This window comes from Anabrus simplex, chromosome 3, assembly GCF_040414725.1.
Source record: "Anabrus simplex isolate iqAnaSimp1 chromosome 3, ASM4041472v1, whole genome shotgun sequence".
Classification (NCBI taxonomy): Eukaryota; Metazoa; Arthropoda; class Insecta; order Orthoptera; family Tettigoniidae; genus Anabrus; species Anabrus simplex.
This window is the reverse complement of record NC_090267.1, coordinates 443,826,706-443,898,794: the sequence shown is the minus strand read 5'-3', so window position 1 is coordinate 443,898,794 and position 72,089 is coordinate 443,826,706.

Genomic DNA, 72,089 nt, shown 5'->3' with positions numbered 1-72,089 from the left:
AGCCAATCAGATCGCTTCGCAGGCGATTTCAGATGGGCTTTGCGAGGCGGTGTTGCTAAATCTGCACGTGGCTTATGGCAGGCTTGAGAGTGCCAATAGAAGAAATAAACTTCTCCAGGGGAGGGACTTGAACAAGCACTTCCCTGCTGATAGGCTCGCCCCATAGCAAGCTCGCTACGGTGGCACTGGCTGAAACCTACTGTGTGTTAATGTTTGATGCTCATTTCTCGGTATGGCTGTCAAGCCCGGCCAAGCAACGTGCAGGTTTAGCAACATCGCCTTGTGAAAGACCAATTGAATTTGCCCATAAAGTAATTTGATTGGCTAAATTCAGCAGCTGATAAAATGACAACGGTGCGAGATATGGACGTATATTTTTCAAATTTCTTATATAAGTATGAGTAACGCTCTCACGCTCATATAACTCGGTTCAGTTGTTTCCGACCACCGTGTATAAAGGTGCCTGGGAAAGGAATTAACATTGGCAATAGAAAAAATACTTCGAAAACCCTAAAAGTACGGTACGCCGTACAAGCTCCACACTAATAAATATATGATTTATTTATAAAAGTGAGCAAAATAAGCAACTTAAAACAATGTTTAACAAACTCAAAAAGTGATAATTCGTATAAATGATGCATAAGCATATAGATTTAAGTCCAGGGAAAGAACATGAAATGCATGATAATCCGGTCGCTGGATCAACAAAAAGGCTTGACTTAATATCAGAAAAATCATTCATCATAATTAAATATAGAAACGGTCTCAATGTGGACTTCTGAGAGTCTCTTACGTTGGTGTTAGAAATATCAGAAGAATATTGATATTTAATACAAATAATCTATATTCGATTAGAGTGCAGATAGGGAATGAGATGACAGAGGAAACCACAATTGGAAGAGGAGTAAGACAAGGCTGCTGTCTCTCCCCTATACATTTTAACATGTATTTGGAAGAGATTATCCAGAAATGCATGCATGAAAAAAGTGGAGTGAAAGTTGGTGTTAGGAGAATATAATGTATTAGATTTGCTGATGACATGATCCTACTGGCGGAGAGTGAACGAGCTATAATGACAGTGCTAACAGATCTAAATGCTGTCTATGAAGAATTTTGAATGAGAATTAATAATAAGAAGACAAAGTGTATGGTTATAAGCACAAGAAAAGTGAAGAAAAACATAAAGTTAGGTCAGGAAGTAATAGAACAGGTGGATGCTTTCAAATACTTGGGAAGTGTAGTAACAGACGACATGATGTGCAGTCGAGAGGTGAAAACACGTACTGCGATTGCGAAGGAAGCATTTAATAAAAAGAGTAGACTTTTTGTGGAGGCATGGATAGAGACTTGAGGAAGCGATTCGTGAAGTGCTTTGTATGGAGCGTGGCACTGTATGGAGCTGAGACTTGGACATTGAGAAAAGAAGACGAAAGAAGACTGGAAGCATTTGAGATGTGGATTTGGAGGAAAATGGAAAGTATACAACAGATAAGAAAGAAGAAGTCTTGAGAAGAGTTGGAGAAGAGAGAAATATATTAAAAGCAATCAAGAAGAGAAAGCACAGTTGGATTGGTCATTGGATGAGGAGAGATTGCTTGCTTACAGATGCTATAGAAGGAACGGTAAATGGAAAAAGACAAAGAGTACGGAGAAGATATCAGATGCTGGACAGTATCAGGATAGAATACAAGTATGAGGAAACGAAGAGGGTGGCAAGAGACAGGATTGCGTGAAGAGCTGCCATGTGAAGACCTGCCATATGGCAGAACACTGATGATGATGATGATGATGATGAGATAAATAAGATGTAATATAGTCCAGCTTTATGAGTTTTATTCCATGAAAATGGATTTCGAAACAGACATTAACATTAGGAAGTCCGTACAATCGAAAGCCTTGGACAAATCACATAGGATTGCTGAAATAATAGAAGGAATACATATTGACATGGAAGTTAGTCGGGATAAGACACAACTGATAATGAGTGATAAAGATAAACAGATTCGTCCAACTATTCAATTTTCTATGCTCTAAAGAATACTACAGTTCACTTACCTGGACTCAGCGACATGTAGCATAGGTGATCGTGAGAAAGAAATCAGGAGGCGCATTCTGGTGGAGCCTGCAGCCACGGACGAACTACGGAGCAACAACTGTGAACACAAAGAAAATATTAATCAATTCATTTGCCTTTTTAGTCTTTCTGTGTGTTTTTGAAACGTTGGCAGTGAAGCGTACAGGCACACTCCACATCACTGCCTTCGAGTTTTGTTGCTAGCACCACGGAGAGCCAGGAAAGCAAATTATTCGGTCATCCAGAAAGTGAAGCTGGACAAGCGTCTCTATAACCTTGTGGAACAGAAAATATTACAGTTTTTAGCCACATTATGAGCAGGAAAGATGACAAACTGGAACGTTAATTGTTATGAAAATGTTAAGGGTGAAAGGTTTAGAGGATGAGTTGAAAAAAAAAAGACGGTTCCTCCAGATTTGTGGCATTACTGGGTTCCCATGGAGAACCGCTCGAGAAGCAGAATATGATCAGGAATGGCATCAACTCATAAATTCTCCAACAAAACCCTTGGGTCATGGTACACATATATGAGTGAAATGACAAGAGAGACAGAAACTATCAAATCATTAATGTAGTAACGTAACTCCTTCTTGGAAAATTTACCTGTATCACGTTCAAATCTCCTAAATCGAAAATAGTTACTAAAATGAGATAAAAATAAAAAGTATTATTACCTCAAAAACATAAATTACCATTGCTGTACACCTTATACAAAAGAATTCTATCAGAAATCGTACAGTGGATCAGAAAACTATTATTCTGATTCAAAATATGAAGTTTGTACCTTATTCATTACAATTTCAATCAGTTCAAAGACACGATTTAAATTTATATGTACAATTTCCAATTTGGAATCCACATTTCTTAAGTATACAGAGTCTCTCATACAAACCAAGACCGAACGTACTTTTGTACTCTGCGCTACGGCAGCTGCAGTGTGGGAGGCGCAGGCATAGTTCCTGACCTTGCAAGCAGCCTGCACATGTTCGACCTGGCAAGAATGAGTCGCCAGTGTGAATCTCAGCAGTTAACATGGTGAGACAGTTACCATTGCAGCAACGTATTTTCATATGTAAAAGTTCTGGTTTCATCTTAATGGTCGTGTGAACAGTCATAACTCTCGCTACTGGGTGCAGAAAATCCTAATGGCGTTTATGAAGTCCCTCATTATGATATGGTGTTTGGTGTGCTGTTAGTGCAAGACGAATAATTGGGTATTTTTCTTTTCGAAACGACAGTAAATGTATAGTGGTACCAAGGTGACATTTTGACACCGTTCTTCCATCAGTTAATGAAAAAAGAAAAATCACGTGGGTTTCAACAAGATTCATCCCCTGTCCATACAACAGAAGATACCTTTCTTACAATCTCGGAAGTGTTTGCAGACAAAGTGATCAGTGCTGGTCTATTTCTCCCTCATTCTACAGATCTAACAGTGTGTTATTTTTACTTACGGGGTAAACTCAAAGAAAAAAAGTGTATCGAACAAATCCTCACACGTTGGAGGAACTGCAATAATGCATTACGAATGAAATCAGAAACATTACAGTGGCGGAACTCACTCGCGTGAGCCAGAATGTGGTTACCAGACACAGTGGCTGCATAACCCAGCAAGGACGACACTTCCAGCATCTTTTAAAGGGTAAGATTTCATTTAATATTTTATACACGCTTAAAGCAGGGCGGTCACATGTGAGGTAAATTCCACTGAGGCAGATGCCGTAAGGCAGAATACAAACACCGTACGTTCAGTCTGACTTTATACAGCGTGTCCCAATAAAATGTTTACACTCTTTCAACGACTATAACACTAATAATTATTATAATACAGGAAAGTTTCTAAAATCAAAATAATGCGAACAAATGTAGAAATCAGCCAATTATCGAAAGTGTTCAAACTGTTGGCCATTGTGGTCTAAGTACAGCTGATAACGCTGATTGATTGAATCCAAAACGTTCCTAAATATTTATATTGATATTTCGGCACATTCTCTTTCAATGGCTGCTCTCAACTCATTGATTGTAGCTGGCTATGTGGTGGGTGCAAACATTGTGTTTAACATACCCCCACAAGAAAATCCATGGGGATAAAATCCGGTGAGCATGGAGGGTACTCGATACTTCCTACTCGTCCTACCCATCTGTTTGGCAGGTGGCCATCACGATCGGCCCTTACATCGCGATGGACACTGGGGAAGTGCTCCATCCTGCTGGAAGTACCATTCTTCATTCCTAAACATCTCTTGGATGCGTAGCATAGCGTATTCTTGTAGGCAAGTTGAGGCAATTTGCACCATTAACGGTATCATCAAAAAAGAAAGGTCCAATTGAACCAAATGCTGAAAAATCACACCACACTGTAACTCCAGGTAAGTTCACATGGTGTTCCACTGTCAAATACTGTGACTATTAATAGAACCATTTAACTGGAACGTAGCCTCATCACTTCCAAACAATCTTGTATGGCGATTGATTTTTCTCTGCAGACTTTGCTTGGTACTACTCACAAAATTAAATTCTCCTGCCATAATCATCTTCATTAAGAGCGTGGACTAATTTAGGAATAAAACTTTTCCATTGGGCACGCTTCGAAAGGCGATGGACACTCAATTTTGGAACTCCTGTCTCACGAGCCGCTTGCCGAACAGATTTTCTAGGCGATTGCTGAAATAGAGCCATGACTTCTCTTTCTCTTGTGGAGCTGGTGGATGATCGTGGTCTTCCATAATGGCTCTTATAGACATCCCTAACAGTTCCTTCTTCCGCACAAACAAGTGGCACGCAAGTTTCTTTGCACCTGTATTACTAATTGTATTATTAATTTCCCCAGCCATTTTACACTTATTAGAAGTTTACTGCTACAAAATGCTTTGAAGTCACGTTTAACTTGTTTAATAACTCCACCATATTCTCTTTAACGATCTAAGTTCAATTACATTAATATTAAGGTGAGTTCACCACTCCATTTAACAGTATGAATGCAATACACCTAATTCTAAAACTCGTAAATTATTATTGTACCAGCCTGACGTCTTCTTCTTGGAAAACTTATCAACATTCTGTTTAATTAGCCTTTCTGGAACTGGCATTATATCCAGATGAAAGTCATGACATGAAATTCTAAAACATTAAAGAGCTATTGTTATTCATAATGTGGCTCGGTGATACAGTGTCGGCTTCCGAACTCAAGATCTTGGGTACAAACCTGGACGAGGAAATTGGACATTTTAGGGGCTGGAAGGTAGTCAATTCGACACTCCATGTCGTACGATGCCGGTATGTTAAAGATTTCTAGTTACACATTTGGTATTTACTAGAAATTATTCATTAAAGCTCAGCCATCGATCACCCAACAGATATTCGGTGCCTGTACTGCCTGGTACAGTGAAACGCAACGTAGAAATTGACACGCAAGCGTCAAATCAAAAGCCCGAAACGGTAGCAGAGGTTATACGAGTATTAATAATAATTCATGTCGTTGTATTTAAGTCCTAATAACTACTTTTACAGTTTTCTGAGACTCCTGGGTGCCGGAATTTTGTCCCGCAGAATCTCTCTAACGTTCTAATTGTATTTGAGCACTTTCAATTACTAGCAGGCTAAGCTAGGATCGAACCTTCCAATTTGAGTTCAGTTCGGCTCCGTGACTAATTGGTGAGCAGGCAGGCCGTTGATTCAAGGGGTCACGAGTTCAATTTCCGGCCAGGTCGGGGATTTTTAACCTTCAATATTTAATTCCTCTGTCTCCGAGGCTGAGTGAGAGAGAGAGAGAGAGGTAGTGTGCAGTCCTCAGCATTACAATTCATCTTACACAGGGCCCGCCCTCGGAAACGTGGAAGTCGTTGAAGATGTCTCCTGAACCCATACGCCATTATTATTATTATTATTATTATTATTATTATTATTATTATTATTATTATTATTATTATTATTATTATCTGAATTTAGAAGTTAAGTACTCTTCTGTCTGAACTACTCAACCCAGTAATGTTATTATTGTTTGTTTGCCCCTTAGTCCTGTTTTTGATAGGGGGTCGGATATAAGGTGAGATGAATTTATATGCCATGTTTCTCCGCCTTGGAATCCGTTCATTTTTAACACTTCATTTCTAAAAATCTCTATTTCTTCTTCTTCTATTATATTGTTTCTTTCCAAATTTTTCTTGATTTCATGAATCCAGATTATTGACTTCTTGTTCCAAAGATATTTGAAGATCTGTCTGGTAAACCTGTTGTCATCCATTCTGTATAAGCGTCCAAAAATATCAATCATCTCTTCCGCATTGTTTCTGCCATGTTTCTATGTTACGGTATGTTTAATCATTACTTCTCAATTTACAGAGTTCTCTAGTTCTTAGGTGACCGAGGACTTTCCCTATGATTTTCCTTTCGAGTACTTCTAATTTATTCGGCTTGAAATTAAGTACTAGTCATTCACTCACGTATAGGCATTCCGGTTAGTCTATTGCGTTTCATTTTGAAGTGTTTAGATAAACACTTGCCGCTGTAGATATTCCTAATTTTACTGTATGCTCTTTCCACCTTGTGTATCCTTTCTTCCAAAGCGGACTTTTCCAAACCAATTTCTTGAATTGTTCTCCCAAATATCTGAATTTATTTACCTTCTTTAGGGTCACTTTCATCAACCACTGTTAAAAATCCGATAACGGTGCGTTAGTTAACACCTTGTTAAGATTTTAACGTGGCATTTTAGTAATCGCGTTTCACAGAATATAATAGCAAGCTCGTTAACTACCGCGACGTTAAGGTTAACGATCAAGTCAGCAGTGTGTAGCATTAATCTTATTTCGCTCTTCTGAACGGTGCTGGGCATAATGTTATTCATTTGTCACATTTCTCCTGTTCTCTTTTTGCGCAGAATAAAAAGTTCAGTTTGAAATATCTGTATGACAACCTAAAAAGACGGGCAAATAATAAAAGATTATTCGAAGAACGAGTTGGAGAGGTCCAAAGCCGGAGGTGGTATTTTTATCACAGCTTTCAAATTGATGACTTCGAAGATTATTTCATTAATGTTAACTTACATGTTAGTAAGTTAACGGATTATACCTATATCTCTTCTATGAAGTGATGCTTTGCTTTTAACGCAGTGTTATTGTCTGAGATATCTCTTTCCTATTACCGTTCAGAGGTTTTTCAGTTGATGTTAACTGGACATTTCATTAATAACTACAGTAGCACAATTATATTAAAAATTAGGCCTACCAGGTTATACCGGTTCATTTAATTATGATCCCTCTCCCTTTGAATGTATATGTTTGTTACATGTTAATAAGTTAATGAAACATAATACCTATCTCTCTTTGGTTTTAAAGCATTGTTATTGTGTGAGATATCTCTTTTGTATTACCATTCAGAGGTTTTAAACTGTATTTTATTAACTGTACATATCATTAATAACACTATGCAATAAATTTTGAGGTTACAAAAACTTTTTTTCGAAAATGTAGGCGTTCTTTATGTATTTCGACCTCTTGAAATTGAAAATGATACTGAAAACATCGTATCACCAACAGTTTTTGCACAAATCGCATAAATTTGTAAGTAATGGTAATGCAATTTAATAGTATCATATTCTTATTGATATTCTGAGCTTCATATGAGGTTTTAGTGTTTATTATAATAGACATGAAAACACCATATGAAGCTCAGAAGCGGTACATCGCTTTCAACTGTTCAATACTTGCGCTCCTAATGGCACGTAGCGAACAGTCACGTTGCAAATGACGCTGCCTTTCCGTCACTGTGTTGTGTCTGTGGAAGGAAGTACGTGTTAGTCTTAGTACAGAATGTCTACCCGAGGTTGTTTGAACTTTGCTAACGGTTTTCGTTATATATGTGGTGAGCTTGTGGTGAAAAAGGACCGAAGAAACATTACTACTTTCGTGAAAAATGTCTACCATGCCTATTTTGGAATAAAACTCGGCGACATCGATAAACCATGGGCTCCACAGGTCGTGTGCATTGTGTGTGTAGATTTATGACGGTGGGTGGGAGGAAAGAAGAAGTCATTACGATTTGGCATACCTATGGTCTGGCGAGAGCAACAGAATCATACCGACGACTGCTATTTCTGCTCTTGTAAGGTAACTGGTTTCAACAAGAAAAACAAGAAGACTATTGAGTATCCGAACAACATTCGCTCAGCTATTCGTCCTATTCTACATGGCCCGGATTTACCTATACCACAGCCTCCGCAGACATTCGATACGGATGACAGTAATGACATGGATGCTGTGCAGGAGACGGATGATACTGTCTTTGAAGTAGGCACAGATGAGGCCCCTCTTCTGTTCACTCAGCCAGATCTAAATGATTTAGTCCGTGATCTAGGACTGTCAAAGGATAAAGCAGAGCTCCTAGGGTCAAGACTGCTTGAAAGACATTTCTTAGCACCCGGAACGTCCGTTACATTTTATAGAAAAAGGGACTTGATATTCACGCAATATTTTTCTCAAAATGACGTGTTAGTGTACTGCAGTGATGTAGAAAGTTTGATGGGTCAGTTCAACATTCCGTACGCACCCGGTGACTGGAGACTGTTCATTGATTCATCTAAAAGAAGCCTGAAGGCAGTTCTGCTGCACAATGGTAACATGCATGCCTCAATACCTGTCGGCTATTCTGTGCACCTGAAGGAAACATGCGACAACATGAATGTGCTTCTTACTACCATTCATTATGAGAATCACAATTGGATGGTGTGTGGCGATTTGAAAGTGTTGGGTATGCTTTTAGGACAACAGACCGGATATAACAAGTTTCTTTGTTTCATCTTTGTTTCATCGTGCTCGTGACAAACAGTGGCAGCAAAAGCAGTGGCCTCGAAGGTTGGAATTGGTTCCAGGGAACAAAAATATCAAGTGTGACCCTCTAGTGGAAAGAGAAAGAATACTCTTGCCACCTCTGCACGTCAAATTGGGCATAATGAAGCAGTTCCTCAAAGCATTACCTAGGTGTGGCAACTGTTTCAAATATCTATGTAAGAAGTTCCCCAACCTGTCAGATGCTAAGCTGAAGGAGGGTGTGTTCAATGGTCCCGATATTCGGAAAGTAATGCTAGATGAAGATTTCCTTAATTCAATGAATGCCGTGGAACGAGAAGCCTGGACTGCCTTTAAGTGTGTGGTTGAAAACTTCCTGGGAAACGGTCGGAGCCCAGAGTATGTCGACATAGTGGAGAACATGCTGACGAAGTCGAAAATGCTGGGATGCTCAATGAGTTAAAAGGGTGAAAGGTTCCATCAGGATATAAAGGACATGGAACGACGATACCAGGGAACTTGGGATGTTCGGACAATGGGCGATTACTGCTGGATGCTTCACCGTGAGCACACAGAAATGACCCATAAGAGAAAAAGTAGGGGCCACGCCATTACAACTAAGAAAGCATGGAATGAATTACGTTAGTGCATGGTTTTACCACATTATCTATATGCATCTGTTCACTGTGTGCATATTTCAATATGTTGTTGGTTTAAACTTGTATTCTAGTTCAGCATGATGCGTGTGCCATATATACTTACACGTCTTAAAACAATACGAAATTCCTCCTGTAGCACTAAACAATACCATTATTCCATTTTGTGAAACAGTTATGAATCTTGGTGTGGCTATAAGCGAAACATTGAACTGGTCGCAACATGTGATGAAAGTGTGCCAAAAGGTATATCAAAGCCTGCATCCTCTGAAGCGGTTTAAAAATATATTTCCTCGGTCCTTGAAAATAAAACTCATTCAATCACTCTTGTTTCCAATTCTCGAATACTGTGATACAGTTTTTATTGATATCAATAACGAGCAAAGCATTAGACTGCAACGTGCCCAAAATGCATGCATCAGGTATGCATTTGACATACAACCATACGCCCATGTATCCCCATTCTATACACAATTATCTTGGTTACGACTGAATGACAGACGTAGACTCCACGCAACTACTTTGGTGTATCAAGTGCTTTCTGAAAACACTCCTCCTTACCTATCCACCAGATTTCGCTAGCTTAGTTCCCTGCACCTGTTCAATACCCGGTCAGGCTGTACGCTAGAAATTCCTGTGCATCGAACCGCAACCTACAACAGATCGTTCACTATCACCGCCACGAGCTGGTGGAATGAACTCCCCAATGACATCAGGGAAGCTAAATCTAAGACAAAATTTAAAATCCTTTGCCAGCGTCATCTTTTAAGCACTTCCAGTCTTTCTTGAGTGTGAATGGGATGCATGAATGAGAGTGAATATGGTTGTTTATTGCAATGTGTTCCTGTATATAATTTAGTTATACTTTACTCACCTTAGTTTAGTTAGTGATACTTTAGTTGCTTTAGTTATACTTTAGGTTGTAAAGATTTCATATGTTTAAATTTTATGTAAAATATACATTGTATATACATAAAGTGGTTAAGTGTAAGAAAGGGCCGGGAGCCCTAACTTCGCCACAATAAAGACGCTTTAATAATAATAATAATAATAATAATAATAATAATAATAATAATAATATATATATTACTTCAATATGTGATATAATTATTAACAAAGTATACGTTTTTGTGCCAAAACTGTGGGTGATACGATATTTTCGGTGTCATTTTTGAATTCAGGAGGCAGAAATACATAAAGTACACCGACTTTGTCAAAAAACAGTTTTTTCTCTGTTGCATAGTGTAACTAAAGTATCAAATTCATATTAGAAATTAGGCCTACCAGGTTATACATGGTGTAGGCTGCATTTGCTTATGTACTACTCCTACAACTAAATTGTTTTCATTCTTCCCCTGAAGGGGGAGGCGGGCCTCTTAGACGGTGACGCCGTCTCTCAGGCCGAGAGATTTGTTCGGTAAGGAGATTTTCGGATAAGGTGAGGGGGTTGGGCGTGGCTTATACTAGGAACTTTTCCGGCATTCGCCTTAGTGCAGGAGAATGGAAAATCACGGAAAATGATTCTCATGACAGCCGACGGTTGGGGCCAGCCGTGAGGTCCAGCCCGGTCTCGTCTCCCGAATGCAGAGGCGTATAATCACGGTAAAGCCGTGGCGGCCCTTCCTCTTCTCGGTTGGCCGGTCAGAGTGCAGGTCGGTTGAACCACGGACCAGCCGTGGCCACATAAGGGCAGAGACCCACTCTGCGTCTACCGACGTTGCTTATGCACTCCCTTCCTTTGAATAAATATTTCTACTCAATGTTTTTTTACATATGAGTAAGTTAATGTAATACTAGTTTAAACAGGCTTACCTATCCCCCTTCTATAGTTTACAATACCGATATCTCCCATAACGATCTGAATGAACCTGTTGCATAATGTCTCAGTGTAATCAGCAATTGCTGCATTGAAAACAGGAGTGAATTTCATCCTGTAGGCCTACGGTATTCTAACCAGTCTTCTATCTCTTCGCGCATTTTACTTACGACAGGTTTAGATAACCTATATCGCTCCTAAAACTGCACTTCTGTTAGTTCAAGTATGTCATTTCTTGTCCGTGAAACTACCTGTCTCGCAGCATGTTGAAGGTAATCTATAGAATCCCTGAGACCGGGCGAGTTGGCCGTGCGCGTAGAGGCGCGCGGCTGTGAGCTTGCATCCGGGAGATAGTAGGTTCGAATCCCACTATCGGCAGCCCTGAAAATGGTTTTCCGTGGTTTCCCATTTTCACACCAGGCAAATGCTGGGGCTGTACCTTAATTAAGGCCGCGGCCGCTTCCTTCCAACTCCTAGGCCTTTCCCATCCCATCGTCGCCATAAGACCTATCTGTGTCGGTGCGACGTAAAGCCCCTAGCAAGAAAAAAAAAGAATCACTGAGCACCAAACACAAAATCTATTCCAGCCATTTTTATTTGAACACGACGTTAAGCAGCCTAACGGAAATAGTGCTACGTTAATTTAACAGAGAGTTTAACAGCGCGTTGACGTTAACGAGTGTTGATGAAACAGCCATTCCGTTAACTATCCCGTTAAAGCAGTTTAACTTGACGTTAAATCCTTAACGGAGTTTAATGAAACCGGCCCCTATTCGACCAATTTATGCTATTAGAAATTTTGGAGCATATTTTATATTTGTCATAATGTTTTTTTTCTTCTATCGAAATTCTTAAACCTGTTCTGTTGGCTATTTATTCCAAGAAATTGACTTGTATTGCTGCATTTTCAGCTTTCCTGAAAGTAAGGCAAATCTGCAAATGCTAGACAGTTCTTTCTTCCCAGTATTATCATATCGTGGGATCAACTTTCGCATGCCGGTGTCGTAGAAGCCTGCCGCATGAGAATGGAACCAGCAGTGTGGCATTCGTCTTCAGTTCTTTGTCCGTGTGAGAATGCTGACAGGAGGACAGAAATTTCTTGAGAACCGAGCTCGATAGCTGCAGTCGATTAAGTGCGGCCAGTGTCCAGTATTCGGGAGATAGTAGGTTCGAACCCCACTGTCGGCAGCCCTGAAAATGGTTTTCCGTGGTTTCCCTTTTTCACACCAGGCAAATGCTGGGGCTGTACCTTAATTAAGGTTATGGCAGCTTCCTTCCCACTCCTAGCCCTTTCCTCTCCCATCGTCGCCGTAAGACCTATCTGTGTCGGTGCGACGTAAAACAACTAGCAAAAAAAAAAAAAATTCTTGAGGTGCACAAAAATATGAAAATCATTGGGAGCAAGGTCAGGACTGTACGGTGGATGATCAAACACCTTCCAGACGAACTCCTACAGAACAGTTGCTGAGCGCCGAGCCGTATGTGGGCGAGCATTGCCATGGATCAGCTCAACACCTGCACTGAGCAATCCTTACCTCTTGTTTTGAATGGCCCATCGCAGTTTCCGTAGAAACTGTATCACAAATCGAACCTTGCAGCGGCGGCAGGAAGAATGCGAGCCGCCATTTCCAGGCACTGCTGCTGCGCTACTGACACCAGGCGGGACTTCTCCGGCCGGCATATGATTGTTACGTTATACTTCTGTTGCACAGCTCATATTTCCCACCTAAATACGTTTACTTTACAAGAAAATAAATAGCGAGACTCAGTTTCTGGATGGTACAAATGTGTACTGAAATACAGCACAGTGCTATTTATTCATTTGAACTACAATGCATTATGCAATAATACTGAAATAAGTTAATGCTGCACTCGTCTATTTCGAATATAAATTCCTATTTTTTGTGCGTGTTGCTCTTGATAGCGTCCTTAATAAGTACTGTTCTAAAAGATGTCAAAGTACGTGCCGTTAAACCAAGTTATTGTAGCATTATTCACAACATTTGGAACTGCTCTCTTTAATCGCTTTAGCATAGGGTCAACTTTTCGGCTTGTAAAATTTTCCTCTATGTTCTCCCATTTTACTAAAGAAATGTTGCCGCGAACTAAATGGCAAATGTTTGATGAGGAATAAAAAGTTCTCCAAATCCTCATTACAATTAAATATTATATTTTCTACATATATCAACTTGATGCATTCAAGTCGATGCATGCTTGAACTCTTAATGTGAAGTTTTAGCGTGCCTTTCTATACAACTCAATTAGAATTAAACTGAACTCTTCAATAATAAGCTGAAGCAATTGATCTTCCTTTTGGAGAGCATGTTTGTACAATTTAGTCCTAAAATACCTTCATAGAAAGTATGTGGTATTGTTAGGTTGCGGGGGGAGTTCGGGGGTCTTCCGGACCAGTCAATAGGACCCGGACATCCAATCAGTGAGGGGACAGTTTCAAATCAATCATGACGTTCTGAATATTTAATACCTAGCGTGATAGACAGCCGACATTACGGCTTCGATTTATGAGAATAACGTGTTAATTCCGCTCCACACGTTCTTAATTCTGTTGCGTACGAAGTGACTTGGGGAGTGACAGCCTGACGTTCTGGAGCGAAATACAAAGGTACTAGGCTGGATATTTCCCTTAGATATACCTGTATACATCCCCCCTGTTTTGTATGTATATACTGTTCATTCGTCCATTTCCTAAAGGCAATGTCTTGTCCGTACAACCATTCGTATGTGTCTTGCGCAGCTCCTTTCATTGTCATGTATCTTCTGAATCCCATTTTTCCTTCATATCTTCCAAGTATTTATTCTTAGGTCTGCCTCTTCTCTTCTTCCCTAGCACTTTGCCTTAAATTACATCGCTGATGAAGGTCTTGTGTCATATGGTATGTTCTATATATTTGATTTTCCTTCTTTCCGTTTCTTTTAACAGTTTTCTCTCCTCTTTGGCTTCTCTTAGTACTTCCAAATTTGTTTTCCTTTCTGTCCAGCTCGTTCTCGTCATTTTTCTGCATACGCACATTTCGGTTGCTTCAAGACGAGCCTTTTCCTGCTTTCCCACCGTCCAACTTTCAGTTCCATACAACGGGGTTGGAGCACTTGCACGGAGTGACATTTGTGCGGAGTGACACTTGCACGTAGCCCTTCACTCTTCCTAACAGTACTTGGTGAGTCAGAAGTAGGATTGTGACATTTGCACGGAGTCTCAATATGCATATACTGCCTACCTCTTCGGTGTAAATTGTTGAAATGATACTCTATTTCCAAATTCAATCCCCGCTTCATCTGGAATGCAAACACGACTTACCTCGCCTAAAACTATATTACTTTTTCTTGTTATTCTTCCTTTACAGTACATTTATTCTTGCAACCCGCGCACCGCCAATAAGTCCGTTGATCTTTATTGGTATAATTCACAATGTGCTGACATCCGTTGTAAATCAACAAAGGGTCTTCTTGAACTCCATATCTGCAGAACAATTATCACTAGTTCAACATGAAACACTAGGTGTCACCAGGTATCAACCATAGCAGTGAACTTTCAACTCCGTTGCTCCTGAACTGCAACCCTTGGTCCTCCGTGCAAGTGTCACTGTTTCACACACCCATGCTCGGTAATTTCCTGGAATTTTTGGCACTCCGTACAAATGTCAACTCATTTCACTCCGTGCAAGTTTCATAACAACAGGCTACTCCAAACAAAAGATTCTGCAGAAGATTTCCTGGTTTCCACATTGATATACTTACTATAGTCCGCGCGGAACTAGAATAGGATTGACAATTGCTTCACCACGTGTTCTCCAGATGTAATGGAAATGGAATGGGAAGAAAGCATTAGCAGGTTGTCTTGTCAACCCGGAATTTGACCAATCATATGCGACTAACCAGAAAAGAGTGCGGGCCAAGGAAGAGAAAGGAGGTAGAGTTTAAGACAATGTTGCCACTTTAGCTACACGTGCCTCGAGAGAAAGCTTTCCCCAGCAATGTTCACTATGCTATCAGTCTCTTAACAGTTAAGGTTACTTTGTTTTTTTTATTTGTGTGTATTTGTACTATTATTAATAAACAGTTTCTCTAAAGACGTGTGCGTGTGTGCAATAATAATAATAGCGTAGTTTATTTATTTATCATAAAATGAATCAAAGTTATTTACATATATACAAAGTTTGTGGACAAATGTGCACACTCACAAGCTCATTAAATCTTACAATTCCAGGTCTATTTCTATGACCCATTCTATTCCTTCAATTGATGTAAGATGGATGTCCGTTATCCTTCCTCTGAAAGCACGAAGAGGACAGTCAGCGGATATGTAGTCGACAAGGAGGCACCACAGTCAAAATTTGCAGAGGTAGCCCATTCCCATTTGTGTAACAGATATCCACAAATGCCTTGTCCGGTTCGGATTCGGTTGATGTTCCTCCACTAACGTACGGGAAGGTCGAATCCTGGTATTCGCTTTGAAAGGTATAACCTTCAATTGCCCTACACGTGTCCCCGGGTGGTGCTAAGATAGCAACAGAGATAAGATGAGACCGAACTGTCGATAAAGACCTCTCGATCAAAGAATGACTATGAAGGAGATGTGCGGTCCTTTCCAGGACCTTCAACTTCCTAGAATTGGACGATCTATGTGCATGTCAGATTAATATCGAAGGGATGAGTCGAGCAAAATGTGAATAGCGTAGTAGTAGGTGCACACTTAATATTTAAATATTGTTTGTATATATTACTCGTATATGCCTAGCATCGTGTAGTTTGAATCCAGTGGCATAAAGTGAACAGAGAAAACGCTTCGGCAAAGGCATTTCTTTAAAGGGACAAACTCGGGAAGTTACTGTTATGTACGAGAGTACTTTGAACGGGAGAAAGTTAATAATGGTCCTCACATTTCTGTAAATAAAGTGCTAGAACTGCAGCTGCGGTTAGAGTAAACAAAACACTGTAGTTAAAATAGGAAATGACACTCTTCCACGCCAAAATAACTCCCACTATCTCATACGGCCTAGGGATAATATGGGAAAGGCTAACCACAACAGATCTCACCACGATAGAAAAAGTGAAAGCACGATTCCTTAAGAGAGCACTGGGCGTGGCAAGATCGTCACCGTCCAGACTAATCTATGAATTAGCAAGGGAACCTTCCTATATAGAAGACCTCCGATTCAAACTACACCTGCCATCTACCCTGCAAATGGAGAAGGTACTTGAGCAGAAGCATCTGAAACAACAGGACATACCACTGGATTTTTACGCAACGGAAGCAATGACCGATAGACGATGGACACAGGAAAATCAGGAACTAAGGAACGTAATCACTAGACTCGCCGTACACGGCTTCCATCACAAAATTTGCAAAAACATAAAATATCATGAACCGAACAAAGAATGTATATGTTATCTGTGTGAGAATCCATGCGACAAAGACCACATAACACTGTGTAGTAAAAGGGAAAAGAGCATAGTTGACTATAGCAAAGACTAAACCGCCTCGACCATCTGTGAATCGCAGTATGTAGTGTGACAATATTTCATGCGTATTTTGTAACCTTGAAACCTATTGTTGTATCCCATTATATGGCCATCTGGCTGCAATAAATTCTTATTAAAATAGGAAAAGGCAAGTATGACTATTGTAAACGGGTAACTGTCGTACGGGAATTATATTTATTGACACTGATAAATATTTGCTCTTGTCGCAAATACTAATCTTAATTATGCATTACATATGCTTAATTTTAGATTTCACTTTGAATATCTGCTTACATTATTTAAAATACCACTTAAACGTACGGTATTGACTTCGTCACGAAGAGGCCATCCTTGAGTAATACGACGTGGCAACGCCGAGCATATGGCTCTCTTAAACGTCAATCCCATTCTAGTTCCGCGTGGACTGTAGTTAGAATATATTTCTTTGCCATGAATGCATGTTTTGCCATACTCTTCACATCCATCGAGAATCTGTTGTCTTCTGTGAACTATGACAGTAAGTTATTATATAATGTTTTCCTGTGCTTACGAGTAATAAAAGTTTTAATGGTCTGTTTGAAATAGTAGTGTCTTCCTACCAATTACGGCGACGTTAAATATGACCAACATGCTGTGGCAATTATGCGATGTAATTGGTTGCAGTAAACCTCAATAAGTTCCTCCTTTGAATTCGTGTTCCTTTGATTGCGGATTGGGAGGTGACGGTGCAAAGGAGAATAGTCCAAACACCTCTGAGCCATTGATCTCCCGTAGAGAGCTCCTTGGTTACAAATTAGTCTGGCACAACTCAACACAAATTACACGCTAATTACATGAGGAGCTAAGGCTCGGTTATTCACCTGTAAAGAAGGCAGCCCTTAAATACAAAGGAGAAAGCTATTATTAACGCCATAAAGTTATTTACCACCCTCGCATTTGGGATGAATACTCAGGATCTATTAATGGCAGAAACGTAGTCAACCTATCACCACACAGTACTCCACCACCCTCGGTTATCGCCCACGACAGCAACGAGCGGATATTCTCTATGAAAACAGTACAGTAACTACCTCGATATAATTCCACCCCTACGTACCGCTATGCGTCATTGGTGGCCCAGATACAGAAGTGCCGGGTATGTCGCCAACCGCTGGTATAAAATTATCGGCAGGAACCCGGAAACCGTTTCTTTGAGTGGAAAAGTGGTTCTTGTCTGATTCTTTAGGAATGTGAACAGGTGGTGTGTGCTACCAAGCGTCATTACCTGTAGCTTATTATTTCAAGTGGCATGCTACCGAGGATTTGCTTGCACTGGCATTGAATCTTCTTGCCAAAGACGGGAATTTCCTTTACGTTTATCATAATGGACTGTTTACGAGAAAAGCCTGAATAAAGCAATTTGAGGATAAAGAGCTTAAGAGTAGCACACCTTGACCTGTTTTAAACTTAGTCTTGTCTGCCCTGTGAGCACAAGTTTCTACGATAAATCAACAAGCGATTTTATGTATGAAATAAAAGCGAAAAATGTATGTTTATAAACAACAGGATCTTCTGTTATTCAAAAGAAAATTGCAACCATTTTTCATTGTTGTGGGGAAAACAATAAGTATAGGAATTATTGGAGGATCTAGCAGTCTGTCTTGGAACTGTTGTAATTCAAAATGCAGATATATATATATATATATATATATATATATATATATATATATATATATATATATATATAAAATCGCCACGACCATGTGTCTGTACAATGGCGAAATTTTCGTACAGTTATCCGTTTCAAGTGTAATCATGACCATCTGCATATTTTTAACTTTGGTGTCTGTTCGTTGGTTTGTCGGTTTGTTTGATTTCTTATCACTGGGAAACCACTGGATATATTTCTACCAAACTTCATATTTATAATCAAGCTGTCCTTGAATAGGTTTTAGGGTCAATATATTTCGAAATGTCTGAATAGACTGGAGGTTTATAGGAAGATCGAAACAGTGATGAGACAATGTCTTCTTTTTGTTGTTTTCGTTCATTTCCTTTTCTTTTTCGTATAATAAATCTGCCGCTTCAGAACCGTATTTGAGTCGCTGAGTGTTATAAAATCTTGTAAGATTTAAAATTAAAATAATTCCTAAACAGCACGTTTGACGACAATGTTCAGTATCTCACTTTTATGAGTAAGGGCCATGCATCTACTAAGATGAGTCTGACCTCGGTGTGACGTCATGGAGTGGTGCAATAGGGCCGCCATCTTGAGATACTAAAGGAACTAAGACGTGAAATGGAAGCAGGGGAATGAGTGAAGGAAGGAAGTCTGAGAGGAAGAATAAGTAGGGTGGGAAGGAGAAAGAAGTCTAGGAAGGAACGGTGGAAGGTGAGGGGAAAACAAGGACAGAAAGGTAAGTGGGAAAGTAAAAAGAAAGAAAGAAAGAAAGAAAGAAAAAGAAATGAGGGAAGGTCAGGTAGAAGAAGAATTTTAAAAAATGGGAGGGTAGAGGGAGAAAATAAGCGTGGGAGAAGGGCGGAGGGGAGGGTTGGAGGAGGGAGGTGAGGTGGGGGAACGAAATTGTCGGGGGAAATAGAACGAAGAGGAAGGATGAAACCGAGAATACGAGATGAGAAGTAGGGAGTGTAAGAAAGGAAAAGGCCGGGCTGAGTGGCTCAGACCCCAACATGGCAGGTTCGATCCCGGCTCGGTCCGGTGGTATTTGAAGGTGCTCAAATACGTCAGCCTCGTTTCGGTAGATTTACTGTCACGTAAAAGATCTCCTTCGGGACTAAATTCCGACAAATTCGCGTCTCCGAAAACCGTACAAGTAGTCAGTGGGACATAAAGCCAATTATTATTAGAAAGAAACGGTGAAAGGTGAAAGAGAGGAAAAAACTCTACTTAAAGACCCAAGAAAATCGAAAAGAAAGTATATATTTCTATTCCCAGAATGGATCGATTAATCAAAAATCCCTAATCAGGTACGCTGGTGACGTTTGTGAAGATTGTAGGTTTCTCCTGACATTTGTTATTTTTAATAGTTAATGTATAGTGGCTAAGGCACCTGTAATCGGAGAAACGTCTCTGTTGGTTGTATGAAATAAATAAATATATTCGTGGGAAGATGAGAAGAATAACATTTATACATCATCATTTATTTCGAGTAAGAATTCAAAGAATTCAGAAGACTCATTAGTGGTTCTCTTGGTAGAGATTTCAGCATTGTGTATCACCTTAATCTTTATCTTTCAACATCCATTTTCTCGCCCCATAATCTGCATAAAACCGCACGCTAACGAGAACGAACGTCCAGCTCCGAGCTGCGAAAAGCCGTCTTATAAATATTCACGCATGCAAGATCTATCCCTCGCGCTCTGTAGTGACGGCACCACAGCTTTTTTAAACTGACCTAACAGCGAGAGAACGTTGGAATGCATAAAACGTGTGTTTATGCAGCAAAGTTTGTAATTGAAACACTGTAAACCTTCAAGCTTCCCAACACGTGAGCCACATTTATTCAGGAAGGGCTTGCCCCATTTAAGGATATTAATAGCTTTGTACGCACTAAAATATGTAAACACTGTACGAAATTGAAAAAGACAGAAAGATTTACTATAATTGTAGCGACAGTCTCAATCAGCGTTGTATGCCAGGATTCTGAAATCATTGAGCCCAACACAGATTTTAACCTTAGAACCACACCCTATTGCTTTCAGGACAAAAAGACACTCTGGGATCACAGATGAACCACTTTTAAAAAATCCATAGTTCTAGTTCTAGCCCTTTAGGCAAGCAACTCAATGTTTTAAACATCTGAGCTACGAATATTAGGTAAATAAAATATAATAATAATAATAATAATAATAATAATAATAATAATAATAATAATAATAATAATAATAATAATAATAATAATAATGTTATTTGCTTTACGTCCCACTAACTACTTTTTCGGTCTTCGGAGACGCCGAGGTGCCGGAATTTAATCCCGCGGGAGTTCTTTTACGTGCCAGTAAATCTACCGACACGAGGCTGACGTATTTGAGCATCTTCAAATACCACCGGACTGAGCCAGGATCGAACCTGCCACGTTGGGGTCAGAAGGCCAGCGCCTTAACCGTCTGAGCCACTCAGCCCGGCAAAATAAAATATAAAATGTATGAGAATATATTCTTTATTTATTCCAAAAAATTACAGTCCATTTTTAATCATCCTTATCCGGTCGATTAAATTAGCAGTTTGCCTTTTTTCTACCACTACGAGCGCTAATGTGGGTCAATTAATCGTTTCACTTAAGCACTACTACGAGTGTTAATATGAGTCAATGCAGAATTTCACTTAAGCTCTTATAACTACATTCAGCGTAGACATTTTTCAAAAATTAAGAAAAGCCTGAGAGGCTGCCTGGCCGAGGCGGTAAAGGCGTGCTCGGTTCACCCGAAAGGACATGGTTTCGAATCCCCGTCAGGAAGTCGTAAAATTTAAGAAACGAGATTTCCACTTCCGGAGGTGCATATGGCCCTGAGGTTCACTCAGCCTACATCAAAAATGAGTACCAGGTTAATTCCTGCGGGCAAAGGCGGCCGGGCGTATAACTAACCACTCTACCCATCACGTGCCGCGGTTAACTCCTCCAAGGGCCTTCATGGCCTGTACGGAGGTGACTTTGTCTTTGTCAAGAAAAGGCTGAGGGTAATGAACCAAGGAACACATTACATAAATAATTATGTAAATAAGTTAAATTGGCTAGGATTTGAATCAAAAAGACACAAGCGATTTTAGGCTTTTCTTCGGAACTGTATTTAGGCAGCAAGTGAATTTCCAAATCTTCTTTTTTTTTTTTTTTTCGATAGAGCTATCCAATTTGAAATCTTTCCAGGCCCTTTAGGCCTTGCACTTTCGGCACAACCGAGATGATGACTTAATTTTTACATTTTTCTTAGTATATGGAGTTCAGGGCGAGTTGGCCGTGTGCGTAGAGGCGCGCGGCTGTGAGCTTGCATCCGGGAGATCGTGGGTTCGAGCCCCACTGTTGGCAGCCCTGAAGATGGTTTTCCGTGGTTTCCCATTTTCACACCAGGCAAATGCTGGGGCTGTACCTTAATTAAGGCCACGGCCGCTTCCTTCCAACTCCAAGGCCTTTCCTATCCCATCGTGGCCATAAGACCTATCTGTGTCGGTGCGACGTAAAGCCCGTAGCAAAAAAAAAAAAGGTCTTTTTTTCAACAGCCTCCTCTTTTATCTGTCAATGGAGACATGAAACATAATCGTAAGTTAAATACTGTCGGCGATATACGCGTCCTACCCAGCGCCTTAAAACTTCTTTCCATGTACCCGTTATCGAGGATCGTAAATCGACAATAAAACATAATTTAGGCAATTATTTAAAAATATATGTTTAACTTTTAAATTATTTCTCTTTCTATCCAGAGTTTAGAAAACCATTGGCGCAACAGCCCCGAAGGGCCAAGACCTACCAAGCAACCGCTGATCAGCCTGAACGCCTGCAGATTACGAGGTGTCGTGTGGTCAGTGGTCAGCAAGACAAATCTTCTCGGCCATTAATTTTGGCTCTCTAGACCGGGACCACCATATCACTGTCCGATAGCTCCTCAATTGTAGTCACGTAGGCTGAGCGGATTCCTAACCAGTACTCAGATGCAGGTAAAATTCCCTGACCTGATCAGGAGTCGAACCCGGGGCTTCCGGGTAAGAGGCAGGAAGGCAGGCGCACTACCCCTACACCGCGGGGTCGGCTTTCTATCCAGAGTATAGTTTTAAAATATTTTTCCTTTTAAATATTAATGTGTGCAATATTCAAAAACTAATTAGGGTACTAGTAAAAATGGGTTGCATCACTACAATGTTACACATTGTCATATTTTGCTGATTAAATCATTTCAAAATTATTTCATTTTAAACAATCATGAATAACATCTTCATTTTTTTAGTTATAATATTAAAAGAAGTGTTCTGATAGCTATCTCAGGAGGAATGTGCTACTGTAGTGCCGTTGCTGACAAGTGAAAGGTCTGGCAACTCTAGTGGACAGCAGGCTCGTCTCCATGGCAACCGGAGTGGGTTCGCCCACGTTTCCATGACAACCATACCCCTACTAACTTCTGTCCAGCCTGGCAGGCAGTAAACGGACCCTGCTTACGCTAGCTGTCAAAATGCTTCCTTCCATATTAGGACTATAAATACAATGCGTCCCGTTCCCAGCGAGACCGGCAGTCGACATACGCATAACCACATGCTGATTCACTGCATATCCACGATGGGGTCAGTTACTCGATTGTGTGTGTGTGTGTGTGTGTGTGTGTGTGTGTGTGTGTGTGTGTGTGTGTGTGTGTGTGTGTGTGTGTGTGTGTGTGTGTGTGTGTGTGTGTGTGTGTGTGTGTGTGTGTGTGTGTGTGTGTGTGTGTGTGTGTGTGTGTGTGTGTGTGTGTGTCGTGGGAAGCCGTGAAGCGGTGAAGTGATACGTTTGTTGCAAGAGAACGTATGGCTAAATTACAGTACAATTAATTATATTAATTACATTATTACACCTTTGAAATGCCAGTGAAATTCACGCTTGAACAAAGAGTTTTTATGTATGACACATACGTAACAACCAAGTCATCTATGTAGGCGATTTCAGAAGAGACTTCCCTACACAGGATTCTTTCACAGCTCATACTGCATATGATATTTTGTAAGACATAGAGGCGGTTTTTGATGATAGGACCCCAACTAGAGTATGGTTACAGTGTATGGGACCCTCACCAGGATTACCTGACTCAAGAACTGGAAAAAATCCAAATAAAAGCAGCTCGATTTGTTCTGGGCGATTCCGACAAAAGAGTTGCGTTACAAAAATGTTGCAAAGTGTGGACTGGGTAGAAGTGAGAGAAAGAAGGAGAGCTGCTCGACTAAGTGGTATGTTTCGAGCTGTCAGCGGAGAGATGGCGTGGAATGACATTAGTAGACGAATAAGTTTGAGTGGCGTTTATGAAAGTAGGAAAGATCACAATATGAAGATAAAGTTGGAATTCAAGAGGAAAAACTGGGGCAAATATTCATTTATAGGAAGGGGAGTTAGGGATTGGAATAACTTACCAAGGGAGATGTTCAATAAATTTCCAGTTTCTTTGAAATCATTTAAGAAATGGCTAGGAAACAACAGATAGGGAATCTGCCACCTGGGCGACTGCGCTAAATGCAGATCAGTATTGATTGAAATAATATCGAAAGGGTTATATCCCCGCCCCGCTCTCCCGATCTTACTGTGTGCGACTTAGATTTGTGGGGAACCCTAAGAATATAGTTTACAGAAATAATCCTCACCATAGATGAGCTTTAAAAAATTAACAACAGTTATTAGGACAATTACGTAACAGGAACTTACACGTGTGAATAACAATTTCATTAGACACTAGTTCTCAACGTTCGTGGGCCTGCGCCCCCTTTTTATCCGTAAATTATTTCACGCTTCCTTAATGAATTATTGATTTTCACAAGTTCTACTTTTCTGTTAGGGTTAATATCTCAAAATATTATAATGATTTTATTATTATTAGTTATGAGTGTTTAATACATAATATTCCTTGTTTCAAAGTAATAATTAGAATGCAATCACTTTACAAAGAAAGTCACGAATAACACAAACAAGAGAATAAAACAAATTATAGTAAATATATTACGAAACATTCTACACTCACTGCAATTAACATTTCAAACTACATCATTTGATTTTATCTTGTAAGAACAGAATTAATGATTTATGAGAGAGCTGGCACTGTTTTCCTTTCACAAGCTTTTTAATGTTTGGTTCCAACAGTGATAGTGCACACCTCAGATCACTTCCAACATCTAGCCGTGCTCGGTATTTTCATTTTATGTAAGCCAGCGTAGAAAACCCATATTCACAAATAGACATGTTGATGAAAATTGCGCCAACAACTTTCCATAAAAACTTGTGGGTATATTGAAAAATAGTTTATCCAAAATTCTTCAACAGTCAAATATACGACGGTTGAGTCATAAGTCATGAAAACTATTTTTTTTCTCGCGAACAGGAGACAACACGGAAAATCTAAGATATGCATTTGGAAATATAGGGTATGTACTTATGCATAGTGCATGAAGACAAATTCTGACTTCAGGAGATTCTCGTAGGAAAGTGACAGAACACAGGCTATTGGTAAACATTGTTTTATTATGATATAGACAGCAAATACACAAGACTACGTACAAAGGACAGCTCTCCGCTGGTTACAGACCTTCGAAATAATCACCCAAGGTTTCCACTGTGCGTTGCCAGCGGCGGGTCAGGCGCTGAATACCATTCGCTGCATGTGTATCACTAACACCTCTCTCCGAAATGCTGTTACGATGTCCTCTTTGTTAGCAAACCGTTGTCCACGTAATGGCTTCTTTACTTTGGGGATTAGATCATAGTCACGTGGGCTCAGATCAGGCGTATAAGGCGGGTGTGGAAGAACCTCCCATCCCCACCATTGTAACCGACACTGAACGATGGCTGTTGTGTGCGCTGCCGCGTTATCGTGTAAGATTATGGCGTCATGGAGTATGGATTATGGCATGGCATGCACACCTAAGGCTTCCCGCAGCTCTGCATGGCATTAGCGTGCATTTCTGCCGCGGAGAACTGCTGTTTTAATATACGATCGTTGCTCCTGCTTGTTGACTTCCATTTTGTGACGCTCTCACTCACACACTGAACTTGGGGACATGCTAGACCCATACTGTTGTTTACATACACCATCTAGTGGCATCACACGCAAGTACATGCCGTACGTTTCCAAATGCATATCTTAGATTTTCCGTGTTGTCTCCTGTTAGCGAGAAAAAAATAGTTGCCATGACTTATGACGCGACCTACGTAGAAACTCAGCGTTTGCTTCTGAATCACATTTTGGTTCGATTGACTGCTTCTGAAGGGAGCCAGGGATCAAATCTGCATCAGTTAACCGTGTTTGTCTACAAGAAATGGTTGAAACATACAGCTACGTAGACTCTGGCATAAGGACTGGCACAGTAATTTCTTAGTGTATGTTTGTATTTGTGTACTTTTTTATCAACACGGCTGCTTGAAGAGATGATAATTTTATTGCAGACAACTTACTTTTGTTAAGATTTATGTAAAAAACATGACGTTTTGCTACAGAAGAGATTTAGTAGGTGAGTAATATTCGGCATTATTCTGCACCATAATTGTTAACAGTAGAATTGAGAATCTTAAGCCCCTATTTGCCCCTGTTGGCCGCTATTTCATTGGAGAATGTCTACGGACAGGATTGCTTCTTGTCTGTTGTTGAAAAGGAAGGCAAGATCGTCTGCAAACGCGAAGTGATCAAGATGAGTTTTTAAGAAATATGCCAAAAAGTTAAAAAGTTCAATCATGAATCATTTGTTTTGAAAACGAAACTGAATACTAGTGGGGATATTCCATCCCCTTGTCGAACACAAGTTCTGTTTTCGAACGATTCAGAAATGTCTTCCATAATAATAATAATAATAATAATAATAATAATAATAATAATAATAATAATAATAATAATAATAATAATAATTTATTATTATTAAATTATAATAATGCATATTATTATATTATATTGTATTATTATTATCTATATAATATAATATAATATAATATAATATAATATAATATAATATAATATAATATAATATAATATTTTATTATTATTATTATTATTATTATTATTATTATTATTATTATTATTATTATTATTATTATTATTATTATTATTATTATTTCCGCCTCGGTGGTGTAGTGGTTAGTGTGATTAGCTGCCATCCCCGGAGGCCCGGGTTCGATTCCCGGCCCTGCCACGAAATTTGAGAAGTGATACGAGAGCTGGAACGGGGTCCACTCCGCCTCGGGAGATCAACTGTGTAGAGGGGTGTTCGATTCCCACCTAAACAATCCTGGAAGTGGTTTTCCGTGCTTTCCCACTTCTCCAGGCAAATATCGGGATGTACTTAACTTAAGGCCGCGGCCATTTCCTTCCCTCTTCCTTGTCTATCCCTTCCAGTCTTCCCATTCACCCCCCCCCCCCCCCACAACAAAGCCCCTGCTCAGCATTGCAGATGAGTCCACCTGGGCGAAGTATTGGTTCTCTTGCCCTGTTGTCCAGTACACTGCTCTGGAGGCGGTAGAGGTGAGATCCCTCGCTGAGTACGAGGAAAAAGCCAACCCTGGACGATAAAAGGATTAAGAAAAAAGGGACATTATTATTATTATTATTATTATTATTATTATTATTATTATTATTATTATTATTATTATTATTATTATTATTATTATTATTATAAGAGGCACTCTGCAATTAGAGTGTCTCTAAAATCCAAAGAGTGATAGAATTTCTAACCAGGGTCTCACGAATAAAATCCCTGATGATATACAGTTGCAGCTGTGTTTGGTTAATGGAAGTGCTCGCAAATGAGCTCGGTGGACTTGAACACATAGGCTCTTTAATTACTAGCGATAGGGCTCTACATGATATTCAATATGAAAAACGATAACAGGAAATTGAGGAGAGCTCTCGAGAGGTATGCAGTGGTTTATTCGTTCTCTGTTGCTATTTTCAGGCGAGTTCAACACAGTGAAGATAATTCGTGAATGCTGAAGTGCAAGCGATACCCCAGAGTTTGAGTGTAAACAGAAGCAATTCTGAATGTTATCGCTCCCTCTGTGCATAAGTGGCATAGTGTTGATCTGTGGGATCCAAGACCTAGGGATTAAAACCCACCGTATGTAGGAAAATTTTAAAAAAAGCAAGAAAGCAAAGTCCTCTCCGCACAAGCTAAGAAGACTTTTGGAGTAATACAAAGTAAACGTTTCCACTATCCGTAACTTCGGCACTTTGTGGGATGAAGTGGTTAGTTCTACACCCGGCCGCCTTTACCCCCCCCCCCCCAAAGAAGATTGACCTGGTACCCATTTTTTGTGAACTTGAGAGCCATGTGCGCCTGTGGAATAAAATGTCGTTTCTTAAACTTTTCGATACCTGACGAGTATCGAACCCACGGGTATCGAACCTAGCACGCCTCTAGTCAGCCTCTAGAGGTAGAGTAAGGTATCCAAAACATGATATAAACTCACAAAATTTGATCTTACTCTGAAACCAAAAGGAGTATCTTTTTTAATAGTTTTACATTGATGTATCACTTTTCCTTTAAAAAATTATACATTCGGGACTTTAAAGTAAATTGATTGATTGATTGATTGATTGATTGATTGATTGATTGATTGATTGATTGATTGATTGATTGATTGATTGATTGATTGATTGATTGATTGATTGATTGATTGATTGATTGATTGATTGATTGATTGATTGATTGATTGATTGATTGATTGATTGATTGATTGATTGATTGATTGATTGATTGATTGATTGATTGATTGATTGATTGATTGATTGATTGATTGATTGATTGATTGATTGATTGATTGATTGATTGATTGATTGATTGATTGATTGATTGATTGATTGATTGATTGATTGATTGATTGATTGATTGATTGATTGATTGATTGATTGATTGATTGATTGATTGATTGATTGATTGATTGATTGATTGATTGATTGATTGATTGATTGATTGATTGATTGATTGATTGATTGATTGATTGATTGATTGATTGATTGATTGATTGATTGATTGATTGATTGATAGATAGATAGATAGATAGATACTGCGTAAACCGTATGTGTCAGCACATATTTTTGTCCCGAGAATTTTTCTTAAAATCTTTTTTTTCTTCTTCTCTACATCTTCAATGTATTTTCTGGTTGTTAATCCTAGCCATCCTGAAGCATACAAGAACTATGTTTGCATTACTGCTTGATAGTGTTGTAGTTTGGTCCTGATAGAAGTCGCCTTCTTGTTTGTTTGTTTTTTTTTTTTTTAAGGTGGAATGCAAGCTCCATTTTTCTGCCTCACTTGCGGTTTCCTTCTTTATGAGTTCGTTAGGCTCAAGTATCTCACCAAGGTACTTGAATTTAAAAACTTGATTTATCTTACATTTCTTGTGTTGTCATTAAGTATCTTGGGGCTTCTTTAATACTGGTCATTAAATGGGTCTTTTCAAATGATATATATAGTCTATATAAATAAAATTGTAGGGGGTCCGCTGTCTGTAATTTCTTTTGTTTTGCCAATTTTTCAGATATTTATCCGTTTTAGGTCAACTCAAGACCGAATCGGTGGTTTTTACGTTTCGTGTCTGTTTGTTTGTCTGTTTGTCTGTTTGTCTGTCTGTCTGTTTGTCTGTTCCACCATCACGTCGAAACGGCTGGATAGATCTCAACCAAACTTCATATTTAGAGTATACTCATCCCGGGGAAGGTTTCGATACGCATACCATTTTAAAATCTTTGAATACACCGGGGGTTTATAGGAAAACCAGAATGGTTTTTCCACCATCACGTCGAAATGGCTGGATAGATCTCAACCAAACTTCATATTTAGAGTATACTCATCCCGAGGAAGGTTTCGATATACATATCATTTTGAAATCTTTGAATACACGGTGGTTTATAGGAAAACCAGAATGGTTTTTCCACCATCACGTCGAAACGGCTGGATAGATCTCAACCAAACTTCATATTTAGAGTATACTCATCCCGGGGAAGGTTTTGATATGCATATCATTTTAAAATCCTTGAATAGACGGGGGGTTTATAGGAAAGCCAGAATGGTTTTCCCCCATTTTCTCTTATACTATTGATTTTCTGTAAACTTCGTTTACCGTACGTGAAACGTCTCTTCATTATAAACAACTTTCGTTATGTTCACAATTTACCTTACTCTTCACATGACGGAGAAATTTACAATTTTCCGCTGGTATCATGCTCTGCATTGAGTGACCGACAGACCGACAACGAACCTACAGGTTACCATGGCAACGTCTCTGACTGCATGCCGGCAGGGAAGTAACGTATTGCCATTTTCCTCATCATGCTTTTAAATTCGTGGTTGTTCCTTGGGTAGAAGGCAAGAGAGGCGTCAATCGGCCTATCTGCGGGATATTGGCGGAATATCGTTGGATATTATAACCACCCTCGAATAGATTGAGTAATAACACCATTAGTCATCTTCTTATTATTTGTTTACCTAGGAATCAGTGGACCTAAATTTCTCCTCTGTTACCGCTTTATTATATCCATAACTCACACTAGCATAATTTATTGAGGGGCATTTGATTTTCCAATACATTAACTTGGCATTTACATATTTATCGTTATCCGACTGTCCTCAGTTATAATCCATTTTCTATTACTTTCAACTTTCTTAACTGTATTATTTTCTTCCTTAATTACGCCGTATGTACGCGAGTGCTACAAACTACTGGATGTATTTCCACCAAGACTCATATTTAGAATACACCTGTCCTTGATAGGTTTTAGGGCAAATATTGTTTCTAAATCCCTGAACTGAGTGGGGGTTTATACGAAACCGAAACAGTGATTTTGCACTTCCACAAAATATACACAACCAACGTTAATTTAAATCTACCTGCCTTGGTAGAAATTAATTTCTAAACCTTTTTTCTCATGTGCATCATTTCGATTCGAGGACTAATAAGGGAGACATCATTAACGGACCGTTTTTCTGTACAAGTCCCATCGGACTTAACTCACGAGCGGGTGCGTGTAAAGCGTATTCCTTACAACTTGAAAACTACTGAAGACATTCGAACCAAAATTTATATTTAGCATCCACCTGTCCAAAGGTAGGTTTTAAACGTAAATAATATTTCATGTTCCGGAATGGACTGGCGGTTTATAGGGAACCGATATGGTGATTTTACTCTTCCACAATGTATACAGAACAAGACCAACCTGACTGGAAATCGACCAAACGTGATGGAATTCCACCTCTAAAACTTTTTCTTCATGTGCATTTTTTTCGTAAGGAGGATTAATGAGGGAGATATCATGAATGGTCAGTTTTGCAGGTTAAGTCCAGCGGACATAGTCCAAAAGGTGTTTCACATGGAGCAGATTCCTTATCTATATAAATCAAATCGTAACGACTGTGTGCCTCTACACTGACTATTTTGGCGAAATTTTCGTACAGCTTTCCGTTTAAGGGGTAATAATGACCATCTCCATAATTTTTGGTTCAGTTTCCTGAAAGTCCTAATTTTTACCCGCCTCGCCCAAAATCCAGATTGCGGCATAATCTGCCAGAAGAAAACGAAGATAATTGAAATTTGACAAAATTATACGTTTTAGCCTGTAACGAACGGAAAACATCCTAGATCATTAAATTTTTCACTTTTTATCCGCGAAGAATATAGAAATATGCAGGCAATTTTAATGATGGTGCAGACCTTCGGAAATTCCTATCACATAACGGATTGCACAATATTCGTTCAATTTGGAATGATCTACAACCTTGGTCTTATGACTTTTTGCCGTATCTGTATCCCTTTTACGTTTGATTTTTCTCTATTAATCGATGTTAAGTCAATTTGGAATTTTCACATGCATAATTCATACTTTCAGTTACTTATATGAAATACAGAATCATCAAACTCTTCACGAAAATTGGCCCACCCAGTAGCCATATGTGAGCCAAATGCTATGTATGTAGCTGTCACATAATTATCCGAAAAGTAATGTAATGTGAGATAATCTTACAAAAACTTTACCCTGTTCCACGTTTCTAACTCAATCTTACCCAAGAATAGATGACATATCATAGGACCAGGCATTTAGGCCACTAAATCCGGCGTGTCTTATGGTATAATCCTTTGTCGATATGACGTACGTTTAGTAGCAGTTAATCTGTAAATGAAGGTCTTCAATATTTTTAACACGCATATACTTTCGTATGTCGATCTATATATATTCACTGATGTCGATTTGTAGCGATCGAGAAAGGGTGGGTCTGCTATTGTAATCAGTACTCCCCACACCGACTTTGACTGGCAGTATGAAAGGGTTCCTTCTCCAACTCCTGTGTAACTGTCATTAGTAAGGAAGGCCTGCAATTGTAATGAATAGTTCACTTCTCGATTTGACTCGCAGAAGGCAAGTGAGCATGCAGTTTTGTTTAAAACTCCCCTACCCGATTGTGTTTGGCATTAGGCAAGGGTGCCCGCCATTATAAAGAAATGTCCTCATCTAAAATGTGACTGGCATTAGGCATAGTGGCCTGCTATTTTGATGGAAACTCACCAAATTGGTGTGACTGGCAGTAAGCTGGCTGGAAGTAGGAAAATGGGCCTGGCATTATAATGATAACTGCACAACTCAATTTCGAGTGATAGTAGGGTAATTGCCTGCTATTATAATAAAAACTCCTCAACTGTAATCTGTCTGGAAGTAGGAAAGGGGGGCTGCCATTTTAACGAAAACTCCCCAAATCGATTCTGTCCGCGTAGTAGGCAATGGGGCCTGCAATTATAATGTAAACTTCCCAACTCGATTGTGAATGGCAGTAGGCAAGTGAGCCTGCCGTTATATCACAAATCCATAACAAACACTTTACATTGGAAACAACGTACGGGGACCTCCCCATGCTCTTTCTCGGATAACGCTAAGAGACATGCAATTTTAAAACAATCTTATTTACTGCATGTACACTATTTACTTCGATATTCGAATACAATGTAGAATACCGTAGCGAAGCACGGGTACATTCGCTAGTTGTAAATATTTTTAAACATTGTTTGTATACGTGTATCCTTCTGACATACGAAATGAATGAATGAATTAATTAATCTCGTCAAAATTTCTTCAAATACGTCAAACCTTTTGGAACATTGTACAGTATTTTGGGTGTTTGTAAAACTCTCTGGAGCCTTCTAGGACAGTAGTGAACTTTCTAAAACTTAATAAACTTCTAATTTTAAAAGTATATAATTATATGACCTTCTGTTTTCTAAGTAATTGTGTAATGTAATAAAGAGCATCGTCTGCCTCCGTAGCTTAACGGTTAGCAGTATTAGCTGCCGTCCTCGGGGCCCGAATTCGATTCCCGGTACTGCCACAAATTTAGGAATGGCAGGAGGGCTGGTATATGGTTAAAATTGTACGTGCAGCTCAACTCCATTGGGGGTGTGCCTGGAAAGAGCTGCACCACCTCCGTGTGTGGGCAGGAGTTTTGTTCGGCTCCATGGCTAAATGGTTAGCGTGCTGGCCTTTGGACCATACATCTCGGGTTCGGTTCCCTGCCGGGTCAGGGATTTTAACCCTCATTGGTTAATTCTGATGCCTTGGGAACTGGGTGTGTGTGCCGTCTTCATAATTAGAATTCGTCATAGGTCGGCATCAACTCCAAAGACCTGCACCACGCCTCATAGGAGGCCACACGTCATTATTATTATTTGCTTGAAGAACTGAAGAAGTAATTTTACTACCTAATCTCAGTAATGCCAGATGGAATTTCAGAGCAATACTTTTCCTTTGTCTTTGATTCTTTTACTAGAAAAAAGAACCTCACTACTCAAAATTTGTAGATTTATCTCTTACAGTTGGGCAGATCGTTCATTTACTGACCAAATTTACAAATCAGATGATTGTCAGAAGCTATGCAGCACCGTACAGGGTCTTGAGAAAGCATTAAATAGTGTGGAAATATTTTGAAATCAAGACCCTTCAAGATTGGAAATTCCCAGATTAAATCCGTATGCACAGCGGGCAGTCTAGTATCTTAAGATCTTCACAATATTTGTAAAAGGAAAAGAATAAGCTACAGCTTAGATTCATTTTGTCTAATAAAAAATGATCTCTTTACATTATGTTATTATTATGCCAAATACTCATTTCCAGCTATTACAGCTCAATACAACTATTGGTACTTGTAGAATCAATATCTAAGTGCCGGGCGAGGTGGCCATGCGATTGGGATCACGCAGCTGTGGACTTGCATCCGGGAGATAGTGATTTCGAACCCCACTGCCGGCAGTCCTGAAGATGGTTTTCCGTCGCTTCCTATTTTCACACTAGGCAAATACAAGGCTGTACCATAAGGCCAGGCCGCTTCCTTTCCACTCCTAGGCCTTTCCTACCCCATCGTCACCATAAATCCTATCTGTTTCGGTGTGATGTAAAGCCAATTGTAAAAACAATCTAAGTTTGTGCTTTTGTGATTCTTTTTAATCTTGAGTGTTATCCTATAACATTAAATTGTCAATTGCTTCGAAAAAAACGTGTTGTACAATTATACCATTATAATTTATATATAGCACTGATAAAAAATATTTTGTTACATTATACATGTATCTGTATATGTTAAAATCAATTTTTGGTTTGGGGGTGACCTTTCTCAAAAATGAATTACAAATAATGTATTTTTCTTTACTTTTGAGCGAACGTTCATCCATCTATGGTACAGGAACTTGAGGTTACAAAAATGTCATAACCTAGTGGAAAACTATCAGTTTGCCGTTTCACTCAACGTATTAAGCATTGTCGGTGTTATTCTGCATATTCGGCGTTCAGTTAGCTGAAATATAAAGGAGATTTAATCCTGAAGTACTCTCAGGTACAGCAAATCATACGTTCTAGTTACGAATGATACATTAGCGGTCACTTGATACGCTGAAGGTTTTATTCAAAACAGTTTACCTTTACTTTCTGTTTTATATCATATTTCCTCTCGAAAGCGGAAACCATTATATTCCACTTGGAGTTGAGGAGCGGGTTTTAATAATCGATTACTACGTAATATAATGGGAACTGCAGTGCAGCACCATTCATTAATTGTGCCGGAGCGCTACCTTGTTCATTCCCGTGCAATAAGCTATCAGTGTCGGGAACACCTGATAATCTCCTGACTCTCTTTCAGAGAGATTTATTACAGATAGCAAAGACGATTGGTGGCAGCTTAATGAAGATGAAGAGTGGAAAAGGTGTTGGAGCTGCTAGTGCCAAGTTTATAGATGGAATTATATAACCAGGAGTTAGTATTGTAATGACGTGATATTTCATAGCCTGTGTCTTATGATTTTCCAGTGAAATAGTTCTAGAGGACCCGTGGTGTTCTGCAGCATTCGTTATAAATAGCTCAGATGACTCATCTTGATCATCTGCCCTTTTCAGTGGTTTTATGAACATTTAATAATAAGCGCGTTATTGTATGCCACAGTTCGCAGTCAGAATTCATCCATTCTCACCTCATCATCCCGGTGTTTTTGTTAAAAGTCTATTCATATATCCGCCTTTTTAATTCCGCAGTTCTTGGTGCAAAGCTTGGTATTGTGTCGTAGAAAGCAATGGTATTTAATCGCAGTTCTTCTAATATACAACCTGTGACAATAAAGTTCGGTGAATAGTCCTGTACTATCAACATAGATGAAGGATGCACAACAGTGACCTTACTGTCCTTCGAAATAGACCCACCCCCATAATTATGCATTATTGAGATCAGCGATACATGTTCTAGAGACTTTGCAAGAAGGCTTCCTTTGCGATGGTGTCCAAAAGCCTCGTCACGTTTCGTTGGATGTCGGGAATATAGTCGAATCTCTTTTCCTTTCAAAGCGAGTTTGATGCGTGACTTTTCGGCTCTGACGTTTTTCCGACGATGTTATCCCGGAGAACGCCATTCCTTGCTTTTCCGTTTCGTTTCAGAGTCGTACCTGAGACACCAGGTTTCATCCTCAGTGACAATACGGTTCAAGAAATTTGGTGTCGCACCCGCCGTTTCGACAAAATCCTGTGAAGCCTCTAAACGTGCCTGCTTCTGATCGTCAGTCAAGTGATGTGGCACAAGACGAGAACAAGTTTTCTTCTTCCCTAACTTCTGGGTAACGATTCGTCGCACGGATTCACGGTTAATCCGCAGTTCGTCCGCTATCATGCGTACAGTTAATCGCCGATCGTTCTCAATGTTTTCGTCACTGACGGCGGTCACCGGTCTTCTGCCACGGGGGTTGTCAGAAACACTTTCCCGGCCTCCTCGAAAACGGGCGAACCACTCGTACACACACTTCAAGGACAGTGCCTGATTTTCACAAACACGCATGCGTTTCTTTCGGTGTCTTGCCGAGCTTAAAACAAAAACGTACATTGATCTTTGGGTCGTTCATATTCTTGTTCGCAGTTCACAACCAACGCACTAAACAAGTACTGTGTCAAACAGGTCTTACATGGCGCACACACGATGCTCAACTGAACAATGTTGGGAGCAGGTGGTAAAAACCTGCTGCTACGCAGGTGCAGCGTTGTTCGTCGCCAGTGTTGCCGGATCGGAAGTTCTGAGTTCATTCACCGAACTTTATTGTCACAGGTTGTAGAACTATTGTCTTGTGAGCTCATAGGTTAATCTCGAAGGAACGTTTTTTTGCCAAGCAGAGAACTTTTTTAAGATACATGACATTCACTCTTTCTAGTGTAGCTAGGTCATCCTTTGGTAGGTGTTCCCGGATAATGTCCAAGGCATATGTCATAATGGGGTCTGTTTGTACGTAGACTTTTCTCCTAGCAGCATGAAAGTTATTAGGAACGCTCTGCCAACTGTTAAATATATTTGGAAGCTGGGGTTAGAGAAATAAAGAGTATCTAGCAGGTAATAGTATTCTCCCGTGATCCGAGGAAGTGTATACTCTCTGTCTTGACAGGTAGTAAATCATGGCTGCATGGAGTTACTAGGGATGAAGATCACGTATATCAGAACACTAGCTGTTACCCACGGCTTCGCTCACGAGGATTTCGTAATTTGATAAAAATTACTAGTTCCTCGGTACTGCAGAATAGTCTGTAAATACCTCATGTATAAAAACTCACCGAAAAATTGCATTTCATTTACCCCAGAACCTATTTGTAAACCACATTTGTGGCATTGCCTTTTCGGGCTACGATGACCAGGCTACTGGCAAACCTAAATCTGGAACACAGGTCATGGAACTCTATGTGTGAGAAACAGTCCTCTCTTATGTCGAAAAAAAGAAGTTTTCTTTATTTCTAAAGGAGATTCCAAATACCAAATTTCACGTCTGCAGCATCTTAGTTTTTGAGATATAGTATCCTCACAAAGAGAATTCAATACCTTCTTCACTTATTTTCGATCTCCAACTTAAGTTGATTATCCGAAAACAAAAAGTACGTGTTTCTCTATTTTTAAAGGAGACTACAAATGTCAATTTTCACCTCTGTAACGTGTTACTTTTATGAGCTCTAATGTAGATATAATCATTACAAAAACTGCCCCACTCCTTGGCCGAGTGGTCAGCGTTGAGTTCTTCGGTTCACAGGGTTCCGGCCTCGATTCCGGGCTAGATCGGGGTTTTTAATCGCATGTGATTAATTTTTCTGGCTCGGGGACAGGTTGTTTGTGTTTTTCCGAACACTCTCCTCTTCATATTCACTCAACACACCACATTACCAACCACAAGAGTAGCACGCAATAGTAATTATATCCTTACACATACGGTTGCCGTTAGGAAGGGCATCCAGCCATAAAACAGCGTCAAATGCACATGTGCGACACAGTTCGCACCCGCAACCCCACAGGTGTTGGTAGAGCGGTAGAAGAAGATGATACTCATTTTAAAAATTCACCAACTTTTTTATTCCATTCACCCCTTAAGTAGATTTTCCAAAAAATGTGTGTTCATTTATAAAGGACATTCCAAGTACTAATTTTAACGTCTGTAACATCTTCATTTTCTGAGATATATGTATCCTCATATACTCGTAAATATTTCAACTCCTTCCTCACTTCTTTTCACCTCCCCCACGGTTTAAGTGGATTTTCTGAAATAGAACATTTGTGTTCTTTTATTTTTAAAGGGGATTCCAAATACAAGTTTTCATGTATGTAACATGTTCGGTTTTTGTGATATATTGTAGATAATCTCGCTGCTGTAAGAATGCTGGAGCTGACGTCGCCATGGTTACGGCAGTTCATTACTTTATCCGATTCCTAGAGCAGGGATACTGTGGTGCCTATATATCCGTAACGGTTGGTTTTAGGGCCCGTAGGGCTTACCGAGTTTTTTTCTTTGCATCAAAGCGATTAAATTGAGCTTTATCTCGTCCTTGTACGACAAATTCGATATTTTGGTTATATTATCCTATTATTTTTATATCTCCCTTTTCCCCCATGCCCCCCACCTCGAATTGTTTTGAAAATAAAATACAGCCCGTGTTACTCACTGGCAATACAGCTTTCTATAGGTGAAGTAATTTCTAAAATCGGTTCAGTAGTTTTTGAGTCTATCCGTTACAAACAAATATACAAATGTTTCCTCTTTATAACATTAGTATAGATTAACGGAAGTGTTACTCTCTTAGCAACCTGCTAAGTATAGAATGTATTGCGGGTTAGGGTAATCATTCGCCTGCAATAATTATTGAAGTGATCATTTAATGATTTGATTTTATGATTGCTGAAAGTTGGCTGAAATTACAAGGGGAGGTCACGATGTCCACATCACCGATTTTGTTCAAACTTTGTAGGTTGGGAGTACTGCATTACAAATATACACTGGCAAAGTAATAGCGGGCAACTCTCTAAAATTTCCGAAAAAAAGTGATTTTGAAGATGTTTGAGAAAGGTTTTGAAAGCTTTAGCATGCCAGGTACCATCAAGCGAGAGACTGTTGCGCGGTGGTCGAGTGGTTAAGCTTTTCCACTTCAGTTATGAAGATGGAGAGTTCACCTGTCCAATACCTGTAGTATAATAGGCCCATTGCTTTTCTTAATATATGCAGTCGATTTAGGGAACAATGTATGTATGTTCGATCTTCATCCCTAAGGCTGGTTGGATCCTCAACAGCTCCGCCATCAGCTGTCATAGATGGCCTAAGCATCACTGAAGAGGCGTAATAGGGAAATGAAGAGCGAGGTAGTTTCAAACATAAGACTGAATGCAGAAGACATAATTGTTTATAGGGAAATAAATAACATACATGATTGTACAGAATTACAAAGGGACCTTGACAGTATCCAACAATGGGTTGAAGATGATAATATGCAGATTAATGGAGGCAAATCAATTCTAACAACATCTATGAAGAGGAGCTTAAAGACTAAATATACTTTGGATGAGGTAATTGTCCCAAAATATGGTATATGCATATACTTAGGTGTGAGATTTGAAAATAATTTGCGCTGGAAGGGTCATGTTGATGACATTGTTGGGAAAGCATACAGATCGTTACATGACATAATGAGAATACGTAAAGGATGAAACAAAGAATTAAAAGAGCAAAATTACTTAAGTATGGTTCGTCTAATATTGGAATATGCAAACAGTGTTTGGGATCCTCACCAGGAATACCTAATAAAAGAAATAGGCCTAGATGGTGTGCAGAGGAAAGCAGCAAGATTTGTGACAGGAAATTTCAGAAAAAAGTAGTGTTCCAGAAATTTAAGAGAAACTTGAGTGTAAAGCTTTAAGTAAGAAAAGGGAGAAAAGTAGACTTATAGGATTATGTAGAACCTATACAGGAGAGGAAGCATGGGGGTGGGGGAATGTGAGAGGCTTTCGTTGGAAAATAATTATATCGGCAGGGCTGACCACAAGTATCAAATTAGACGGGACTTTAGCAGAAATGACTGGGGTAAATTTTCATTCAGTGGGAAGGGGGTGAATGCGTGGAACAGTTTACCTGTCTAAGTGTTTGATCCTTTTCCAAAATCGGTACCGAAATTCAAGAAAAGAATAAACAGCAGCAGAGAAAAGAAATGTTAGAAGGCATTCGACCTGTGTAGGTTATTGTAAATAAAAATTGTTTGTGAATAAATTAATTCCATCCCCTTGTCTATGGAGTTTGGACAGCTGAAGTAGGGGATTACCTGTAGGGGTGAAGTACAGTGGGGACTTCGAGGGCCCTGGGACCTCTACGGTAGCCGTGAAGGCCCTTCAAGAACTCTGGAAAGCAGTGGCAAAAGGGGCTCTGGTTAAGACGCAGCAGGTCGTTATGCACGTTGGGTTAAAAATCAATGTAAATTTAAACCTTATTGCAGTTGTATAATATATTTGAAATGATTCCACATACTGTATATGAGATGATTATGTGTATAAGGACAGAATATATTATGAGTAGAATTTTGTAAATAACATAAATTTATTAAAGAAGAGCTGTGTGTTTAATACAAAAATAAATTGTATAATGCTGTATTTCTTTTTAATTTAAAATGTAGTTGTTGAGAACAATATATTTTTTTATCATTTGCCACCGAGGTAGACACTTGATTGTATTGTATTGTATTGTATTGTATTGTATTGTATTGTATTGTATTGTATTGTATTGTATTGTATTGTATTGTATTGTATTGTATTGTATTGTATTGTATTGTATTGTATTGTATTGTATTGTATTGTATTGTATTGTATTGTATTGTATTGTATTGTATTGTATTTGATTTGATTTGATTTCGTGCTGTGCCTATGTACTATGAGCGTCATGCTTTCCGGGACATACGACCATTGTATGGAGGCATCGTGAAAATGTGAGAAAAAAGAATAGTTTCTATGATCCTCATATTATATGCCAATCACGAAGCTATACGAATATTATGAAGAGAGAATGTTTTAGAAGTTGCATGTGGAAGCTAATCTCGCTAGCCTCTCAGTCTATCTCAGTATTCTTACAGTTCGTTATAGGCCATATACTATTACACTATTTTATCAGGAAAACAGGTAATTCTAAAAAAAAGTAAAGTAAACTAGCAATATCTCTTCACTAGTACATTTTCTCCGTCACGCGCAAAATCATACGATTTTCTAAGGAAGGAATGTATCCTATAGTATCAAATTATTTAATGCATTATTTTTCCCTACTGTTATATTGTTTTTGGCTTTATTAACCTGAATAATTTATCCATTTGTGATAACTTTGTTTACATTTAATTTAGTGATCTTATCTTTTGAGTGTGTACAAAGCTAGGGGTTTACACTGTTATGATTACGGGGTGGTCATCTAATTCAAACTATGCATTACTAGGAGTATTGCGTACCGATGCTCAAACGATTTCTTATGAAGTGAGATTATCATTAATTTTGCTAAGATGTTTTTAGTTGATAGCTAATGTCTTCTAAGATTTAAAAGTTTTCAAGGTTATGTATAATTTATATTTTTGACTTTTCCTCTTATATTATCACGATTAACATCATGTTTAGCTGAAATCAACCACACTCCTTTTGATTTTGCGGAAGGAGAGTCTGAGTTTGTTTCAGGTTTTAATGTTGAGTATAGAAGAGGAAGATTTGCTTTAATTTTTTTTGCAGGTTATGCTAGAATTTTGTTTATAAGAATGTTATTTTGTATAATTTTTTTAGGTGAGATGTTTTAACAATTTTTCAAGTTGACTTTTTTGTGTTTTATATTTATTTGGGTTCGTGTAACACTTCTTAGATTCTATTATGATAGGTTAATATATTTAGCATGAAAGGCTCATTTACCTTTGTCATTAAATTTCCTATTTTTTTTCTAGGATTAAAGGTTTTTATATTTTCTTATTTAGTGTATTTTATTTAGTAAAGTTAATAGGAGATTTAAACTTCTGTCTTATGTTTTCAAAATATACGCTTTCATAAGCTTAATAAGCTAACTAGTTTACTATATTATCTCAAATATAAAAGGATACGATTTTGGGCCAAAAAGACAAGTGAGCGAGTACATATTATTTGGTAGTTTCGCTCTTAGTAGCCTTCTGCGACATGCAGGGGCGGTTACAGATAATGCATCCTTTGACTATAGCCACAGGGGAGATAAACAGTTCTGATAAATCTAAAGAAATATTAGTGCATCCGCCAAAGAATGGTAAGACTCGTGAATTGTGAGAAAATGGAAGTCATTCTAGACGTCGTAAATACCTAGTATTAACATTCTTCTTTCGTTTCGGCCATCTTTGGACTACGCTACTTCAACCATTTTTTTCTTAGCTGTAACACTCGTCCAGTACTCCAGCATCATTCTTCGGTCCACGTCCTGCCTGTCTTCATTTTAGGTTCGGTTTGAAAACTCTGTAGACCTTCAAGATTCTTTTAGAGTCACGATGCAAGATGTCATCACGTAAGACCACCAATTTTTGTAAATCCTTGGTAAACCAGACCCCTTTAGTTTTCTTATTCAGAAAGTAGGCAAAGTTGCGAATGGAAAATATTTCAAGCCTCACTCGTGTTAAATGACAATAGAAAGAAATCCTTATTTTCCTAATAGTGTCTGTTACTTTCTCCATATGCAGATCATGATTGTGTCTTCTCCCCTATTCTCCATTTTCCTTTACTGGGCCCAAGACCAAGATATTCCTTAGAATCTTCCTTTCTTTGACTTCTAGTTGCTCTGCCTGAACTTGCTTATTCATTGTGTTGCATATAGAGAGAACTTCAGGTCGAATTACTGTACATTAATCTCTAAGCTGGCAGAAATAGAAGAATATCTAACGCTTTCAATTTCCCGCCTCAATGATGAAAGTGAAATAATAGGCCTCTATCTAAATATTATAAAGCCCAAAGCTATGAATACGGATGAGCATGGTACAGTTTGTCTAATTCCAAATGGGGAAGAGATAGAGAGTGTGGAGGATTTCATCTTATTAGGAGCCAAAATCAGTCAAAGTGGACATTGCGGTCCTGATATCAAAAGACAGATTTCGCTTGGACGTATCGCTATGATGACTATGTCCCCGATCTGGAAGAGCAGAGATATCAGTTTGGCTACCAAGTACGGATTAGTCAATGCGATTGATGTGAGAGCTGGACACTGAAACAGGCAGACAAAAGGAAGATCGACGCTTTTGAGCTCTGGTGTTGTCGAAGAATCTTACGAATACCATGGCCTGCAAAAATCACCAATAAGGCAGTTTTAGAGCACGTCAAGCCCCTTATGTCATTGGTTGGTAAGATTATGAAGCTGAGACCAGCATACTTTGGCCACGTTATGCGATCAAGTGCATTGGAAAAAGCGATCATGCTGGGAATGAGCAGTGGTACAAGACGACCAGGTCGCAAGAGGACTCGCTGGTTAGACACCATTGAAACAGACACAATCCTCACCCTGGAACAACTAAAGGAGGCAGTGTGGAATAGAACAACTTGAAGAACGCTAATTCATAGAATCGCCGATGGTCGAATTCGACTGAACGGATGACATCATTCATCATCAGCAAAGTCTTAGCTTGGATTTGAAAGACATTGACCGTTTGTTATAGATATCTTTGGTGAAGTACCAGGCCATTTCCATCTTGTATAACACTATTTTATTTGTATTATTATTGTTATTAATATTATCCAGCCATGTATTGATTTAGTGTACCAGTCTCTTTTCCCAAGGCCCTGGTTTCGATTTCCGATCAGTTCAAGGATTTTAATTCTGGACGAGGAGTAGAACGGGGTTCACTTCATACGAAATTTTCTCACGAAGAAAGCGTACAGTGAGAAGATGACGCTTAATATAGCCCTACGTAGACGAATACTGGCTGCCATGTTTATAACAATGTCGAAAATTGACGAGGCTATTTCCAGATAGCCCCAAGCCCAAAAATGTCCCATGTTAAAATGATGCATCTAGTATCCTTAGAAGTGAATACGCTGCCTGAACAGTCTGTTCTGTTACGAATCGAGACCACCAAATGCACTTACAACTCGATTTTCAACACACAGGCAAATGGTTTGTTTTTTGTTTTCTTCCCAACTCTAACAGTTTTCCAGAAGGGCATGCTTGACCCGATAAAAATCCGAAGTGACCGGTAAGCTTTCAATCTTGCTACCAAAATTAGCACAAATACATACATACATGCATCATCATTCTAGACCGTTACGCCTTTCAGCGTTCAGTCTGTAAGCCTCTGTGCATTTACTAAACGTCGCCATAATCGTCTATTTGCAACTAGTGCTGCGGCCTCATTTAGTTCTGTACTTCTTGTCTTTAAATTGTTAGAAACTGAGTCTAATCGTCTTCTTCTCCCTCTGCTTCTCTTACCCTCCATAGCAGAGTCCATTATTCTCCTAGGTAACCTATCATCCTCCATTCGCCTCACATGACCCCACCACCGAAGCCGGTTTATGCGTACAGCTTCATACATCGAGTTCATTCCTAACTTAGCCTTTATCTTCTCATTCCGAATACCCTCCTGCCATTGTTCTCACCTGTTTGTACCAGCAATAATTCTCGCTACTTTCATGTCTGTTACTTTTAACTTGTGAATAAGGTATCGTGAGTCTACCCAGCTTTCGCTCCCGTAAAGCAAAGGTGGTCTGAAAACAGACCGATGTAAAGATAGTTTCGTCCGGGAGCTGACTTCCTTCTTACAGAATACTGTTGATCGCAACTGCGAGCTCAATGCATTAGCTTGACTGCACCTTGATTCAATCTCACTTACTATATTACCATCCTGGGAAAACACACAACCTAAATACTTAAAATTATCTGCCTGTTCCAGCTTTATTTTACCAATCTGACATTCACTTCTCTTTTATTTCTTATCTACTGACATCAATTTAGTCTTCGAGAGGCTAATTTTCATACCATACTCATTGCACCTATTTTCAAGTTCCAAGATATTAAACTTCAAGCTTTTGGCATAATCTGCCATTAAGACCAAGTCGTCAGCATAGGCCAGACTGCTTACTACATTTCCACCTAAATGAATCCCTGAGTACAAAATCAATACAAATCCTTCAAATACAAAATGTAAAATTAATTTTCCTAAGAAACTTCTCGTATATATTTTCTTCGTGATTCTAACGGCTTTCCAGAAAATTGTACTTTTGTGTATTACAGGTGAGGTTTGAGGTTGCGGCCAACGGCGCTCGCATGTCCAGCGCGGAGTGTAAAAAATTGCTGGTAAAATTCATGTATTAGCTACTATCTGCGTGTGACGAGAAGTCGCGGCAGATTGTAGGCACGACACGAGTAACAGACACTACACCCATAGCTACAAACATCAGTCGTGACAGGCAGTGCGAGCTGCCTGAATCGATTTATAATCATTAATAAATTGTGCATTATGCAGTTAATGTCTTGTAGCCTCCGGAGAGGCCTTGTGATTTTACTCCCGTAGGCGACCTGTGCATCGTGATGAGGATAAAATGATGATGAAGACTGCACATACACCCAGTCCTATGAGTGGGGAATTAACTAATTATGGTTAAATTTGCCGACCCTGTCGGGAATCGAACCCGGGACCAGTGTTGCCAACTTAGCGGATTTTCCGCTAAATTTGGCGGAATTAGAGGACTGTCGGCGGAGAAATATATCATTTAGCGGACAGCGGAATTTTTGGCGGAATTCTAGATTTATTATAGCTGAATTTAGTGTTCTATCGATTTTATGTTTTTTTCTAATTTGTACTCCGTTCTGTATCCGAGATATCCCGTATTTCTTGTCGGGAGCTAGCAGTCACATGAGGGAAACATGTTATTTGGATTTGATGTTATGAGATCATGGTACCATAAACTTCTAATGCATGGGGAGAGGGTACTTATCTCTTAGTTGACGAATGACGACAGATAATGAAACTGTGAGAGAGTAGCATTTATATTTATGTTATGAAGGAAGACCGTTTAATGAACTGGCCTGTTGATTCACCCGGCACTAAAACGACTACAAGTATTAGCTCGCCACCTCGCAGGTAGGGGGTTAATCCCAGTGAAACTCGCAGATCAGGTGAGTGCGGACATTTACTTTATTATTATTATTATTATTATTATTATTATTATTATTATTATTATTATTATTATTATTATTATTATTTGATATCGGATTTCTTGGCGGAATTTTAGCGGATTTTTAGTAGCATTTAGAGGGTCTTGAAAATATAAGTTGGCAACACTGCCCGGGACCCCTGTGACCAAAGGCCAGCACGTTAGCCATTTAGACATGGGGCCGGATAATTATGCAGTTAATGTGTAACTAAGGCACAATTGCATCACCACTTTGAAACCTCACGACAGCACCTAAGTTCGATGTTTATTGTCAAGTCTTGCGACTTGATATAGGCGCATGCGCGGCAGCCATGTTTACCTCTCGCACATCTTAACCCGTATCCACACGGCTTCTCGTCAGGCGAGCATAGTACCAACACAATGGTGTCAAGTCCAACTTCGAGGAAATCAAGTGATCATAAATATATCGTTCAGTAAATGAAACTCAAGGTGATAACGGTTAATTTCTTTACATTACGAATCATTTTCGAGAGTCATCTGTAGGGAATTTGGAGTCGACAAGAGTAGGATTCAGTGCATCGAAAGGGGGAACTGACTCAGAGCCTATTGAACTACCACGAATGGAATAAACAATTCTCGAGATTGCGATGAAATGAGACCTCTTTGATAAAAGAGCCTTCTGTATGTCTCTTAGTCATGGCCATCCATCAGCCCTTCACATCACAGTCTGCACGGTTGCTAGGTAACATCGCGTCACACATTTTCTATGGCTAGTATCAGATGACCCCCGAGCCATAAGACTGCAAATTCACAGTCTGCACCTAGAGTACAGTATGCGTTAAGATGTAACCAGAAGGAAAGAAATATTTTGTATTGGCTGGAAGTTTGTATACGGGAGATGGTGGATATGAACCCTCTATCAAACGCCCTGAAAATGATTTTTTTTCTTATAATTAGCTTTACGTCACACCGACACCGGGAGATAGTGGGTTCGAACCCCATTGTCGGCAGCCCTGAAGATGGTCTCCGTGGTTTCAAATTTCCACACAAGCCAAATGCTGGGGCTGTACCTTAATTAAGGTCACGGTCGCTTCCTTCCCACTCTTAGGCCTTTTCTATACCATCGTCGCCATAAGACCTACCTGTGTCGGTACGACATAAATCAGTCTGTAATTTATTTATTTATTTATTTATTTATTTATTTATTTATTTATTTATTTATTTATTTATTTATTTATTTATTTATTTATTTACTTTAGTCTAAAATCTGCCAGAACATGGGAACAGTAGATATAGATTCTTATCTATTGAAATTTATTATATATCAAATATCGAAAAGTGGAAAAAAGTGACCAGTAAAAAAGCGCCGATTTAAGCGTCCAATTATACCTGTTCCCAGGTAGCCCTTGCCATTGCTATATAACCGTTCTAATGAAGAGTGGATAACCTTGAGGATCGTGTAGTTACCAAACCTTTCCAATTAACATTCCTGTCCTGTTTCTTCTGGTGTGAACTATATGGTAATATCAACGTCTTGGTATCTATATGCTATAGAATCAACTTTTTAAAAAGTAGTCCATTGAACGCACCCGCTCAATGAAAGAACAAAGACATATCACAAAACTGTTGAGCCAATAGAATTGTAAAATGTAAAATATTAAAAAGAAGAATAAAATTAACAAGGCATGTTAAGGCATTGCTTACTAAACCATCAGGTAATGGAATTTAACCCCCTAGCCCGATGGCACTACAGCCCTTGAAGGGCCTTGGCCTACCAAGCGACCGCTGCTCAACCCGAAGGCCTGCAAATTACGAGGTATCGTATGGTTAGCACGACGAATCCTCTTGGCCGTTATTCTTCGCTTCTAATCCGGGGCCGCTATCTCACCGTCAGATAGCTACTCAATTGTAATCACGTAGGCTGAGTGGACCTCAAACCAGCTCCAGATCCAGGTAAAAATCCCTGACCTGGCCGGGAATCAAACCTGGGCCTTCGAGTAAGAGGTAGCCAGGCTACCCCTGCACCACGGGACCAGCCTAGTGGAATTTAAATACTTCTAAATGATTAAAATATGTATCTGTGATTTAGTCATTCATAATGTGCGATGGGAATCGCTGGGAGCTTTATAACATTTGTCAAAAGTAATTATAAAATTGTCTGGCCCTGCGGTGTAGGGGACAACGCGTCCGCTTGTCACCCGGCGGCCCCGGGTTCGATTTCCGACCGGGTCAAGGGTTTTAATTGTAAATGATTAATATCCCTGGCCTGGGGACTGGGTATTTGTGTCGGCCTTAACGTTCCTTTCCTCACATTCAACACTACACACTTCCGCAATTACACTTACACGCAGGTTTCTCTCAAATGGTGAATATAGTGGCAAAAGATCCGCAGAGGTCGACACCACAAATAAATACCATTCTTAAAAATGTAAAAAATAAATGTATATAAAATAAAAGCTGTAAAGCAGAAGTATAGTAACAAAACATTAATCCCTGCATAATGTTAAAAAGTAGCTTAGCATTAGCTCAAAAGTTCTGACAAAATTTTAATCTCATCTATTCTGAACACATCTTACCAACGCAGCCTTATTTCACTGGTTACTCTTTTCACTAGACATCCCTATTTGGTGATATCCAAATGTCAGTGACCACATAAGGCTGTCTTGAAACATGAGTATTTTCCATTGTCTTTACTCGCAGGCTGGACTCCTTTCCACAAGGATCGTAGACACGGTTAATCTACAACTTCGCTCGGATTACAATGAACTTGATAATCGTTACGTGAATTACCTACTTCCGCCCGTATAATAGGCACTAATTTGATTCAGAAGTAAGTTCCCCGGCGCTAATAGAATTATGAATACTACTGGAGAGAGAAATGAAGTGACGTTCTCGAATAAGTCTCCTACTCGTCTGTTCACACGTAACGTGGGGAAATCTAACAGTTGTACATTAATTTCAACTTAGGAATGGAACAGCAACCCCGTGCTGTGCTGATGACTTTATCATTATGAGTCTAAAAAGACACATTGGTCATAGCAAGAAAAATGAAAAAAATTCCTCCACTACGCGGGAAAGCAAAGAACCATGGCTATGTTTCTGGGACTAGCAGACGAGAGAGGAAGTTCATATCCACCACGAATCTATGCTTTTTTTTGTAGCCGAGAAAATGTGCGAGTGTCTGAAATAGAGTAGAATAGTGTAGAGATTGCAATACATATTTTCAATCCTGGCTCAGTCCGGTGGTATTTGAAGGTGCTGAAATATGTCAGCCTCGTATTGATAGATTTACGGGCACGAGAAATAACTCCTGTGAGACTAAATTCCGGCACCTCGGCGTCTCCGAAAACTGCAAAGCTAATAACATTATTATTTTACCAGGTAAATCATAGCTCTTTGTAAGCGCTGAAGGATCTGCACTGAATAGACTACATACTGCTGTGTACCATTTTCGATCAGTAACATTTTAATATGAGTATGTTACGTGGTAGGGCGTGTTGTAAGTGGTAGACAGCACTGTATACACACAAATAATATCATTGCTTGTTTACAATACAGCAGACATCGCTGCCTACTGTCTGTGTAAAGCCTGAGGTGAACTATGACATTTCAGGTGAAGATTGATAGTAGTATATACAGTGCAGTATAAATTTCAGGTAGTTTCAGGGGCGAGTCATCTCAAAAGACCTGCACCAGGCCTCTTAAGAGGCCACACGCCATATTACCATTTCTGTGCATGCGTGTACCAGTCCAACTGACGAGCCCAATGGTACGCTGTGAGAGAAATACTACACACACACGCACAAATACACGCACATGGCCTAACACCCAAAAGGGTTATTTTTCTCCCTAACATGTTTGCGAACATTACCGACAGATTAACGCAATTTTTTAATTGCAAGGAGCAAAATGCAATTAAACTGCATGCAGATTGATTATTGGAACATAGCATTTGAGGTTATGTTGAAAGATGAACAGCTGACCGATTGATGATAGCACCCAATATGAGTATCTGCTGAATTTCTATTGATCCCACATGGCGGTGCTCGATAGCTGCAGTCGCTTAAGTGCGGCCAGTATGCAGTACTCGGGAGATAGTGGGTTCGAACCCCACTGTCGGCAGCCCTGAAGATGGTTTTCCGTGGTTTTTCCATTTTCACACCAGGCAAATGCTGGGGCAGTACCTTAATTAAGGCCACGGCCGCTTCCTTCCCAGTCCTAGCCCTTTTCTTTCCCATCGTCGCCATAAGACTTATCTGTGTCGATGTGACGTAAAGCCAATAGCAAGAAAACATGGCGGTGCGCTTGAGTATCTACTAGGTCGAAAGAGAAACTCCTTATTCTTACAAAAATGAGTACGTACTATCTGGGTTGAGTAAAACTCCTACTGCGAGATCATACTCACCAGTATAAATTTTGAGTACGAAATCGTCTTTTATTCACTCCGTCCATCATCCTACATTCACTGTGATTTGTCTTAACCACGATAGTTGAAGTACTTCAAGATCCCATCCAGGAAAGGTTGGTTTAGAGCCATATTTAATCTCACTGCGTAGTGCTAAAGCGAATGACATTTGCTGTTATGAACGAGGTCGAGCACGGACTAGAGTTAAATAGTCAATGGCCATAAAAGACTTATTTTATGGCAGGAGATGGAGCTCATAAAGTTCATTTTATAGCCATAGATTTCGAAACTTCGTCTACAGCACTTCTTGTAATTGCGACACGACGATGACCAAAAATCCATGCATATTCTTCTAGAACTAAATTAATGGATTCTGAGAATTCTAACAGTTTATAAATAAAATAATGTAGTCAGATAGGATCTTACCCCCTTCCTAGAAATATTTTCAAAACTTCAGGAAGAGTTCTACTTCATTGGTTACAATTACAACCGCAGAGGTACCAACCTTTGAGGTGGGTTAAAACCAAAGCATACCCTTTGCTCATCTAGATAGCAAGTATGTCATATTGCACAACACGATTTGCAAACTACCAGTTAGTTCTGTGGTAAAACATTTTAATATCTCTCTTCAGTGCAGGTTTCCTTGGAGCAACCTTCCTCCTGCGAAGACGGTTTCGTCTTCTGAACCATACGCGAATCCAGTGTAGATCCTCTTAATGTAGACCTGAATTCTGTCTGATTTTTCCTATCAACACTGGAAACTCCTTCCTCGGGAGAGTTACTGTCAAGTACACTTAATACTGTAAATACAAAATTACGTAAGGGTTTATAGTGGAGAGAAGCGGAGAAGAGCTCATTCATTCACAATTAATTTCTCACGCTTACCGGGAGCAAAAGGAAGTGACGACGAACAAACATCGTTGCCAACTCACAAGCATTAAAACGACAAGGTCAGTCATGCTCGAAACGACCCAACATTTTTCCTCCGTACAAAATTAATTTTTCGTGATAATGTCACTTCTCTCTAGTAATTTTCCCTTTCACCGTAATGCCGTAATCGTGAGGTGTAAATCGTAATATTTGCGGACAATCCATAATACTTGGCACCTCCGCAACCGTGGACATTTAAAACTAAGGTTCTTTTAGCCTCATCCAGTTGCCCTCCATGTTCTTCAGTAGAGAGCTTCATACTTATTTCCTCCGATTGTCGGACGGTCCCATTCCACTTGATCTTTATAAAGAAGTCTGGTCTACCAAAATATTACCATCTAGCTCTACAGTCGGGGCTGAGTGTATTGGAGTATTGTTACGGTAAACGTCACCGAACTATCTTAGTCGTACTTGGGATTAACGCCATACTATCTGGTTTATTGTAATAAGTTCGTGCGACCAGACTGCTGTGAATTTGCCACATAACGAGTGAGTTGGCCGTGTGGTTAGGGACGCGCAGCTGTGAGCTTGCATTCGGGAAATAATGGGTACGAATACCCGTTGTCGGCAGCCCTGAAGATGGTTTTTCGTGGCTTACAAATTCACACCAGGCAAATAATTTCGTGAGGCTATTTCTAGCCGAGTGCAGCCCTTGTAAGGCAGACCCTCCGATGAGGGTGGGTGGCATCTGCCATTTGTAGGTAACTGCGTGTTATTGTGGTGGAGGATAGTGTTATGTGTGGTGTGTGAGTTGGAGGAGTGTTGGGGACAGCACAAACACCCAGCCCCCGGGCCATTGGAATTAACAAATGAAGGTTAAAATCGCCGACCCGGCCGGGAATCGAACCCGGGACCGTCTGAACCGAAGGCCAGTACGCTGACCATTCAGCCAACGAGTCGGACACCAGGCAAATGCTGGGGCTGTATCTTAATTAAAGCTATGGCTGCTTCCTTCTCACTCCCTTTCCTATCACACCTATCTGTTATTAATATTAAACCTCAGCCAAAGATTATCCAAATTACTCGCCCATCTGGTGTCCGGCTCTAGATCTAAATGGTTAGTAACTACAATATTGGCTTTACGTTGCACCGACACAGACAGGTCTTATGACGACGATGGAATAGGAAAGGGCTAGGAGTGGGAACGATGTGGCCATGGCCTTAATTAAGGTACAGTCCATGCATATGCGTGGTGTGAAAATGGGAATCCACGGAAAGGCATCTTCACGGCTGCCCACAGTAGGATTCGAACCCACTATCTACGGAGTGCAAGCTCACAGCTGCGTGCCCTTAACCACACGGCAAACTCGTTGGCTGAATCTTCTTCGTACCGGTACTGGCCTTCGGTTCAGAGGGTCCCGGGTTCTATTCTCGGCCGGGTCATTGATTTTAATCTTCATTGGTTAATTCCAGTGGCTTGGAGCCTGGGTGTTTGTGTTGTCCCCAGCATCCCTGAAACTTACACACCACACATAACACTATCCTTCACCACAATTACACGCAGTTACCTACATATGGCAGATGCCGCTTACCCTCATCGGAGGGTCTGTCTTACAAGGGCTGAACTCGGCCAGAAATAGCCATACGAAATTAGTACACCAGAAATCAATTACAAGCTGACATCGTACGGCATGGACATTTTTCCACCTTCAATATTCCGACTGCCTCACTTGAGATCCGCAAGTCCACACTATCACCGACCCATTGCCTACCAAATTTCCATGTTAATCTCAATATGAGGCTTGATATTCTCAACAAAGGTATTGTAGTGCAAGTATTTCAAGATAGCTAGGTATACCGAGCAAGTGGCCGTGCGGTTAGGGTCGCGCAGCTGTGAGCTTGCTTTCGGGAGATTGTGGATTCGAATCCCACTGTAGGCAGCCCTGAAGATGCTTTTCCTTGGCTTCCCATTTTCACACCAGAAAATTGCTGTGGCTGTACCTTACTTAAAACTACGGCCGCTTCCCTCTCACTCCTTGTCCTATCCCACATATCTGTGTCAGCTCAACGTAAAGCAAATTATTTAAAAAAATATGTAGGCCTAGTAGTGAAGAAGCTTTTCCGCTTCATATAACCAAATTTATTTGCAAGCAGTAGTTGAAACTGACTTTCAACTTAACCCTCTTACTCCCACGTGTTCTACTTTGTGTTGCTACGCAAAAAGTTTCAAATTTAAACTCCGTCATGCCTGTTTCTAGAAGTTCGCTATAGAAACTACAACGTTAATAACAGAGGAATAAAACTTTATTTAATTGTGTGTACACGACAATTTATCACCATTGCTTTATTTTCAGTATACAAACCTGTTTTTTTGCGGTAGTTAGTTACGAAATCTGTGTTAATTTCCAAGTGTGGCGATATTTCACCCAATAACAGTGGTAGTAGTCGAAGAACCTCTGAAAAATTGAAGTGCCATTTATGATAATCTGTTATGAAAATAAATCGAACTCACAAGTCTCCTGAATAATTCAGCTTAAGCTCTCGTTGTAGTGATGATATCCAGTGACCTCTAGCAACTTTCCCCTGAGAAGGAATGCTATTCACGACTTTGGCCTAGAAGTAACTTAGTTAAATTTGCTGTCAAACTTCAGTAACTCTATCTTCCATGCGAAGTCTTTCTGCTCTGGTAAGTTTTCCAATATGGGTAGGTTTAACGGTGTCCTAGAAGGGACTAGGTTTTTCGTAGTTCACACGTGTGCAGCGTTCTTATGATAAAATTTAACTTTACATCGGTTAGTAGGAAGTTTCAACCGGGCGAGTTGGCCGTGCGGTTAGGAGCGCGCAGCTGTGAGCTTGCATCCGGGGGATAGTGGGTTCGAACCCCACTTTCGGCAGCCCTGAAGATGATTTTCCATGGTGTCCCATTTTCACACCAGGCAAATGCTGGGTCTGTATCTTAATTAAGGCCACGGCCGCTTCCTTCCCATTCCTAGGCCTTTCCTATCCCACTATCGCCATAAGACCTATCTGTGTCGGTGCGACGTAAAACAAATAGCAAAAAAAAAAAATGGAAGTTTCTAGCAAGAGATGCATCACAGATAAACCCATTACTATGGCAGAAGCAAAAAACAAAATTCCAGTAATAAGGGATTGGAATAATTTATCGCGGGAAATAATCAATAAATTTCCAAGTTCTTTAAAAATTTGAATAAAATTCTAGGTAAACAATTGATAAGGGATCTGCCACCTGGGGGACAGCCCTAAATGCATATCAGTGTTGATTGATTGATTGATTGATTGATTGATTGATTGATTGATTGATTGATTGATTGATTGATTGATTGATTGATTGATTGATTGATTGATTGATTGATTGATTGATTGATTGATTGATTGATTGATTGATTGATTGATTGATTGATTGATTGATTGATTGATTGATTGATTGATTGATTGATTGATTGATTGATTGATTGATTGATTGATTGATTGATTGATTGATTGATTGATTGATTGATTGATTGATTGATTGATTGATTGATTGATTGATTGATTGATTGATTGATTGATTGATTGATTGATTGATTGATTGATTGATTGATTGATTGATTGATTGATTGATTGATTGATTGATTGATTGATTGATTGATTGATTGATTGATTGATTGATTGATTGATTGATTGATTGATTGATTGATTGATTGATTGATTGATTGATTGATTGATTGATTGATTGATTGATTGATTGATTGATTGATTGATTGATTGATTGATTGATTGATTGATTGATTGATTGATTGATTGATTGATTGATTGATTGATTGATTGATTGATTGATTGATTGATTGATTGATTGATTGATTGATTGATTGATTGATTGATTGATTGATTGATTGATTGATTGATTGATTGATTGATTGATTGATTGATTGATTGATTGATTGTAGAAGATAATGTTGGAAGAATATTCTTCGTCCGGGATGGGATGTGTCATAATTTTGACGTAGAATATATCTATAATTTTGATAAAAAACATGGAAGTTTTAAAAATCGAAAAAATTTCCAAACAGCGCCTGTGACAAAAGTGTATAAATCTCATTTCGCAGAGGAATCACCAGTGTACTCAGAAATAAGAGTCTGACCTTGGTATGACGTCATCAGGTGATGCAATAGCTCACGGCTGTCTTGCGGCCTGGTAATTCCAGCTCTGGAACTTCGGACTGTTAGATCGGCAGCGAGGAACTGTTCGTTAAAAGTGAGAAAATATGTGTTTTTCTTTCATTTGGTCTAGTGTTTCATATGATAGCATTGCCTTTAAATGCGACATTCCTACTGGCGTCATTGTAACAACTTATGTTTATTTCAGTTGTGAAAACCACTAAGACAGTCTTTCTGAGGATGTAAAAAGGCAGGTGGAGAGGTGGAGAGTGAGTGTCTGCCATTATAATGAAAACTCCCCAACTTGACAGTGAAAATTCCCTAACCCAGTCTTCACATAAGAAAATAAGTTTGGTGATTTCCCCGTCGCATTAAGAGCTGTGCATTTTAATACAATCTTGTTCACTACGTGTACACTACCTAACCTAGAATTCTGTATACAATGTAGAATTCCGTAGCGAAGCTCGGGTACATCAGCTAGTGTTTAACTAAGGCACAACTGCACTATCACTCTGAAACCTCACGACAACATCTCAGTTAGCAAGAGTCAGCGCGAACGGAACAGGTGTTTATTGTCAGGCCTTGAGACTTGAGGTTGGCAGATGCGCAACAGCCAAATTTAACCCTCGCACCTCTTACCCCGCATCCACGTGACTTCTCGTCAGACAACCATAGTGCATTGCATGCTCGGTGCAGCAACGCCCTCAATCGGAAACTTTTTGATCACGCCTGATACAACATATCGTCGTTGCCGGGACAAAACCTCCTATGTGATAATGTTTTTGGAGATATACTGACCCGCAGCACATACATTATGAAGAGCGAGAATGCCTTGACAATATTCACACAGTATTGCACCTTAGATGACAGAACCTTTCTGGCCAAAGTTCTAAACTAAAATATTTCACATAAGAGGTTTTCTCCCGCCAGCGACGATATGTAAATGTCCGCTACACGGGGAAACATAGAACCGAGCGAGTTGACAATACGGTTGGGAGCGCGCATCTGTGAGCTTATATTCGGGAGGTAAAAGGTTTGAACTCTACTGTCGGCAGTCATGAAGATGGGTTTCCGAAGTTTCCCATTTTCACACCACGCAAATGCTGGGGCTGTGCCATAATTAAGGCCAACCGAGCTCGATAGCTGCAGTCGCTTAAGTGCGGCCAGTATCCAGTATTCGGGAGATAATAGGTTCGAACCCCACTGTCGGCAGCCCTGAAAATGGTTTTCCGTGGTTTCCCATTTTCATACCAGGCAAATGCTGGGGCTGTACCTTAATTAAGGCCACAGCCGCTTCCTTCCCACTCCTAGCCCTTTCCCGTCCCATCGTCGCCGTAAGACCTATCTGTGTCGGTGCGACGTAAAACAACTAGCAAAAAAAGAAAAATTAAGGCCACGGTCACTTCCTTTCAACTTCTAGCCTTTTCCTATTCCATCGTCACCATGAAACCTATCTGTGTCTGTTCGACATAAAGGAAATAGTTAAAAGAATTAAAAATTAGAGTATTATGGGTATGTTTTGAGGCAGAGAGTACAGATTGTTTGGTTGTTCCCCTCTGCGGGGCTGAGTAGCTCAGATGGTTGAGGCGCTGGCCTTCTGGCCCCAACCTGCTGGCTTAGTCCGGTGGTATTTGAAAGTGCTCAAATACAGTCTCGTGTCGGTAGGTGTATTGAGACATAAAAGAACTCTTGTTGGACTAAATTCCGGCACCTCAGCGTCTGCAAAAAACGTAAAAGTAGTTATTGGGTCGTAAAGTAAGTAACATTTTATTGTTATCAGTACACTTCACACACAGAGGAGAAAAAGTGTTCCAATAAGTCGAAATAAATAATTGTCTCTTCCTTCCGCAGGCTTGGAAATCCACAGGCTGTGTCCAGTCATTCGGCCGTGTCAGGGATGGAATGAATGAAGCCGCCATCTAGCGGAGAGGATAGGAATTATGCCGGCTGCCGAAGCCTGTCGCACTCATCTGGGGCAATGATTTAATGAATGACAGATGAAATGAAATGGTATTGGAGAGTGTGGCTGCAATTAAATATGACAGAAAAATCGGAGTAGCCGGAGAAAAACCTGTCCCGTCTCCGCTTTGTCCAGCACAAATCTCACATGGAGTGACAGGGATTTGAACCACGAAACCCAGCTTCCACAGTCTTCACAATGTTAATTAAAGTTAATTAAAGTTTTCTCCTTAAAATTTTTCGCTATCGTTTTGTTTACAGCCTCTCTTTATAGGTCTAATACGTCCACCAAAATGGCGTCGTTCTTCCATCCATATAACGTACAATGATTGTCTGGTTACGGTGGCGGTTTTTTGTCGACGCTAAATTACTTACGCTAATTTCAGACAGTAATTCCTGTTAAAAATTTATATGAAATTTCTCTTTGAGAACACAAAATAATCATAAATATGTCTTTCAGTAAAATATGAGACGCGATGTTACCTAGCAACCGTGCAGGGTGCGACGTGAAGCAAAGTTAAAAAGAAAAAAGTGCATGTTAAAGTGTAAGGTGGTGGTGGTGATTGTGGTGATGGCGGTGGTGATGAATATTGTTTTAAGAGGAAGTACAACTAGGGAACTATCCTCTATATACGATAACATTAATCAGAAAAACGGGAAATAAGGGTATCGGCCAAAGAAAGACAACGGCCCCGGAGGGCTGGTTAGTGTCAATACAGAATGGTTAGCTAGTTGTAATTCCTGTTAAAAAGTTATAACAAATTTCTCTTTGGGAAAACCAAATAATCATAAATATGTCTGTCAGTTAAATGTATGACGCGATGTTACCTAGCAACCGTGCAGGCTGTGATGTGAAGTATTGATGGATGGCCACGACGAACAGATCCATGGCCTGTGCAGCCCTCAAGCTACTGTTGCTAGGTAACATCGCGTCGCACGTTTAGTTACATAAATTTTAAAATCACATATTTATGTCAATAACAATCGCCGCCGCCACCCGAAATATCGTGTTGATAAAAATTAAAGTAAACACGTGTTCTCATCCCGAGGTGGTGAAGCTCTTTTCAAGAACCCCCTCCCCTATTGGAGGTAAGCTGTATGCCCATTTTAATCACATACTAGCCCTCCCGCGACTCTTAAATTTCTGGCAGTACCGGGAATCGAACCCGGGCCCGCCGAGGACGGCAGCTAAAAGCACTAACCGTTACGCTACGGAAGCGAACACTCTGTGTATATTTAAAGCGCTTAGTTATGGAGGTTGGTTAGCTAGGAACATTTTTTTGTAGTTAGCATGTTACACTGTATCAACTTTTAAAATATGAAAAGTTGGCATGACAACGGAAGGAAGAACTTCTAGATATGGTATAAAAAATAATTTAAAATGTTACTGCATTTAAACATGCAACAAGTTTTATTTTTCATATGTTTAATACAATGGTCCTTTGCGTAAAAGTTTGTTTATTACTATTTCCTCGTACCGCGCCCTTACTCTCAAGAATCCTTTGTCAAAGTACTCGCTTCCAACAGTTGTAAAAGTTCCTCTCTCTGTGTATCTAAACAGTTGAAGCATTCAAGTACATAGTACGTCTGAAGGGACCTAGCGAGTTGGCGGTGCGGTTACGGTCGCGCAGCTGTGAACTTACGTACGAGACATAGCGGGTTCGAACCCAACTGTCGGCAGCCCTGAAGATGGTTTCCCGCGGTTTCTCATTTTAACGCCACGGGTGCTTTCTTCCAATTCCTAGCCCTTTCCTATCCTATCGTCGTCGTAAGACCTATCTGTGTCGGTGCGACGTGAAGCAACTTGTAAAGAAAAGTGTGGAGAACGCGGTGGAGTCCTAATCTGGTAGAATCTTCTGTACGAAATATCCCATTCTATTTTTAATTCAACATGGCCAAAAGTTCTCCGCTGTTAATCGTCTTCAATTTGTAACAAATACACCATAATATTAAACGTTGAAGGGGATTTCTTTGAAATGTGAGTGTTCAGTTTTACGGTCGGATGACATGCATGGGATGTGTTCGCTATTGTGTGTTGCTGTGGTTGTTTGTATGCCATGACTAACACAAACACCCAACCCCCGAGCTAGGGGGATTTAACCAGTCAAAATTAAAATCCCCGGCCTGGCCGCGAATTGAATCTAGGGCCCTCTGAACCGAAGGATACTACGTTGGACATTCAGCCAATGAGGTGGACGAACAGTTTTAAAAAATCACTTAAATCCAAAGGTACAAGCGTTAAATATCATTAGTAGGTAGATGCCACATTCCCTGAAAGGGAACGCTCTCCTGTATGACACCTCAGTCCCGTTGCCTGATATGGAGTTGGGGATAGGTGAGATGAAATTATAAAGCACATGTCTGCGGCCGGATGTCCTGTGTTGGTGACGGAATGAAGGCGGAATGAATGATGGTGAATAAAAGTGGAGGTGGAAGGAAACAGTTGTGGCCTATGAATAGGAACAGCTCCGGTGTTTGCCAGGAAGTGAAAATGGTAAACTACAGAAAGCATCATCGGGACAGCCGACGGTGGGGCTCGAACCCACTCTCTCTCGGCCGAATGCAGAGCTTGGATCCAGAGCCATAACGCGCTAACACGCGCTGTCACTGCGCTCTCTACTTTGAACGTGTTTATTAACAAAAATAACCATTTAAATCACAGAGCTTTGTCGTGTACACTACAGTCTAAAATGATAATGACTGCGTACATATACAGTATGAATAATTGTGTATATTTTTAATTTAATGTTTTGATTTTTTAGTGACGAAAATATTCTTTTCCTTATTCTTATTCTTATTGTTATTCTTATTCTTATTCTTATTCTTATTCTTATTCTTATTCTTATTCTTATTCTTATTCTTATTCTTATTCTTATTCTTATTCTTATTCTTATTCTTATTCTTATTCTTATTCTTATTCTTATTCTTATTCTTCTTAATAGCCTTCTCCTTGTACCGTATCCTCATTGGATGTCAGCTGTCAGCAGGGCGATCTGGTTCTTGCTCTCAGCAACTTGGAAAAGCGTAGGAGAACTAAGTCTATACCATTCCCGTAGATTCCTTAGCCAAGATATTCTCCTCATTCCCCTACTTCTCCTTCCCTCAGTTTTACCTTGTAAGATAAACTGAATGAGTCTATATTTATCATTTCGAAAGATATGGCCAAATCACTCAAGTTTCTTCTTTTATGTCGTCCATGACCTTTAGCTCTTTATTCAGGCGTTGGAGTACTTCAGTGTTACGTACTTTGTCGGTACTTTGGCGTCGGTAGCACCACATCTCAAAGGCTCGGAGTTTTTTTGGTGGTGTTCTCTGTTAGGGTCCAAGTCTCGGCACCAGAAAATACATAACACCGACGTAAACGGAGACGGAGAATTATCATCAAGTCTCTGTTACAGAGAAGTTTGCTCATTCTCAGTCCTTGCCTGTTCAATCCCGGACGTGATTGTTCCAGCTGTGATCAAGTACGCTGCGTTGGACTTGCTCTAGTGATGTGCAAGCTACTGTCAAGTTAACAGGTTGAATGACAAGATTGCTTATGACCATTACTTAGGTTTTTTTCCTGTTTAAACGCTGACATGCTGCAGCACTGTGTTCAAACCACACAGTTTACTAATAACCGCAGATCGCCAGCAATTATTGCAAGCAGAACAATATAATTTGCATATCGTAGATTATTTATAACGATAATCAACAATTCAAAAAATTCTTCTTCTTCTTCTTAATCTGTTTACCCTCCAGGGTCGGTTTTTCCCTCGGACTCAGCGAGGGATCCCACCTCTACCGCCGCAAGGGCAGTGTCCTGGAGTTTCAGACTTTGGGTCGGGGGATACAACTGGGGAGAATTACCAGTACCTCGCCCAGGTGGCCTCACCTGCTATGCTGAACAGGGGCCTTGTGGAGGGATGGGGCGATTGGATGGGACAGGCAAGGAAGAGGGAAGGAAGCGGCCGTGGCCTTAAGTTAGGTACCATCCCGGCATTTGCCTGGAGGAGAAGTGGGAAACCACGGAAAACCACTTCCAGGATGGCTGAGGTGGGAATCGAACCCACCTCTACTCAGTTGACCTCCCGAGGCTGAGTGGACCCCGTTCCAGCCCTCGTACCACTTTTCAAATTTCGTGGCAGAGCCGGGAATCGAACCCGGACCTCCGGGGGGTGGCAGCTAATCACGCTAACCACTACACCACAGAGGCGGACAATTCAAAAAATTCACGTGACTAAAATGTTGGCACTAGGATTAACTTCAAGTCTGTAAGAAAATCATTTCTAAACGTGGAATTCTATTATCTTTATTTATATCTGTTTCTTGCTATACGACAATCTTGAGGTTCTATAAGGAAAAAACATGAAATATACAAACAAAATTGTGTGTTCAAGGTTCGTTATTAATAGCGAATGTTGCTAGTAATAAACTCATTAATATTTTCGATTTTCTTTATTTTTTGTATACCAGCTCCTAAACTACAGCCTATTCATCCTAACCGAGAACTCGGCCCATGTTCCATGTTTCCACAAATTTTAGGCAATGATTTGACTTTACAGCCTGTTGACCTGTTGAATAATCCCATCACCTGAGTTTCTATGTTTTACGTGGTGCTGGCTTATCGGTCGTAAATCTCACAGAACGTTACTTTATGCACTCATAAACTGAAATAATATTTAGAGTTACATATACCACGTATACAATGTTATGGCACTTCATTTTGTTTTATGTACTTCCAAGAATTAAACGACGAATTTACGAACCAGATTTTAATGCATAATTTGAAAAAAACAATACGTAAGGATGTTTCTAGTTACAGTAGCTGTAGAGCTTTTTCATAGTGTTGAAAACACTAATTATTTCACATATAACACTATAACATATTACGACATTTTTTGTTCTACTAGAACATCCTCAGATTCCATCAAATCACTTTAAATCATGCGTATATAATATTTTTACGTTGCGTAAACTTGTCAATGATTGCGAACTGATCATGTCATGAATAAGTGGGACAAATTATAATAGTAGTCCTTCAGTACCACCTTAGTAACTTTGAGAAAGTTTTCTTCAATTAACCTAAGCTGATAATCGTCCGTTACCTTCAGCGACTACGATTGGACTGAAGCCACGTCCTATGCTCCGGCCATGGTTGCTGTAGGCAATAACTCTGTTCAGTGCAAAGAGGAAGGGAAGAAGGGGATTAGGGTGAATGTTGAAGGCAATAACACCGTTCAGTGGACAGGGGATGGGAAGTGCTATTTGGTCACCTTACTCGTATAATGTTTTTGTGTATTAGGGAGTAAATTCATGATAAATATTCTGATGAAATAAAACTGCGGAAATGAGTTAGGGAGTATCTTTTAATGTTCTACTAAAATTTCAAGGAATTTAGTACAGACAAGAATATCCTAACCCACATTCAAGACGTTTAGAGTCCGATTCTTTGGCTGAATGGTCAGCGTTGAGGCCTTCGTTTCAGAAGGTCCCGGGTTCGATTCCGGCCAGGTCTGGAATTTTCAACGCATGTGATTAATTATTCTAGCTCGGGTACATGGTGTTTTTGTTTTTTCTAACACTTTCCTTTTCATATTCAGACAACACACTACACTACCGACCACCACAGAAACACGCAGCAGTGATTAATCCCTCCATTTAGGGTTGACGTCAGGAAGAGCACCCGGCCTTAAAACAGGCCCAAATCCACATGTACGATATTATTCGCACTCGCGACTCCACTGGTGTGGCAAATGCGGTAAAATAATGGGGGGGGGGAATGTTTCCAGACGTTTAGCGTCAGGGTAACCTCCTGTGGGGTTCATTAAGCGCTAATGCAAAAGGTGTGAAATGTTCGAAAATTAATTAAGTAGCTCGAAGATTGGGGAATTTAATAAACGTGTGAGGTATGTGAATTAGGATTAGCTGGGAAACTATAATCGCACGGAATCATACGACTTACATATTTACACATGCTGACTGGCGCGGAATGATACACAATGGCAACGTTCACGCATGCGTCGGCTATATAATTAGCAATCCGATGCCATTCATCTGTTGGTACGGTTATCATCGGCCACTAGTAAATACAATTGTATTGATTTGACTATCTGACGTGTATATCAGATTTGCTCACGTTAACCTAGCGGACAGTTATTCACCTGCCCCCACGTGTATTTTAATCTACGAATACAAAAGGACAATGCAGAAGGATAATTCCATTTACAGTACTGTTCAGCCTGTGTTTGTTTTTGTTGTCTTAACAGTGTATGGAAAGAGGAACGCCTTCACTAGCTTACATTTACTCAACTCAATATGTTTACAGCTCAGCAAGATAAATATTCATCATCATCATCATCATCATCATCATCTGTTTACCCTCCAGGTTCGGCTTTTCCCTCGGACTCAGCGAGGGATCCCACCTCTACCACCTCTAGGGCAGTGTCCCGGAGCTTCAGACTCTTGGTCGGGGATACAACTGGGGAGAATGACCAGTACCTCGCCCAGGCGGCCTCACCTGCTATTGTGAACAAGGGCCTTGTGGAGGGATGGGAAGATTGGAAGGGATAGGCAAGGAAGAGGGAAAGAAGCGGCCGTGGCCTTAAGTTAGAAGGAAACCACGGAAAACCACTTCCAGGATGGCTGAAGTGGGAAACCAAACCCACCTCTACTCAGTTGACCTCCCGAGGCTGAGTGGACCCCGTTCCAGCCCTCGTACCACTTTTCAAATTTTCGTGGCAGAGCCGGGAATCGAACCCGGACCTCCGGGGGTGGCAGCTAATCACGCTAACCACTACTCCACAGAGGCGGACAAGATAAATATTACTAAACATAATTGTTAATGCTTAACATACATTTGCCATCACTTATGAAATAATGTACGTATTTTTAAAACGCTCAGTAAAAACATTTGAACACATTTCCTTATTAATTATTTCTTTGTTTCTTTCTTTCTTTCTTTCTTTCTTTCTTTCTTTCTTTCTTTCTTTCTTAATCAGTTTACCCTCCAGGGTTGGTTTCTCCCTCGGACTCAGCGACGGATCCCGCCTCTACCGCCTCAAGGGCAGTGTCCTAGAGCGTGAGATACAACTGGAGAGGAGGAACAGTACCTCGCCAAGGCGGCTTGCTGAACAGGGACCTTGTGGGGGATGGGAATATTGGAAGAGATAGACAAGGAAGAGGCAAGGAAACGGCCGTGGCCTTAAGTTAGGTATCATCCCGTAATTCGCCTGGCGGAGAAGTGGGAAACTATAGAAAACCACTTAGAGGATGACTGAGGTGGGAATCGAACATGTTTCTACACAATTGACCACCCGAGGCTGAGTGGACCCAATTCCAGCCCTCGTACCACTTTTCAAATTTCGTGGTAGAGTCGGGAAACGAACCCGGTCCTCCGGGGGTTGCAGCTAATCGCACTAACAACTACACCACGAGGCGGACCTTATTAATTATTCCCAGCTGAATGTGGTTTGCATTATAAATACTACAATTAAATAAATATCTAAATTTTTCTTTCCGTTTGGGCCTATTTAGTACCAAGGGGTTTGTTTTGACACTTTTTAAGGGTGTTCTGTTTCTTCTTGGTCCAGAAAGCTTTAACTTTCGGACCATATGTCAGCTTCCTCTCCTGTATTCATTTCGGTCTGGTGGTCCCTGTGTATTTTCTGCTGGTGAGCAACACTGGGAAGACACTCTGCATACTAATTCGTGGAAATTGGGATCGGTCCTGCATTGCGTTTAGTAGAATTTCTTATTTTTTAAGGACCAGTTTCTCTTGCGGTAATCTATTTGTTCTTTATATTGTGATATTTTCTACCTTTAAAAGCTCCAACCAAGCTTATTCGTCTACAAATATCACTCACTCAATCTTTCCACTGACAGATTGGAACATCATGCTTACAGGCTTAGTCGAGCAGCTCCTCTCCTTACTTCCAAGTTCTCCCAGCATTAGTTTATAATATTTTCGTAACGCTACTCTTTTTTCGTGCTTCTTTCCTTTGGATCTCTCCCAGTTCTCGTATCCAACAATCCTAAATACCTTCATAACCATACGGAAAGATCTTTAATCTTTATTTACGTCCTCGTTTATGTGATTTTTTCCAATGAAGATCTTTCCTTATATTATTTAACTCTTAAGTTATTATAATGATAACCATGAGATGATGATGATGTAATCCGTTCAGTCGAATTCGACCTTCAACGATTCTATGAATTAGCACTCTCCAAGATATCCTGTTCCACATTGCCTCCTTTAGTCGTTCCAGGATGAGGATGGTGTCTCTTTTAATGGTGTCTAAACAACGAGTCCTCTGGTGACCTAGTCTTCTTGCACCGCTGATTATTCCTAGCATGATTGCTTTTTCCAGTGCATCTAATCGCATACCGTGGCCAAAGTATGCTAGTCACTTATCACTATCGCTATCGCTTATTATTATTACACTGACTGACAGAGCAAATGCAACACCAAGAAGGAGTGGTCAGAACTTTATGCCAATTGCAGTGTAGACTGACATCACTGAGGTATGCTCATGATGTGAAATGCGCCGCTGTGCTGCGCACGTAGCGAACGATAAATGGGACACGGCGTTGGCGAATGGCCCACTTCGTACCGTGATTTCTCAGCCGACAGTCATTGTAGAACGTGTTGTCGTGTGCCACAGGACACGTGTATAGCTAAGAATGCCAGGCCGCCGTCAACGGAGGCATTTCCAGCAGACAGACGACTTTACGAGGGGTATGGTGATCGGGCTGAGAAGGGCAGGTTGGTCGCTTCGTCAAATCGCAGCCGATACCCATAGGGATGTGTCCACGGTGCAGCGCCTGTGGCGAAGATGGTTGGCGCAGGGACATGTGGCACGTGCGAGGGGTCCAGGCGCAGCCCGAGTGACGTCAGTACGCGAGGATCGGCGCATCCGCCGCCAAACGGTGGCAGCCTCGCACGCCACGTCAACCGCCATTCTTCAGCATGTGCAAGACACCCTGGCTGTTCCAATATCGACCAGAACAATTTCCCGTGGATTGGTTGAAGGAGGCCTGCACTCCCGGCGTCCGCTCAGAAGACTACCATTGACTCCACAGCATAGACGTGCACACCTGGCATGGTGCCGGGCTAGAGCGACTTGGATGAGGGAATGGCGGAACGTCGTGTTCTCCGATGAGTCACGCTTCTGTTCTGTCAGTGATAGTCACCGCAGACGAGTGTGGCGTCGGCGTGGAGAAAGGTCAAATCCGGCAGTAACTGTGGAGCGCCCTACCGCTAGACAACGCGGCATCATGGTTTGGGGCGCTATTGCGTATGATTCCACGTCACCTCTAGTGCGTATTCAAGGCACGTTAAATGCCCACCGCTACGTGCAGCATGTGCTGCGGCCGGTGGCACTCCCGTACCTTCAGGGGCTGCCCAATGCTCTGTTTCAGCAGGATAATGCCCGCCCACACACTGCTCGCATCTCCCAACAGGCTCTACGAGGTGTACAGATGCTTCCGTGGCCAGCGTACTCTCCGGATCTCTCACCAATCGAACACGTGTGGGATCTCATTGGACGCCGTTTGCAAACTCTGCCCCAGCCTCGTACGGACGACCAACTGTGGCAAATGGTTGACAGAGAATGGAGAACCATCCCTCAGGACACCATCCGCACTCTTATTGACTCTGTACCTCGACGTGTTTCAGCGTGCATCGCCGCTCGCGGTGGTCCTACATCCTACTGAGTCGATGCCGTGCGCATTGTGTAACCTGCATATCGGTTTGAAATAAACATCAATTATTCATCCGTGCCGTCTCTGTTTTTTCCCCAACTTTCATCCCTTTCGAACCACTCCTCCTTGGTGTTGCATTGTCACTGTCTGTCAGTGTATTATTATTATTATTATTATTATTATTATTATTATTACCGGGCGAGTGAGCCATGCGGTTAGGAGCGCGCAGCTGTGAGCTCGCATCCGGGAGATAGTGAGTTCGAACACCACTGTTTCCCATGTTCACACCAGGCAAATGCTCGGGCTGTACCTTAACTAAGGCTACGGCCACTTCCTTCCTACTCCTAGGCCTTTCCTGTCCCATCGTCGCCATGATCTATCTGTGTCGGTGCGACGTAAAGTAAATAGCAAAAAAATATTATTATTATTATTATTATTATTATTATTATTATTATTATTATTATTATTATTATTATTATTATTATTATTAATCCTTCGTTATGCTCAATCGAAGAGCGCGTTTGAATTTGTTCGTTGATCTGATGGTTTTTGCCTTCTTATCCTCCCAAAATCTGTTCATGAATGCACTGTGTTCCATCTTGCGTTCTGTCGACCACTTCCTACCAGTTTTCTTTGTAGGTATCTCCACGAATTTGTACCTGGCTTCTATTGTACTAAGGGCTCCACAATCTTCTATAATGTCGTCCATGATATTCATTTCTTGGAGTTCCGCCTTAGTTTCTTCTAGCCTGTTTATTTTGACCTTCTTTGAGTCGATTTCTTTGATTATTATTATTATTATTATTATTATTATTATTATTATTATTATTATTATTATTATTATTATTCAGTACTGACATAGTCAATTTAATACTGTCAAAGCTGAAGATGGGACTGAGAAAAGTCCATGAAAGAAAGAAACTTATTCTCGTCCATACAAGGATATGTTGTGCATTGTATCTTACCGGAGATGATAATGGACTTAGACCTATAATACACACATGTGTCTTCACTTCCATGAATACAGATTATTTATTTGTACCTCCTGCAATGTCAGGCTGCCTAAATCTGACAAAATACACCATAAAACTTCAATACTGAATGTATATTCAACCATGCAGAGTTTACTGGAGTTAGTCCTTCTCGTATGCAATATTATAGAGATGATTTCTAACCATTGGACGGAGCCTTTAATGGCCAAGACGGCTAATTCACAAAATAGATTTTTGGGGATGCCCACACATTTGAAAACTCAACTAAGAATTTCGATATGTTTCCTCTTCTTCCGATGAAAAGTCCTACAACTCTTATACACGAAATGTTGTATGATTCTTTGAAGTAGCTGATGGATGGCTGATATATGGCTCGCTTCTCCGCGTCTACCTCTGCTGGCTGACTGGAGTAGACCTCACATCTAATGGTGGGGTCCAGAGTATATGCAATCTACAATAATAATTAGCCTACTTTTGTAACTACTCTTATTCCAGGCTGTTATAATCTTCTAAAGGGTGAATATTTCAGAAGTTAGGCTTGCAGGCCGTGTAGCTTGGAAAAGTATACATTTTTATGACTTCATTATCACAAATGTCCTTACGTGGACGACTAATTTAAACAAGCCACAGAAATATGCAGGACTCCTCGGTGACAGGGTCAGCTAGCATTTCATTGAGCGACGCTAATGAAGTTTGCGTGCCGTTACTCATAGCTTTTAATTAATTCCACTAGGTCAAGCCGCGGTCCACACCGCAAGTGTCCAGCTCATTTTGCCTCCCCTTTCACGCATATTTTCACCATTTTATTTAAAGCAGAGAGAAAATTAGAGAAAAAAGTTAACGTCATACTCAGAATAAATTCTCTCTCCTTCTGCTGGATGGACGAATGTAGCAATATGTGATCTTTATGAGAGAAGAGAGGAATTTAAATATGATTTTTTGTTTACCCCCATTCCAGTCCAAATGGCAACATGATCTTCTTTTAATTTTCCTTAGTGCGTTGAAAGTTCTGAAGCATGTCATCTGACAGCCTAGATGTCATCTTGTCATTTAGCGCTCAGGAGGGCTGAGTAGCGCTGGCGTTCTGAGCTCAAGTTGGCAGCTTCGATCCTGGCTCAGTACCGGTACTTCAAGGTCACAGAAACGTCAGTCGCATTGTAAGTTGTTCGTGACTCGCTGACTATCTTTGGAAACATATCAAACTGCATTTAAATTGAAAAAATATTATATATCTGTATTTAACATGGAAAATGTGAAAATTAATATTCATTAAATAAAATACACAATCGTCGAACCCTGTACTCACACTTACTTCTTACCTGCTTACTTGCACATACGTTATTTGAAGGGCGCCAGCTCCCACTCAGTGCAGCAATAATATAATGAGAATCTTAACTATCTCTAGGGTGTGGGGTAATAAGCTTATTTTTGACAACATACCATATAAGTTCTGGGAAAAGGAGATTGGCGTTCGGTTTCCCCATTAATTTTGAGGTTAAGATATTTTACTGTCATTGAAATAATACTACGAATTCATTTGATAGAAGAAAATATATTCTTTAAATAATTTCAATGAAATAGTGAGAACTGCTGCGATCAAAACAGATGAGAATATGACATTATGACATGACATTGCAACTAAAAGAAACTAGGCATAAATTTGAATTCTTCTTGACCGGAGATTTAACAATGTATACAAAATATATCCCTCATTGTTTCACTTGACTGTACCTTCAACACTTTGAGTGTAATTACGACGTATTCCGTAAATCTGTTGTTTACTGTAGATGTGTCACGCCTAACTTGGTGATGCATCCTTGTGACTGCTTCTTCTCCATATTATATGACTTCTGTATGACTCCATTGCAAGTAGTATCCTTCTATGACTCCATGGTAAGCCTTTGCGTCCGTATCTTCAACGAAGTGACCGACCAACTTTGGCCTCACTCTCTCAATGACCAAAGACTAATGGTTCACTGAGCCTTCTCCATCTCGTTCACACTCGTTGACTGTCGTTGACTGACCGACTTAGGCCTCTGCTTCCAATTGAATAATGACTGACTGAAGCCTCTCCATCTCGTTCAGTTAATGGACAACTGTGGCCTCTCCTTCCAGTAGAATAATGACTGACGCTACAAGATACACCCACCTTATATAGACGTTGGGATGACGCACCTACGTAATCTCCAGAAATAACAATGATCTACTCCCACCCGCCTCAAACTGTTGCATGTAATGGTGAAATCCCCTGGGGCTCCCAGTAGGTCTCTCCCAGCAGTGAGCGCACCGCCAAATGAGCACGATGACGTAGCCATGACGTGGCGATGACTTGACAAAAATGCCAGCAGTGTTGCACAATGTAACAATGTCACATCCAACATCTGATATATAACAATTCTCACTGTACATATCTTGAGTGTTATTCTACACATATGTATATATGCATACAGTTAACTACAATCATGTAACCGAGCTCGATAGCTGCAGTCGCTTAAGTGCGGCCAGTATCCAGTATTCGGGAGATAGTAGGTTCGAACCCCACTGTCGGCAGCCCTGAAAATGGTTTTCCATGGTTTCCCATTTTCACACCAGGCAAATGCCGCAAAGGCCACGGCCGCTTCCATCCCACCCCCAGCCCTTCCCTGTTCCATCGTCGCCATAAGACCTATCTGTGTCGGCGCGACGTAAAGCAACTAGCAAAAAAAAAAAATCATGCAAGCGACAAGCATTGCAGAATCGAATTGAATAAGAATGATAATATAAAGATAAAATAATAATAATACGGACATAATAATAATAATAATAATAATAATAATAATAATAATAATAATAATAATAACACAGATAAAATAATAAAAATACAGATATCATCTTGTAACGGGATTTGAACCGTTACAATTCGCCTCCCTCATAAATAAATCGAAGAACAAAGAATCGATTGATTTATGAACAACATAATATATATATTGAAGCATGTTGGTAGAATTTTTGGCTCGTAAAAGAACCCCATCGCTACAAAATTCCGACACTTCGACATCTCCAAAAACCGTAAAAGTAGTTAATCGTGCGTAGCATTATTATTATTATTATTATTATTATTATTATTATTATTATTATTATTATTATTATTATTATTATTTGCCTTGCTCAGTCTCCCAAACATTGGCGATCAATGTGGCCAAGTATTCTTCTATCTTTCTATCTTTAGTAACACAATAGAGTTGTTCGACGGTTCTTATTCCAGTCCAGTCTTGAATTTTCTGGAGACATGGGATTCTTTTTCCGCCTACTTCTCGCCGTCCTTCAATTTAGACTTTTAAATTGAGGTGCAGTACTGCCTGTCTTTCACCACGTAACACAAGCACCCAGGTACGCAATTTTTCTGCGTCTGATGGTGGTCAGCGGCTCTCTTTTAAAGTGTTCTATCTGCAATATTTGTTCATTACTCTATCCAGGATACTTTTAGCATTCTTCTATGAAACATATTATGACTATTATTATTATTATTATTATTATTATTATTATTATTATTATTATTATTATTATTATTATTCCAATTGTTAAGGCACATTTTCTATTTTGAATCCCCGATATTCCGTGTGACTGTAGTGTTATCTACCAGAGACAGATCAAACTTGCTTTATCCTAGCATTTTTACCTTTGGGGACCAGATGTCCCCAGCAGCAATTTTCTAATACTACCTTGTAATAAATAATCGAGAATGTTTGCGTTTGGAGGTTTGGCAACTTAATCACCATTCAATTGTTTATTTGTTATTTTGGAGTTATCACTGTTATAAAGTTTATTTACCAATCAAATTAATTCTTCTTAAATTCAATTCAACCAATAAAATTATAGATGGTATCATTGATATAAAACTATCTGCCCCCACCCCGTGAATAATAATAATAATAATAATAATAATAATAATAATAATAATAATAATAATAATAATTGTTACTGTGATTTCAGTGGAGCAGAGAGGCGGATGGCTGGATAAAACATAAACCACAGTTTAAATGTTGCTAACTCACTCTACCACTTTTTTGAATTTTCTTTATTTTCCAATTACTTGGGTTATATGAAAACAACATCCAAAGTTTAACAAGAGGAGTACATAACAAAGGGAGATTAGAAACTCGGAAAACTTTATAATACGAAGAGAAGATCTCCCATCCCAAACAAGTCAATCGGAGAATTCAAACTAGACTACTTTATCTTCGTAAGTTATAAATTTATGAAACCTACTGGCTTGAATTCTCTGACTGACGTATTATGGATGGGAGATCCTCTTCCCATATTGTAAAGTTTTCCTAGCTTCTAAGCTCCCTTTGTTATGTATTCCTTTTGTTAAACATTGGTCGTTGTTGTCATATAACCCAAGTAATAAGAAAAGAAAGAAAATATAATTTTGGTAGAACTAGTTAGCAATATTTATGCTTTGCTTTAGTCAGCTTTGTCCAGCCATTCGCCCCTGATGCTTCATTCCCTCTCTGTTCCACGGAAATCACATTGAACATGAAAGTGAAAATCCACAGCCTGTTTCCAGTCATTCGACTGGGTCAGGAATGGAGTGAATGGAGCTCGCATCTAGCGGCGAGGATAGGAATTGTGCCAGCTACCG